The 70215-nt window shown below is 51.3% G+C and overlaps 1 protein-coding gene across 1 annotated transcript; it reads left to right on the top strand.

Annotated features, from left to right (window-relative positions):
* The first annotated feature begins 3423 nt into the window (after nt 1-3423).
* Nucleotides 3424-34180, top strand: UBE2D2 (ubiquitin conjugating enzyme E2 D2). The gene is made up of 7 exons (XM_059825455.1): nt 3424-3476; nt 13394-13457; nt 18138-18169; nt 18261-18338; nt 18427-18532; nt 30573-30666; nt 32543-34180. Exons 1-7 carry the CDS (start codon nt 3453-3455, stop codon nt 32586-32588), a joined length of 444 nt encoding a protein of 147 aa, XP_059681438.1. The 5' UTR covers nt 3424-3452; the 3' UTR covers nt 32589-34180.
* Nucleotides 34181-70215: the final 36035 nt, after the last annotated feature.

Consider the following 70215-nt stretch of genomic DNA (forward strand, 5'->3'; position numbering starts at 1 on the left):
TTTCTTTTGCTACTGTGAGCCAAAAATAATTTTCCAATTTGGGGACAAAATCCAACACTTTTTTTTATGAGAATACTGGAAAAAGATTAGTTTCGTCTTGGCTGATGTGCAGACCTCTGAGATGTGAAGTCCTTAGAGGCTGTGACTTAAAGGTATATTGAAAACTGCCCCGGAAACATTAGAAGGATGCTTCCAGAGAGACGTCCGAGGAGAGGGAAGCCTTTCATGCCCCCAGCAGTCACCAGTATGACTGCAGTTCCAGACACGATGTTTGCCCTGTTGAGAGATGGGCCAAGTTTGAGCGAGGGGCAAAGCTATTGTGGCTGTACTGCTCTCGAGGATGAAGGGAGCATCACCCAGTAAAGAGGAATTTGCAATATCACTTCTAGTAAGCAGGATCAGACTGCCCGACTGGGATCAGACGTTGGCTGGGCAATAGAAAAGGAAAGCAGGAAATGTTGGAAGAAAAGCAGTTTTGCCTCTGACCCAGGACTGGGGGGACCTTATGGCCAGGACTGCTTGGGATTAGTATTAGAGCATTTCCAGCTCCCTTGTGCTGGGGGTGAGAGAGTGATGAACCGGGGCAGGGTTGTTGCCTGCTCTTCTGCAATCAAGGGGTGTCTGGCAACCCACAAGGCAACAGAAAAGAGCAACAAGCCACAAAATGGAACAAAAAGTAGTTGAAAAAAAAAACCCAGAAAACCATTTTTATGAATCTGTGATTTATTTTCTCCACACCAAATGTGCAGGGGGAAAGAGAAATTAATTCAAAACACACCAGAAAAAGAAATCTTGAATTGTTGCAGGAAAGCTGGCAGCGAAGTCAGCATGAAAACAGACCACAACTATTGCCAAGAGGCAGCAGTGCCCAGGCTCCTGAGAAGCCATGGTGAGCACAACCAGAGATCCTCACCCCCACCCTGAGCAGCAGCTACGTGGGCAGGAGGAAGGAGCAGGTGCTTTGGGGGGAGCAGGAATGAGTTCGTCATCACCAACACATCATAAGTAGTGTGGGATTTCTGAACCTTGCCTGTTGAAAAGCAGCAAATTAATCCTGCGGGTTGCTCTGCTGGCTACAGGGACTGGCTGGCAGAAGGGTGCTTTAGCAAAGGGACAGTCTGACCCCAGGGGAAGTTTTGGAGCTGAGCTCCAAGCCCAGAGCTGCTTCTTGATGCTTGGACTTGAGTATTTTACTTACCTCTAGAGTCTCCTGTTTAAGCCTTTCATCCCTCTCTGCCAAGAGATGCACAGGAGGTGTGGGATTGACAAGAACAGTGGAAAACAACCCTGCTGCAGTACTAGGTGAGGAGAAGACAGGCAGTAACAGAAAATCATAGCATAATTCATTAAAAAAGTTAGTTACACAAGAGAGAAATCCATAGGAAACCTGTTCCTGTAAAGGAACAAAACCTGATGCCTTCTTGGAAAGTCTTACGACTTCCAACCCTGATTAAAAATGCTCTTGGCATTTTTCTTACTTGACTCGGTAGCAGGACTGCCAACTTGGAAGGGTCCAGACAGCACAAGGCACCAGCCACCACAAGCCGAAGATGAAGGGGCAAGTGTCCAGTCCCAGTTCATGCTCCAAAGCCAGCAATGGGAAGAGAAGCAAGACCCAAGAGAAAAGATTCCAATTTGATGTAGATTTTAAAATGTCTTATTACTACAAGATGTCTCATGGGTTTGTGTATGTGCGGGGAGATTGGTTGTTAGGCTGAACTCCCCTGCAGAGGTACCTTGTTTGAACATGTGCACAAAGTCCTTGTCCCAAGCAGTGTCCTGTTACCAGCCTCGTTCGCTCAGTTTCTGATGATTCAGACCTGAAGTGAAGTTGCCCTTTTGTTTGAGCTGGCTGTTTACGGCCATTGCCCATTCATGCTTTTATCGTGCAGTTACACAAACAGGTCTTGGTTTCGGGGCTCTGAGGTTTGCTGAAGCTGTGTAGAACCCTTCAGTTTGTTGGCAGCCACCAGAAGGACAATTTGATGAACTTTTTCTGATCCAAGCTGCTCAGTCATCTGAGACCAATCGTTATTTTTGCCCGTATCGGTATCCTGCATGGGGATGCTGTATGGAAATCTATTTTTCTTCCATCTCTGGCCACCGAGGCTATTGATGCTCGCTGTTGGAGAGCCTTCACCTCTCTCCACGCTGCCGCTGGCCTGCTGGGTACTGAGCCCTCAGTTGCTTGCCTTGTGTTCTTCACTCAACACTGTGGTTTTGGTACGCTCAATACGCCTGGTATTTTAGGTACTTCGCTATACAATAAAAGCCTGTTTGATGGTTCAAACCTTTATTATGCAGCCATGCTGTGATCTACTTGGTGTACTTTGTCCATGCGTCCTCCCAGGCCTAAAAATGAATTACTGTGTGCCAGCCCCATGCCACTACCCACGGGCTGAGCCACACGTCACCTGCACCAGGCACAAGGTGTCCCCAACACTGCTCTCAGTGCCACTTCATGTGCTCCTGGAGGGCCTCCGCCTGTCCCGGATGCCCTCCCAGCCGCCCCGGGGAGGGTACACCGCCGGCCCGTGCCCCACAGGCCCCGGCCCTCCTCCGGGAAGGGGCCTGGGGCCCTCTGCGGCCTCGGCACGGACACCTGGGGCCGGCCTCCATCTCCCGGGACAGGGAGCACCGCAGGGGCGGCGGCGCCGGCAGCTCCCGCCCAGGCTGCCGGGGCGCGGGGTCCCGCCCGGGCCACCCGCACGGCCGCCACCACCTCAGGCCCGGCCCGGCCCGGCCCCGGCGCCTCCGGCCCTCACTGGCCCCACGGCGGCGGCGCGGCCGGGACTTCTTCCCGTCCCGCCTTCTCGCGAGAAGCCGCCGTCACGCGCGCCGCCAGCCAACGCGCGCCTCACGCAGCCGCCGCTGTATCCTTCCGCGCTCTCCCCCTCCCCCTTCTGGAGAGTTCTGCACGGCGGCCGCACGACAAATAGTCCCCGCCGGCCCCCGCTCCTCCTCTCTCTCGCCGGCCCTCCCCCTGCGCTCCCAGCCCGGCCTCGGCCCCCGTCGCGGCGGCCGCCTCCGCGCCGCCAACCCCGCGCCGTCCGGCGGCGGCGGAGCGCGGCGGGGGTAGGGGCGCCGCGGCGGAGTGATACGCGGAAGGCCGGCGAGGAGGCGCCAGCGCATAAAGAGGCGGCGGAGGGATGCGGTAGGAGCTGCGGCAGCGGCAGCGAGCTCCAGCCCAGCGGCCGCCGCCAGGGGAGCAGCGCGCCAGGCCGGCCCGCCCGCAGGCCCCCCGCCCCCCCCCCTCCGCCGCCGCCTTCTGGGGGGGCCCCCTCCCCTCCCTCCCCCCCTTCTCTCTCTCCTTCCCCTCCCCCCTTCCCCTCCCCCCCTCTTCCGCGCCGCCGCCACCTCCGCGCTCCTCCTCCCCCCCCCTCCCCCTCGGAAAATAGTCCCCGCGGGCTGCCCCCTCCCCGCCCGCCCCTCCTCGCCGCCTCGCGCACACAATGGCGCTGAAGAGAATCCACAAGGTAAGGGCAGGGCCCCGCCGCCCCGCGCCGGCCCCGCGCCCGCCCGCCCCGGCGCGCCGCTCGCCTTACATAACCCGGGCAGGCCGCCGCCGCCGCCCCGGGCCTGGCGGGGAGCGGGGGAAGGCCGGGCCGGGCCCTGCCCCGGCGGCGCGGGGGTCCCTCCGGTGGCCGCCGCCGGGGGGTTACGGGCGCCCTGCCCCGCCCGCGCTGAGGGGACGGGCGGCCCCGCCGTGAGGAGCGGCGGCAGCGGGGCCTGGGGAGGCGGGAGCGCGGGGGAAGTTCCCTCGGCGGAGCGGGCCGCGGCTGCCGGCGCGGGGGCTCAGGCCCGGCCTGCCGGGGCGCTTTGTTTCTCCCCCACCCCCGCCCCGGGAGGGTCTGTCCTCCCCGGGGCTGGAGTGGGGGGGCCGTGCCCGGTCCCCGGGGGGGGCCGCGGCCGGCGGTGGTCTCGGCGGCCGGGCCCCTCCGGAGCAACGTGGCCCCCGGCGCCCGGGCCCTGGGGCCGCGAGGGGGCGCCGGCGCCGGGGCAGGGCCGCGGGCCCGGGGGTGGGCAGCAGCCGCCGGCAGCTGTTGCGGCTTAAGGGGGTGCTCCTCGCCCTCGGGAGTCGCTCGGGGCGTGGAAGCGGGCACGCGTGGGGGCAGCGAGGAACCCCGCCCAGAGGAGCGAAGCGCTGCCCGTGCTGGAAGTTTTGGTGTAGCTCGTCCGGGAGCTTCCTGGTGAAAGGCTTCGCTCTGTCCTCGAGGAGCGGCGAGCTTGGTGGTGGATACTGAAGCGCAGTAAAGTTGTCACGTCCAACTCGTCGAAATAGTGTGATTTATTGTTTTAATGGAGCTAGTGCTCTTCTACAACCTGAGTCATCTAGTAGACTTGTAGGGGGGAGGGCATGCGAGGTGCCCTTTCCTCCTGGAGCAGGAGGTGCGCCACGCTTGGTGTCCTAGCCTGTTAGAAAAACACTCCTGCTGAATCTCCAGTATTCTTAAAACCGTCCTTTGCTTGATCACCATGGTATCTTTTACCAGACAAAACCCCCTCTGTTTAAGAGAGGAATATCCAAGTACGTTTTTATTGTCTTGGTGAGTCAGGCAGGGAATTTATATCCTTTTCCCAGCAAAGGATAGCTGTCAGTTTGGAGTCCGCGTGCAAGGTTCAGGTGTAGAACCCAGTCCTCCTGTAGGGTTTTTAGTCTTGGTTACTCTGCGGATCTAACTTTTGTCTAGAGCCAGATGTGAACCTGCTACATAATATTTAAGATCAGCTTGCTGGCTCTGTTGTGTTATGTATGTAGCGTCAGATTTGGCTAACCTGATAACATCTTTGCTTTGATTGTAGGTAATCTTGGAAGTTTTTGTGAAGCTTCACATGTCGTACTGGTCAAATTAAAGCTAAGGTGGAGAAGAAAATTGAAGAGGGCTTGAAGGCTTACGTACGCTTGTGGAGTAGGTAGAGCTTGAAGGGAAGGATTTCAAAAATAATTTTAGTGTATTGCAATGTTCAGATAAGTGTATGGTAGCGGATTACATGAGGAAGTTGTGCTCCAGCTGAGTATCGCTGGTCTGCGATGTTCTGTCACTTGCTTTAGCGATATGCAATACAATGTGAAGGCCGTTCCACAGCGCGTTTGTGGGCTCGCAGGTGTTTTGAAAGAGCGCTTTCTCCTTGGGAGCGGGTCATCTGCCTGCCATCAGAACAGACCTAGGAGGCATGGCAGTGAATGCTGAAGAGGATAAATGTGACTGCTGGGAGCAGGGGGGGGGACACAGATAGTGCAGGGTTTTTGTGGGGAGGGTGTATCTTCTGTCAGGTAACTTGGGAAGCAGGGAAAGCTGCTTTGTGGTAGCTTAGTGCAGGATTCAGCACTCTCTCAGAGCACTTCTGTTTCTAGTCTGTGTTTTTAACAGGAGAGGAGCTGACTGTGCTGAGTCTTTGTTAACTTTGGGTGCTCATGGACTGATTCTTCGTGCTGCTTTTTGAAGATAAAGAATCCTGAGGGATAATGGGGACTGTGTAAGGTTGCAAGAGTCTTGAAAGCCTTGGGAAGTAGTGCGAGAGCATTGCCAAAGCAGTGGTATATAGAGCTCTGCAAGATACCAAGTGTTTCGGTGGACTAAGAGTGGTGACTGTTGAGGAGAAGGGAGACGATAGGGCTGTAGGCAACATTTCCAACAGAAACAAAGTATGTGAAGGGAGATAAAATCACTTCTTCTAGCAGTCCAGGTACTTTAAAAGTTAGATGGGAGTTAAGCTACAGACTAGAGGGGAGCACTCTTAATTTGAGTTACTGTGGTTGTCTGGCTCAACTACTTCAGTAAAAATCACTGGTTGTTTACACTCTAGCTATTTTAAACACCGTGGAGAGTGTTCGTATCATCATCTGGTTTTTGTTCTAGTCTCTGGGAAAAGCAGTGGTGTCTTACGGGTAATGGTGACCATTCCTGGCAGGATAATGAGGGGAACGGCAAGCTTCCGACCTTTGCTGTTGCACCTTGTGGCAAGAACAAAAGCCTGCAGAATGTGGATTAAGTAGAAATAATCCCACTAGACTCAAGTACAAAGAAGCGACGGAAAGGAAAGCTGCTGCTTTGGCATTTTTAGACGGTATTATCAGTCTTGATACCTCAGCGTTCAGGTCTCAATCTCGCCACTGGCTCTTGTGCTTGGCAGTTTGGGTTTTCTGCTTGACCACAGACTATGAGGTTTTCTCCAACGTTTTTGTGTCTTTGAAGTTCTCATCCTTATATTATCCAGAAACAAGCAGAAGATCCCAAGAGTAAACCTTTGATACAGTGTCAGCAGCATTGCCTGAAATGGCCTCTTGCATGTTGAACTCCTCTGGGCTGGAAGAGGGGAAGAACAAAACTTGTTCGCAGCTGGGTCAGTAGTGTTGTTGCTGGTGTGTGAGGTAGTGCAGGAGCCTGCATGGTCTGTCCCAGCGTGTTTCCAGCAGCACGGTTGTTCTTAGGGTTGTCCAGAGACTCGAGCCCGGGTAACGTGTCTGCATGAAGCAGCAGCTGTTTACGCAGATGCCGTGAAAGACCTGAGGCCTGCTGTCAGCTTGGTGCTTGTATTATTCACCGCAGCCTCTCAGGCAGCGGTGTTCTTCGTTCTTGCTTAGGTGCTTACTGGGACGCAGGTCTAGAACTTGGACCTCTTTTCTAGTGAGAAATGTTTGGGGTCTAAGCAATGATGCCAGCCAGAGTCCCTGTGAAGTGTGGGGGTAACAGTTAAGTCTAACAATTTCATTGTTATTTTTATATCTATAACAATGGTGTTCTTATCATAGTTTCTTGTCATGGATTTATTTTATAAGAAATGCAATGTGAAGATACCCAGAGGTAGGATGGGAGTGATACTGGAGGGCTGTAATGAACAGCTTCCATTTTAAGATTAAGCTGAAGTACTTTGGATTCAGCTGCATCCCCATCTGTGTTGCTTATCTTTGGGACATGTGTTACCTATAACTGAATAACTAGGGCACCTTTTGGAGTTGCTTTGGATGGGAGAGCAAGTAAAAGGCTAGTTCACTCTTTTATGCATTTTCCCATATGAACTGCTTGATGGACCCTGCAGCGAGGGGGGAAGGGGAAATTGGAAGCTGTACTGAAGTACAACACTTCCGTACAGCAGAGGAATGGTGCTTCATTAACTGTTTTCTGAGCCTCTATATTATAAGCAGTACTGCTTTGTAGAACTAAACTATATTCCGGTGATGTTCCTGTTCAACTGCGGAAGACGATGGGCTTGCCTGTAATTCAGAGCCAACTGACCTCCTGAGAGGCTTAAGTATGGCTTCTGCCAAAACGAGTGCTACCCGCGGATGGTAGGCAGGAGACTGGCTAATTGAACCGCGTCAGTCTTAACTGAGTTGTACATGTGCTACCTGTGCTGAGAAAACTTTGTGTTATTTCTGTGCTACCAGTTCTGCTTTACAGCAGCCAGTGGGAACAACTTGGTCTTTCCGTTACAGCCTCTTGCTGCATTTGTGGAGCTGCCAGTGCAGCCCCTTTGTGTGTCACTAGTACTGAGAATACTAGTTAAGCTTCTGTTAGCCAACTAGGCTTTTTTGATACTCAGCTTCCACACCAGGAGGAAGTTATACATTGCTTTGGAGTTCTTGCTGTTCAGGCTTTAAAAAAAAAAAAGACAGTTACATCAGACCTTGTTTATAACATTACCTTGGTTATCACTGTATTTCATACAGCTTGACTTTTCTCATGCTACTTGCTTAACTGTTTGCTTTCTAACTTTTGCAGAGTCTTGTGAGAAGTCAGTGGATCTGAGCCATTTCAAGATAGAAAAAGCAGATTCTGCCGAAGGGAAAGGGTTAAAATCCTTCCGAAGATTAAAATGCTTCTGTTAATAGGGTAGTAGCCTTAGAATGGCAGATACTCTGGAATCACAAAAGTTGTGTAGACCGGGAGAGCACTTATGGATGCTGTAGGGAATCGGTGATCTGACCTTGGTGCGCATGTGTGAGCGCTACCTTGTACAGAGCGACCACTTGGCACGTAGAGAGCAGAGTTGTGTGAAACGTGTGGTGGATATAGGCTCTCACACCTTGCCCTACACAGTACCTTCTGCGACAGGTAGAGGTAGAACCCGCTGGCCCAAGGAACATGCAGCAGGCTCTTGCCTAACCGAACGCCCGCGTCGGACCTGCACGGGTAGCTAGCAGCTGCTCGTCCGCGCTGTGGTCCTGCTGCTGAGGTAAGGCAGAGTGCTGTCGGTTTGACTTGAGCCCCGATTCTGTATTGCTTGGCCGTACTCTGTTGAAAGCCGCTAACAATTCATGGCTAAGTGGCTGAAAGTCCCTTTTTGGTTAGATAAATCACAATTTTGTAACACAGCCTCAGACTGCCTGTCATAGAAGGGTTCAGGGGCTTCAGGCAAATAAACTTGCTAAAGTTGGATTAAAAGCTTGTGTTGCTGTCAGGTTGCTGCTGTAAGTGAAAATTAGGCTTATAATCAAGCTAATGATGTGGTCTCTGAGTAAATTACACTTTGAAAACAGCTCAAACTGGAGTAGGGAGGAAAAACCATGGAGTCCAAGCTAAAAGGACTTTGGATAATCTTTGTTTGGAGGCGTACATCTAGTGTGTTGGTTGGAGTGTATCTGGGGAACTCTGCTGTGTACCGAGATTTATTAAAATAGCTGGAACTGACTACCAAAGGATGCTGGCTTTTTACTTGCTTGGTTGGCTTCTTGATGGTGCCAGTTATGTTGGTTCCTAACCTACTAAAGGCTGTGTTAGCATTAACTCAATCCTTAAAAGTAGTGTTATCTTCTGGCCAGAGCGGTTTTTACCAGGAACACGTTAGACTGGGGAGGGAATTGTAGTCTAGAGGAATGAATTTGAACTTCTGTGACAAATGTCTTTGGAGTTTACAATTAAAACTAATTATAACTTGAAACATGTGCAGGCTTAAACTTTAAGGTAAGACTTTAAAGGCTTGTGTTTGATAGTGTTTTAAAAACTTCCTGTGCAGTTTGTGAACTCCTTGATCAAGATGCATTTTAAATGCAACGTACTAGCTGCTGAGAAATAGGCTGTAAGGGGAGGAGGGTGGCAGCTGATGAGAACAGGAGTCTGAGTGAAGCTCCTGGCATTGGCTTTCCTGTGTGCCCTGAGGCCTGACTGGCAGCTGGTGCCTTTCATGACGTGGGAAGCACAGCCAGGGGGTCTGTGGCATAAGCACACTCCATCTTCCTTAAAATGCTTTCCTGGAACCCCTGGGTAGAGGTTTACTTTGTTGGGAACTTATGAACACAATTAAATCTGCTTTTGGAGCCTAAATACCAGTTTCTTGTGTGAGTTTTGTAGCTTTTAGGATATCTAGTTCATGGATGTAAAGTTTCATTCAGCTTGGCCTTTGGGCAAGACACCTTGAACCTTGCTTTGCTTTGCACCATGCTTCCACTTCCTCATTTTTGCTGAGAAACTAATTAATACATTTAACTGTGAGATGGATCAAGTTAATGGTTTGATCCGCAGCAGTGGGCCCAGCCCCAAGGGTGTTTTGCTGTAGGGGAGAGGGCAGAAGCTTTAAGTTCTGTAAGTTGGCTTTCCAGCTGAAGGCAGTTCATGGTGAGGTAGCCTCTTGGGAGCTGAAAAGCTCTAACTGAAGTCTCAAGGTTGCCTGATTCTTAGCTTTGAAGTTCCTAAAGCGAAACCTTCTGCATGTTGCTTAAGGATAAGAAACTGTCTCAAATGGTAACCAGCTACTGCTTTTTTCAGGTATTGATTTAAAATTGGTGTTGTCAAGATTAGACTTTTATCATTGACCAGCAAGCCTTCCCAGCTCGTGGGGAAATAGAGCAAGCCTTGCAGCTTAGGGTCCGATACCTGCAGTCATGGCTAGATTGTAGATGAGACCAAACTGTAATTGAATCCTCCACATACTATGAGCCAGTTTTATGTGAACTCCAGAGTTGTTTGTTCTGAGTTATAAACCAGCTGGTTTTCAGCCTCCCTCTGCAACATTTGGAAGCAGAGACATCACTAGGTCTGGTCTTGTGCTAGCAGTACCTTGGAAACTGCACAGGAGTTTTCAAAAGGCAAAGTAACTACTCAGGCAGATGCAAAAGCTTGGCGCTGTGCTGCAGAAGTGGATGCTCCTCTCCATTTGTACCTGGATAAATGCAGCCGTATGTAGCGACCATTCCTGTTCTCAAACTTGGCTCTGCAGGTCTGACAAGTGAGTAGTGGAAGTCTTACTAGCCTGTTGGCATGTTAAAGTGATCATCTGTGCCCTGCCAGGAAATCTGGTATATGTGTGAGCCTCTCCGGTGTGCTGAGGCAACTGGTGATCTACTGCAGCTGGTGGCTGTGCTCCAGAGGTGGCTTGTGGAGGTTAAATCCGAGCTGTTGCTCTGCAAAAGCTGGGAGGTTTTGTATCGCAGGGGCTTGCATTGAGAGGTGTTGCTAAACTTTTCCAAGTGCTTATGCATTGCTTTTTACATGGGCCTTTTTGTCTGTGATGTTTCAGTCTGTGGATTTATAGAGCAGAACCTGAAATGCTGCCTTAGGTGAGAGCTGCATCACTGAGACAAGTGGTATGAGTGTTCATTGTAAGTCATAGCTTTCCAGTGAGATACTATACACGGCTTCAGAAAACCAAAATAATCCTTCTAGCTGGAACTGAAGATGGAAGAGAAAGAAGTAGTAGCTTGATGAGAAACAGGGCTGCTACTTACTGAACTTCATTGTTGCCTCTGCATCTGTTGCGAGACTTACCTTGTGTGATATCAATGAAGGTGGGTTGTTTCATCCAGTTTGGTGGAACAGCGATTTTGAGCAGTGGGATGTAGGGTGAACGTTGGGCAGCTTTGCAGCTGTGTATTCTACTAGCTGGTGCAATTATGTGCTCAAGCTGCAGCCTGTGTTTGTAACTATTTCCCCTTTATAGCAGGGAGGGTGCATGCTAGGTTCTTAAGTATAATCCATAGTAGGTTGTGGTCTTACACAGAAAGCATGGATGCTTACAGTTGTACTCCTTCAAGTCTAGTGTTGTTGCATCCTATTTATGCATAAAACAGGAGTGAAGGGGGTGAGAAGTGGTAAGGAAGAGAGGTTTAGATGTGTTTGATTTTTCTTATAGATGTGTTTGACGTTTTGAGTACTGTAGCATTAAATTGTCTTTCCAGAAGATTAGAGTCCAATAGCATTTGGAAGTGGACTGTACTCTATGCAACTTTAGAAAGACTAGGTGTATTCCTGTTTTTAAGTTTTCATGCCCGTACTTCTGAATTTGTGCATGTGGAGACTCACTTCATTCTTTGTAGCCGCGGCTAGACTGACCACAAAGAACGTGTGGCCTTCAGGTGCCAGTGAAGTCATGTGTAAGTGACTGCATGGTCCTTTGCACTCCTCGCACAGGGTGTCTCTTGGCTTACTAATGCTGAAGCAGAGCACAGTGCCGTTTGCTACTCCGTATTTTTTGGACTGTTGCTATCTGAAAGCTTTTGGAGTACATGCACTTCTCTAGGGTAGAGCAGTATTCTTCTGTTGCTTAGGGTGATACTCGACATATTTAATGTTCTGAAGTTAGTGTACCCTACAGCGGCTGGTGTGAGGTGTGCCGGTGGGGAGTGTGAGCGCATTACTGATCTTCATGCTAGCTGATACTTGCAACCAGGAGGTAAGGAGGGAATCCTCACTTTGCTAAAGTTGGCTACTCTGAATTGACATGCATAACTGACAGCTCTGAAGGGCTTTCCTCTTTCAGAGGATATCTGGAGATGCTCTCTACCTTCAGGAGGCAGTAGGCTCTTCAGCATGCTCAATATCTACTGTCCAAGGCCATGCTGAATGACGAAGTGTGGGAGCAAGGTTTGCTTGGGTCAGCACTGTAAGCAGCTCAGTAGGAGCACTAGGAAAGCTTCAGGAGTCTGGTGTCAAGTCAGGAGGCTTTTGGCTGGGCTCTTTAGAAGTTGGGAGCTGCTGAGAGCAAAACCAAACTTGTATGTGCTTTACAGTAGTCAAGATATGTGAAGCTCTTTATCTCCATTGCAAGACTTCTGGGGGACTTCATACTGAGGGAAAAATCCTGAGATTTACCTGTTTGATGTCAGGCAGCTTTCTTCTGTTGCAACAGAAAAGGCTTTGGTTAGCGGCGGCCTCCCAATTCGTGGGAAGTAGAAGCTGGAACTCCCAGAGATCATCTATTCACGAGCTTAAATACTGCCCGTAAATAACAAAAGGCCATTAAGTGACAAGCTTTTTCCATTCCTGCAATCAGCTTGTCTTGAGCATTGTCCGTAAATGTTTTGTCTGTCAAGAGCTTCAGGTAAGTCTGGTATCTGAGACTCCATTATGGACTGTTGCTGGTAACCCTTGCAGGCTGTGAGGTGAAAAGCTGAATGTGCAATGGGCCAGGGACAGCATGGGACTGTTTCCTGACTGCTAGATTTAATTGTCCTTGTAATGGTTGTCTGGTGTTTATGTTTAGCTTTTTAGACTGAGCTAGCACAGAAAAAAGTTCATATGTTTGGGCCTGTCATGCAAAGCAGGTCAGTGGCTGTGGCAGAAATAGAGCAAACTTTAACATTAAAGTTTTACTCTATTTGTACTTCCCACTAAATGTCCACTTCCTGAGCAAATTGCTAATGTGAGTTACTGGTGACAATGTGTGGATGCTCTTTCTGATCTGGGCTGAAATTTTGCTTCAAATTGAAACTTGGTATAGTTCAGAAATGTTCGGAATTACTCAGCCTGTTCAGCCAGAGTAATTGAGACTCATAATAGGATTTCTTCAGCGGAAAATTTGACTGGCACAGGTACTTAAAGTGAGGACTTCCATTCATGGGCTAGCAGTTTTATAGGTACAGAAGGCCGTGTGTTTTATTCCATTTAACCACCTGTATTCACTGATGCATACCTCTGGAGATGAAACAACCACAGGTTGTTGAAGTTTTGTGTACTGCAAAAAGGCTGCTGCAGGCTTGAGGTGATAAACTAGATCACTATAGCTGGTGCAACCTGGGAGCTGTTACAATACGGGGGATAAAATAAGGCTAATACTGAGAGTCATTGGATTGAGGCCATCTTATCTTTCTGTGACCTGGAGATAGTGGAGTATATAATACCTTGATAATGCCTGGGATTTCTTAGGTTTTATTACCAATGAAGGCAAACCTGATAGACCCTGTGGCTTGATGAGGTTTGCTGCTACTTCATGGAAACCTAGAGAGGAAGTTCATGCATATGCCAAATGTGTTATCTGGATTTAAGATGCAACTTTGCTTTCTGGGGTCCTGGCTGTGAGTTTTGTGGAGTTGCCATTCTTGTGGTTTCAGGAAGCTCACTGATGTGAGCGTTAAGTTCATGAGCAAGAATGATAGCCAAAGTGCCCCTAGCAGCTTTTTTAGCAATAATATAATTGGTTTTGAAATTAAGTGAAATAAACTGTTCCTGTTTTTTAGGAGTTGAATGATCTGGCACGTGATCCTCCAGCACAGTGTTCAGCAGGGCCTGTTGGTGATGACAGTAAGTATGCTACTATCATCAAACACCTGCAGTCTCTTAACTTTTTTCCTTTTTCTTCTAAAATGGGATGTCCAGTTCCTTAGCAAGGAGAACCCTTTGTTTCTTTTGGTTAGAGTACTAGATATTCCTCCACATACTAATCTTAAATTTGTTGCCCTTCTTTATCTCTTAACACCTTCCTTGTGTATCACTGGAGATATGTACTTCCATTTTAGTGATTGGACAACTCTGTGCACTGGGGACATCTTAAGTTACACCTTTTGAATTAACTGTTCTGGCATTCTCATAGGGCGTGAAGTTAGTAAACTTCAGTAGCTCTGTGGCCAAACCAGCAAGCAGCTGCATCCAGCTTTCTGAACTTCTTTGATATCTAAACTGTATATGGTATAGTGACATGGTCCTGTAGAAGTAAAACAATCTGCTTCTAATACTAGATGCTAGTACAGCAAGATCAGGGTTAGCTATATTTTACACAGGAGTTAGTTAACACTGCATTTTAAGAGGGTTACATGTAGTCCTTGGGGATAAAGAGGTTAAAATGTGAATTGAAGGAAAACTAGTTGGTAAATGAAAGCTTGAATCAGGAAGTAATGTTAGATTTTTCTAGAAGTTTAATGGTTACTGTGTGGTCAAGTGAGTTACAGGAACACCGGAAACCTTGCTTGTTCTTTAATCTGTTTTGTGCTGTTGTATTATAGAGCACACCAAAGTATAAGAACTGAAAACCAGGTTTGGCTCTTAATTTTTAGGCAGGATTTCACGCAGTTTAGAATACTACTTGTGGCTTTCTCAATAAGCGAAATCGGAATGTCTAAATCTTCCTGTCATGACTAACTTGTCGCTTGATTTGGACATAGCTGCTTAGGTATGAGATAGGAAGTGCAGGTGGAGCATCCTTAAATCACATGGTACTGTTATGTTTGAAAACTGTACTGAAATCAGTTGGCCCTGCCAGGTTCCATATAAGGGATCACCTAGGATGATCTTTTTGGGCTACACATCAGCTGGTTGTCTCCTGTGCAAGGTTGTTCACTTGGCATGTGATTTGGAGTTGTTATTCTGTCCTTTTGAAGCTCGCGGAGCTGTGTTAAAGCAGAAGAAAAGCAGTTATTCTTTAAAGTCCTACCCTGAATTTTTTTGTCTAACATCATTTTGTAGTAAGAAGATCTACTGTCATTTTGTGCATTTATCTTTGCCTAGGAAGGAGGGTGGGATACATCGTGTGACTTGACATGAAGAAGCATCTGTATAAACACTATTATCTTAGTTGTAGGTAATGTTCCCCAGTCTGGTTTGATTAGCTGTGAATAAGGCAACTTAATTGTTGCCCCATACTTTTATGGTGGTTTTCTGTGAAAGGCCTTTAAACTGCAGTGGTTTTGCAAGCTGTACAGTCTTCTCCATATTAACTAGGATTTTTCACTTTCTGGTGAACGACTTTTTTTATAGCAGCATTAAACTCTTGGTCATAGTTTAGGTGAGCAAGATCAGTAGGAGACTTGTAATGAGACAAGAGCAGTTGCAAATTCATTTATAACTTTACCATGGGCCTGCATTAAATGCATTAGCATTTAACGTACAAAATGCCTGAGATGAAGGACTGTACACTTTTGTAGCAGCTCTGCAATGTAGAAAAGGCTACATAAGAACACTTGGAAGCTTTGACTAGGATGCCCTTTGAACATGCTGTTTAGCCTGGTCTCTGACAAGTGTGCTGTTCGGCAAAGCATCCAAGCTTGTGAAAGTAGGGGATATTTAAGTAGGGAAACCCTCAGTCTATGCGCTAAGAACTCCGAGCTTAGGTATTCTTTCTAAAAGGAAAAAATAGCTGCCAAGATCTTTCTGAATCATTTCTGAACTATTCAGAAGTGCTGAAGTGTATAGAAACTTAGACATTCCTGTAGAAATCTAAGACTAGATTTTAAAAAGCATTTGAAACCTGAGAATGAAAATGCTGAAATTAGTGGAGATGTTACTGTTCAGCAGTGCTTTCAAACAAGTGAAAGCTATGTTTGATTTTGAGGGTTTCTAGCAGTAGTGTTAAGCTGCTTCTAGTTAATCCATGACTTATTTCTGCTTTCAAAATAGTATTTCAAAGAAGCTTTTAGCTTCATGGAAGAGTACTAAGATGTAGAGACAGTCTGAGGTTTTTCTTCCCTTAAATTAGCAAGTGTGATTTGTGCCATGATAAACGACTTTGTAGTTTCCAAAGACTACCAAAGGTGATGGAGATTGTCTGGTGGAGGAGGTGGTAAGATAAGTTGGTGAATGCTTGTAATGGAAAGGTACTACTGAATACAGAAGGCTTTAAAGTAATATTCAATTCTTCTCCTTGTGCCACCTTTCTGAAAGACCTCTAATGAAAGACTTTCACTGTTGAGAGCGACACTTTGGGTGTACGTAAGTGGATAGCAGTGGCAGCAACAGAAAGGTGCCTTCTCAGAGATCTCTGTGCTCTAGGTCTGCCTTGGCTGCCTTGTCAGAATGACGTTTCTCAGAGTTCAGGACATGCTGTGCCTGCAAAGTGGCTAGTCCAGCTGATATAAGCTGTCCCCATTTATAAGCTTCTCTTCCCTGTAGTTTAGAAACTTTGGAAAGTGAAGAACTGTTTCTGCCTTGTTAACTGTAGGGACAGGATCTTCTTTCTCTTGGTAATGTAGTTCTAGCCCTCTTCCACCCACCTCTGGCCTTTGTTTTGGAAATATGCTTGGGACTGGATTACACTAGTGCGGGGTGGGGGGGGGGGGCTGTTGGACTGGATGATCTCCAGAGGTCCCTTCCAACCCCTGTGATTCTGTGAATGGCTGATTTCAAAGTAAAGAATCAATTGAAATAAGCTCTGTGCGACAAATCCATCTTTTAGTTCATCAGACTTGTCCTGGATGTTGTGAGAATCTAAAGCTTTGGTTAAACAAGTGCTTTCCTTGAGTCTGGGGTGGGAGTTGGAAGAAAAAAAAACAAACTCCACAACCAAACCACCCTTCTAGCTTGTAAAATGTTAAGATGCACTGTGGAAGTGTTTTTTCTTTCTGGTTTCTTCTTGGGTTTAAGCCAATAGTTCGTTAAAGTATAGCTTTTCTTTTTGGTGGTAGAGGCATGCAGGTTAATGTCCAGTGCTGTCTGTGTGCTCCAGTGCAGTCACAGTGAATCTTATCAGCATCTGCTGATGCCTGTGAAATTCTTGGTGGTTTTTCTGTGATTAGCCATGATCCTCACTGCTGGGTTTCTGCTGCCCCTTTGTCCTCTTGTTCTAGGTTTCTCGCTGTCCAGCTACAGGTGATACGGACTTTCTGTGAGGCTGTCTGAACTTTTACAATGGGTGAACATGGCATAGGAACACATGAGCCACTGTCTTGATTTCTTGACTCTACACTGAGTGCAGAGTTTCTCAAAAGGCTAGCTGGTGTTACCAGCTGTACTACCCTTTGCAACAAACCTGCGCTCTAACCAAGCACTCATCTCCCCTGGTTTTGGCTGGGCTGTTCCCACTCTGCTTTTTTTCCCTTCCTTGTACGAGATCATTCCCAGTTGTAATGCCTGTACCATATGTAATTAAAAACTGCTCATGCTGGATCAGAACAAGTAGTACCACTCTGGGCCAAAATTACTTTTGGCACAGGTAGTCTTGAAAGCTGTAGACACCAGTTGCAAGTTAAGTACATAGCTGCAGGTGGCTTCAACTTCTGTGTCTTGAAGACTTACCTTGACTCCTTACTGGAGTCTTCTGTATGGCTCCCCAGTTCTGAAGATATGATATAGCCAACATCCATGCAGAGGGAAACTTCTCACAGTACTGTTCCACAAATAATTTGTTAAACTGGTGCTCTTTGCACAAGCTAGTGTTAGAGCCTTCGGAGAATGCAGGAACCCTGAGAACTTCTGAATGTGCCTCATACAGATTAACAGCTTTGATTGTTTTCCTTGTGTTCTGCAGCATAAAGACATTCTTCACGAGTCTTCTGTATTACCCGATTAAGATGTTCTCTTGGACAGATGCATACGAGTGAGACTTAATTTTTGTCCATTTAACTTAAAGTGGTTACTAGCACATCCTGGTCCCAACTGTTGAGAAGACTGTCATTTTTGCATTCTCTTAAGACTTGTATTGCTTTCTGCTGCTTTAATGAAACATTGAGGCCTCTGTGGAGACTAAGCTTAAACATTCAGTCAAGGTAACACTGGCTTAGGTTAACTCTTTACCATATGGTATACACAAAGCTTAGGCTTACCCTCCATTTAACTAAGGATCTGTGTAGGAGAGATCCTGCCTAAGAAAGGTATGAGTTCATACTATACCTTTGCTGTAGCTCGCTCTAAGAGGGCAGTGCAGTCACTGGAAACTGGGCTTTGATTCAGGTGCTTCACTGGAAATGACAAAGTTGAACTCACAAATTTGTCAGGTCTGAAATGTTGACTGTAACTGTCTGGATTTTTATTGTAAAGGGATTTTTTGCAGGGCACAACATGTGTGTGGTATCACAGCAATCCCAAAGTGTGGACCAAGTGAATGTGGAGTGTTGGGTACTTTACTCTGTCTCTGTTTAATTCTTTGGCTTGCTTCCCTGCAGCCTTTCAGAAGGCTTTGTTTTTAAAATAGACTTTTCTGTGGTGCTTTGTCTGGAAGTAGGTAGTTCATTACTTGAGCTTCTCCAAACTGAAGTAAATCTTTCTCTTTTTCAGTGTTCCATTGGCAAGCTACAATAATGGGACCAGTAAGTATGAGCGAATTGATGTTCATAGCTTTTTATGACCAGTCGTCTTGTAATAACTCCTCAAACTGCAATGATTCTTTTTCATTAACAGAATGACAGTCCCTATCAAGGTGGGGTATTTTTCTTGACAATTCACTTCCCAACAGATTATCCCTTCAAACCACCTAAGGTGAGTGGCTTGTACCGTGTATCTATTCATTACCATATGGTGTAATGTACATTTGTGAGCCTACACTGAAATTTTCCTTCTTCTGCAGGTTGCATTTACAACAAGAATCTATCATCCAAATATTAACAGTAATGGCAGCATTTGTCTTGATATTCTACGATCACAGTGGTCCCCAGCACTAACTATTTCAAAAGGTACCTCCAATGCTAATTTAATTTTACTCTGCTGAAATGAATTACTGATTTGGATTTAGAATGTAAAAACTGCTGCATTCCTGCTGTCAACCATTTCTGCGGTCACTGCTTCGGTCTTGTGACTCTACATCTAGCTTGCAGCCAATTCATGAGTGCAGAATGCTCTGGACGTCCAATTTCCCTGTGACTGTAGGGAGACTGTTCAACTTTGCCAGTGGATCAGATAAGTCTTACTACACTAAGTACGTAGTCTTGCCACCTCACCTCAGAGTCTAAACATTTCAACTAAAAAAAACCACCCAAAAAACCTAGTACATGACAATGGAAGATGCCAACATTCAAAATGCACACCAAATAAAATATGTAGGGGAACACTGTGGCCTTTAAAAAATGCTGAACCTGCTTTTTTTAAGATTACAAAGAATCAAAAGTCCCTTTTTTAAGGGAACATCAGAACTCCATGTTGGTCATTTTTTTAACAAAACTTTTGATGACATGGACTACTAAAACATGTTTTAAAATTTGACAAACTTGCACTATCTTAATTTTTTTTTAGCTGAAAACATCTCAGTCCCTGTGAACTGTGTTAGCATGTAGGGCACTAGAATATGTCCTTTGCCTGATAGAGCAGTATTCATATTATTTAATGCAAGTAAGAGGTTTTAAACACCTTGAAAGAAGACCCAGGATTGAATTTTATTGATTTTTTTTTTTTTCTGGGTATTCAAAGTGTATCTCTACGACCTGTAGATCTAGCTGTGGCAATTGAGAATATTTTTGGTCTCTTCTGTGCATGGACCATGTCCTGACCATTCAATTTCTGTAGCTTCACACTGGTTTTGTACTCTAATGCTGCAGATACCACATTTAATTACATATCCTTCACATTGTGTCCCAGCTCTATGAAGCTATCCTGTTGCCTGTAATTCTTCCCTCTAACTACATGTGATGTTCCCAGATACTTTCTTTTTGATTCAGACAGATGACTCCTGGCACCCCTCCCTTGCACATCATAACTCTCCCTTCTACTGAACTCACAGAAGTTCCTACCTTCTCTGTCCAGCTAGAGGCTTTTGCATTTGTAGAAACAGATGAAAAGGCAAAACAGTATCTTGACTTATTTCTTGACAGAAGTGAATCTGCTAGTGCACGAAGCTGAAAGCCTTCACTGTGAGTTGAAAGAACTGACAAAATGGTGTCAGTCAAGGGGAAATGATTGTCAGGTTGATGCAGCTTTCCTTACAAGTGCTTTCAGTCAAGTTTTGGCTACTGTTGGAAGCACTAAGTTAGTACTGAGTACTGATGTCTATCATGTTTTGATGAAATTGCTGTATAACTGGTTAGAATGCTATAGTTGGAGAATGTGTAATGTGGCATGGTATCTTTCATTTGGTTTAGAGAGTCCTAAAATGACCGCCTAGGCTGTGGGGTGATAGATAGCATGTTTCAAAATACTGGAGGATAGACTGAATTAGGACAGTTGGAAAAAGGTGGGGCAAGAATTTTAAGAGGCTATTTAGGGCATCAGTGGACTGCCTATTAATGGCTGTCAGCTTTAATCGCTGACAAAATACATCTTAACGTTAATTTTGCAACCCAAATACAGTTGCAGTATGGTCTTAACATCTCCATCTCCTTCTGTTCTCTGCCTTGAATTTTTTTCTTATCCTACTGAAACTGCATCCTCTTGGCTTAGCTAGAGTAAGCCATGGGATCAGTGTGGCCATTCTGTGCTACTTAGCCCCTTCTATCACCCTATCTCCCTATTAAAGTACACTCCCTGAGATTAGGTGTCTTGCTAGTGCTGACCACTTTTCACTCATTGCAGGCGCGTGTATATGAATGCAGAAACTCTGCTTCATATAGCACATGACACATACAGATGTAACCAGTGAGAAAACTATCTTGTCCAAGTTCCCTTGGTGTTTGTTTCATGAAGGAATTAACGGCAGCAAAAGAAATTCTTATGGGTGACTTCACAGAAATTCAGAATACTTCTCTCAGAAATAACAGGGATGTCTTATCAGAAGGCAGACCTCAACTTAATAAGAGGCAAGAGCTGATACTTAAAAGAAGCATTCCTGTCTTGAACAAGTATAAATAAATTCCACAAAAGCAACTTCAATCATTTAGGGTGAAAATCTTGTTTTCAGTCAGTTTAGAACTGTGTCTTTGTAGACTTTGGGGCTATTTCAGCTCTCTAGTAACTCTTTGATTAGCCTTATCAAAGAATAGATGTGTTGCTAGTAGGAAAAGCTGTTTGGGTTAGGTAATTAAAAGTGAGTAACAAGTTACTCAGCATGAAGCTTACATCCCTTCCAAAGCAGCAATTGCTATTTGTAGTGTAGATTTCTTAAGAGTATTTCCTAAATTGTGCCACCCTTTGAAAGGGGATGCTATTGGGAGCAAGTAGTTTGAATTTAAAAATCTGTAAGCTGATAACTAGAACACAGCTATAAAAAAGTGTACCACCTTTACTGGCAGAGAAATTGGGGAAGACTAGAAACAGTTCTAGGAAAGAGCTTATCATACACCGCTTCCTCCTCCTGAGGCATCTGGTAGGCAACATTGTCAGCAGCTCACATGGGCTAGATGTTATGTTGCAGCTAATGTGTAGCACATGACCGTATTTTTCACCCAGCCTGCAAGGGGAAAGGTGAAGGGGTATGCAGTGACTTCCTTTCAATCTATAGTGCCACTTTTTTGGTGGAAAGACTGTGAAAAATCATGTCAGTGCTATTTAATCATCCCAGTTAAGTGGTAAAGGTAGGGAACTTGGCTTCTCATGCTCTGGAGGATAGTAGGCTGCTCCACGTGGCACTTGGAGTTTCTGGCGTGGGAGCCTGCCCCTGCCCTCTTTGGGTAAGATAGTGAAGGCCTGAGTGTGGGGGCTATTGGAGCAGTTTTATTTGAGACTGCTAAATAAATAAAGAAGTTTCTCTCCCTCTGTAAGCAACTTGATAAAGTGATCTTGCCTACGATAGTAGAGGTGACTAGCATCTTGGGGTTTTGTTCTGTCTGTCTAAATGCTTGTCCCTCCTAGACTTGTTAAAATGGGTTCTGAAGAATTGGGAGGACAACACTGTCTCAGAACAGCTAACTTGCTTGTATTAGTAATTCTGACGTAAGTTTTCCTTAAAGAATACATACTGTAGAATAAATCATATCAGAATACAGTCTTAAACACACCTTGGTGGTTAATTTAAACTCCAAAGCTTAAGTAGAATCTGTAGGCTTAAATTAAAAATGTTATTTCAAAGTCTGCATAAATAAGAATCCCTGTTGCCTTAAACAGGAGAATGAAGTGTTTTAACATGATTATAACTGTTCTCAGCCATTTTTGGGAAAATCCCGCTTTCTCTTGAATTTGGCAAATGGATGTGCAAGGGTTAATACTGAACTGAAGTACTTCTTCAGTAAAGGTCAGGCTAACTTGCTCGGTCCTGTCCCACTTCTCCCTATTGTGTTTTACAACAAATGAACCGTGGAGCTTACATGAAGTGCATTGGAAGACCCTGCCTGGTGAATGGCAGTGAGTAACTTCAGTCTCATTCATCCAAGAGTTTAGCTCATGCTGTTCAAACTGTTCCATGCCCAGTGCAGTGTGAATTTTCTGTGGTGTTCTTACAGGTGTTCAAGAATCACTTTACTAAGACTGACTGGGTGGGAATTCCCAAGTACCTAGCAACCTAAGTGAACTTGATCTTCACAGTGCAGTTTTCAAAATCAGGAAGTTGGTTTCTGATCATCCTCATGGCTTTTAATTTGCCTGTTGTAGTGCTTACCCAAATGACTGGGAGGGGGACATGACTTTGTCACATAGCATGGATCAGTCTCTCTGTATGTGCTGAGTTAGGGTTGTACGCAAAAGTTCCAGTCTAGCCCTTCCAACTCTTTTGTAACTTTAATGTAGCTACTTGTGTAACTTCCAGATGTTGCCCTTGCTGCAAGGAAGGCTGCACTGGGAGGAGTGTTGACAGCAGGTCAAGGGAGATGATCCTTCCCCTCTGCTCGGCACTGGTGAAGCCACAGTTGGAGTGCTGTGTCCGGTGCTGGGCTCTCCAGAACAAGAGGCATGGACGTACTGGAGAGAGTCCAGTGAAGGGTCATGAACATGATGGACTGGAGCATCTCCATTACGAGGACAGGCTGAAATAGCTGGGACTGTTCAGCCTGGAGAGGAGGAGGCTCAGGGGGATCTTATCAGTGTGTATAAATACTTGAAGGGAGGATGCAGAGATGACAGAGCCAGGCTCTTCTCAGTCATGCCCAGTGACAGAACAAGAGGCCGTGGGCACAAATGGAAGTGCAGGAGGGTCCCTCTGAACATCAGGAAATGCTTTTTTTTTTTTTACTGTGAGGATGTCAAGCACTGGCACAGGTTGCCTTGGGAGGTTGTGGAGTCTCCCACGTTGGAGATGCTCAAAAGCTGTCTGGACGTGGTCAGGGCCATCTAGAGCAGGTTGTCCATGCTTGAGCAGGGGGGTTGGACAAGATGGTCTCCAGAGATCCTTTCCAACCTCAACCAGTCTGTGATACACTGGGCAAAACTTAACTTTTCTTCTCTTGTCGCCAGAAATTGTTGAACTGACTTAGCAGGAATTCACGTTGCTTTGAAGCAACTTCCTGTGAGACTAGGTAAGATTGCTGGAAGCGTTTGAAATGGGACTGTGGTTAAGAAATAGGATTTAACTCAGAGTCTGGAGTTGCTTTAATTTACTCAGATGCATCTTGCCCATTCACAATCAGAAGCCAGTCATTTGGTAGTTAGCACTTGAACTTGTTGGACAGTGTTTTCATTTTCAGTTGTTTCAATGTTACAAGCTTAACATTTGTCAGTGCTAATGAAACTTTCTGACAACTGTATGCTTTGAAAGTTTCAAGGGTCTGGGGCCTGAAACTCAAATATAGTAATTGTATAGGTGAATAATCATTCCAGGAGTCAGCTTTCTTCCTATTTTTGGGGCATAGTGATCTAAGTAGTAGTGCACCTTGATGTGGAGCTTTTGGCTGTCAGGCTGATGATTAGCAAAGGAGGAGCCCTAGCTGGTGTGAGAAGTAGGACAGCTGGATAAAGCCTCTGAAATGGAATTAAGAATTCCTTGGCAGGAGTATGTGTCCAAAGCTCGAATTTATGCTAGCAGAGATGTTTCATAATCCCCAGTGTTACCAGGCTGAATTAAACCTGAGCTGACAAACTTTGTTACTTTTACATTCAGAAACTTGGCTGGATGAGCTGGATCAGAAAGCACAGCACTGTCTCTTGGAACCTGTGGCCTGGTCTCCAGGAGGATGACAAATTGCTTTCCATGGAAAGAACTTACTCGCATAATGTCTGTCATTCACCTGGGGCAGAGCAGGCAGGATGGACTTCTTCCAGTACTGTGAGCTCGTGATACTGGCATGGTGTGCAAGAATTGACACTTGCCTGTTTTATCCCACTGCTCCATGTCAGTGCATGAGCTTTTTGATTATATGATAATCTTGAGACTACTGTGCGACTTCAGATAGGACAGACAGCTGAGTAAGTATCATCCTGCTGTCCTGACAATCTGGCATACAAAGTAACTGTCTCATCGCCTTCTTGGTACTTTAACAAAAATTTTGTTGGTGCAGTCTTTATGCTTGCTTGGAGATGGACCTCCCTTTGGTGGGAGAAGACTGGCTTGAGGTCTGCTGAGGCCTTCTGCCCCATGCAGGAGTTGAGCCTACGGAAATAACTTCTTTTTTAAAAGGCAACTTATCTATTCCCCTCATTCTACTGATTGAGTGATGTGCTTTTTGTCTTTAAGATAAAAGTTAAGATAGCAGGGGCCTTCAAGGAGAGAGCTAAGGCTTTCGCTCATGATCTGTTTTTGACCTAAGCTGCTTGGTGCCCACAAAACCCCTTTACGCCTAGGTGAATTCTAGATTGGCTCTTCAGAGAGCAGTAGCTGCACCAAACAGCTGTTGAATCAGAACACCACTAGTTAAGATGGTTTTTTTCTGGGTAGTTCATTATCTTGGAAGAATTGATGCTTGCTTTTTATCTCCCTGCTGTGATTAAACTGGAGATTCCATTGCTCCTCAGTTGCTTCTCCATATCCCGAAGTGTCCCATAGATGAGTGTTTTGCTGAAGCAAGTCTTGTTTGCAGTTCTAGCTAGACTTAAAATGTAGTATCTATAGTGGCTAATACCCTATATTAGGGGACAGCTGGAAATGATGGCTATTAGACCCATTTGGGCTTTGCAAATGAAGTGAATGATTTGAATTTGGAAGATGACTTCTGTATTGAGAAAGTGGAGATAATCATCAGCTCATTTAGGCAATCTTTTGGAGGGTCTGTGCCTTACGGGTCACGTCTCAGGCTTCTGCATCAAAAGCATCTGTGCTTCTTGATTAACTGGGATCACTGTCTCAGTACAGGGTGGTAGAGCAGAACTAATACTTGCCTTTCTAGTGCTGATATCTAAAGAAACCAGAAGGTGTAGCCTTTGGGACTTAGGGCATGACGTAATAAGGATTAAATAGAGGTTTTTTAGGTGATGACCTGGACTGTTGAACTTCTGTAGAAATCAGCTTAGCCCAATTGACTTGAACATCAACACAATGTGTGCAAAGTTATGTTAAACACTGGCTTGTACAGAGCTGTGTCTTTCTTCTAAAGATGGCTTCCAGCTGCAACTACATGCTCCGGACATGCAAGGTCGTGTCATAGCTGCATGATGTACTCGGTTATAAAGTCATCCCTGACATCTGCAGAAGGTAATTGCCATGTATAACTTGCTAGGCACCTTTGACTTCCTTCCCCTGTTGACACTCTAGGGAAGATGTCTGTCTTCTGGCTGTGGAGCTTATTCCCTCCACCTGGAGCTGAGGGCTTGTGGGTTTTAAAAGTGTCTATTCACCTTCTGAGTTCCAGGAGCTTTGACATGCCTCTTAAATTTGTATGGGCCAATAGATGTTCAAATAGACAGATGGTGGTTTAAACTGTTTTTCCTATTGCTCATTTGGCTGGTGCTGGAAGGATCTGTGGAGAGCTGACTTCATGAAGTGTCCTGACACATGACTGAGCTGCTTCATAGCAGAAGTAGTTCAGCCATGGAGTTTACATACTGAATTTGCATCTACCCGTGCATTCAGGCAGGTGTGGCAGAATGGGGAAGATGAAGCTGCTCATCAGAAATGGCAGACTACTTTTAGTGATGGAAGAGCACAGCACAGAAGCCTGAGAAGATGAGGTTGATCTTGCAGCAATAAGCTGTAGCTGAACTTGTTGACAAGCTGTAAATGGCAGGATTCTCTGCACAGAGGAGCTGCCTTGAAAAAGATTGTCCTTTCATCTTGGAATGTTATGTACTCTGTAAGGGAAGTCTTGCAGTGGAAAGTGGGATTTTTTTTCCTCAAGAATACTCCAGCAACATGCTCTTTTAATATTGTGTTAAGTGATCATTCTGCTTGATGAGAGTGCATTTGTAGTATCCATGCTTTATGGGGAAGCTAAGCCCATTACTTTTTTACAAACACTTTATTAGCAGCCTTTCTGCTTGATTAGCTTGGTTCTCCCAGTTCCTTGGTTATTATGAAGTATTTTGTCCATGCTAGTCCATAGCAGTAAGGAAGCCCGCTAAAGCATAAGTTGTTTTTGTTGTCTGCAGTAGATAAATGGGGATCACAGCTGAAGTAGTGAAGTTAAATAGGCTGCACGGTTTATGAAATAAAACTAAGCTGAGGCAAACACAATTTTTGAATGAAAGGGAGCTTTAAACTTAGTGTTTTAAGTTTAATGTTTTGCTACAGGCTGGACTGCTTTGACAGTTAAGAGTGAAGACATGAGAAATAACTCTGTACTTGTACCCCTTGAATCAATGGGAGGTAAAATTTATCTATTTTGCTATTACTGACAAAAATCCAAACTGAAGAGTGCCCACTTATACTGCTGTGTCCTTTCAGTGCAAGATGTGTGGTGTCAGTTTGACAGCGTCCCTTCTCTAGAGCAGTTTCGCCTATGGTCATGAAGGATGAGTAAGACAAGGTGTAAAACAATGTCACTTACCTGTCTCATGTGCTCGTTCAACCTGATTCTCTGCTTACACCACTTGATTTTTGTGAACTATCTTTTAATTGTCTCCTACTAATCTTGCAGTCATTTGACCAGTAAATGTCAAGGCATTGCTATGGAATTCATTACAGTAATACTTGATTGCAGTAGAAGGTGGTCTGGTGATTCTCTCTTCCACAGTTAGAACCTTCCACAGGTCTAATTACTTACTGTGATGCATCAAAGAACTCCTATACGTAACTAATGTTTTTAAGGATTACTTCCTCTTTTCTTTTGTACTTGGCTCCTTAAACTTTGAGAAGGTACCTTCTCCCAAGGGGTTTTTTGTAGTGGTCTGGAGGCTCCTTACATTAGTTGGTCTAAAACGTGTGGGTATGTGCAGTGTTCTGGTGGAAAACCTCAAGAGAGAAACTTTGTAAATTTATTTTGGACAAATAATTTGGTTCAGCAGGCTGTTAAAATTAAACCAGTTTAGATAACTCTCAGTTGAGAATGTTTTTCTTGCTGAAGCTATACGGATAAAAAGGGGAAGATGTGAAGTTACCAGCAAGAGCAAGCATAATGGAGAATAGTTTTGATTAATGAATACTTGCAAAAATAAAACAAAGCAGCTGAAGGCGGCAGTGCAGCTTGAAGCCGAATAATTGTGTCCATTTTTATTCAAGGTTTTTGGAGTGATGCTTCTTATAGAACAAGTGAACTGCTGAGGAATGAAATCTAGAAATGTTTTTTGAAGTGACTAGACTACCGGAATTCATCACGGGAAGTATTTAGCTACTGATTGAGTTCTAACAAACCACAGCCTGTTTTAGTAAAGAGTATTAGTGGCATGGGAATTTTTTTAATGGCCAGCAAGTAGCAATGATACACTCATGTTGATAGCTTGTAAACGAAGAACTAAACCCCCTAGACTGGTCAGGGCTTAACTCTCCCTTTCCTTTCAGCAAAGGAGGTGCTGTTCAAGGCAGACTTGCATCTTGCTAGACAAAACTGGCTTGTTAGCAGTCCGACAGGCTGATGTTGCAGTTGCTCTGGAGGGCCCAAAGCAACAGTCTAGTTATCCTGGTGCCCGTGCTGACCAACAGCTGAACACGACCTTAGTCTGGTGCTTAGAGCAGATGGCGGTGGAGGTTTTGCAAGGCTGGTGTGAAGTGCACAAGGAGGAACTCCCCAACATCCATGCTACTGGGTGGGAAAGGGGCTTTGTAGTGGTTGGTGGGGAAGGTAGTCAGAGAGGACTGGACAGACTTGCAGCTTGGTTCTGCTGACGAAGGGTGAGCAATCTTGTTCAAAAAAGTCCTTGGTTATTAAAGGACTGTGGTAAGATAAAACCTGAGGGAGTAGTTATAATAGTTAACCAGAAAACTTTGATTGGATTTCCTGTGGCTTCTGTTAAAGGGAGGGGCCAGATACTAGCTGTTTTAGTCATCCTGCCAGCTCAAGAAGCTTCAGGGACCAGAGCTGTGGAGTCTGACAAATATGAAGAAATAAGCTACAGGAAAATAGCTGGAGAAGTGACTGTGGTGAAGCTAAACTGACCGGCAGCAGCTGGGTGTAAGGTGGCAGAGTGATCCCCATTACTAAACACTAATGGGAGTTTTACTCAGTGTATGTGGGGGAAAAAACCAACAGTGCTGAAGCTGATGGAAAGCGCTACACACACTAAATGTGCTGCGTCCCTTGCTAAGGGACAGCAGTTTGGGACTAGTGGCTTCTGCATGCCTCCAGCACAAAACTAAAGTCTTCACACACTGAAGCTGTATTCTGAGAGGTAGTTGAATAAATGGTCTGAGTGTCAGTTGATGGTAGAGAATAATGAAGCTCTTAACTCTTTCACAAGTGTACAGTAGAAAATCAGGAAAAGGAGGAAGAGGTTCTTTATTTTAGAACAAGAAATATGTTCATTTAAATCAGGAGCAGTTTAGTAATAAACTTGTTCTAGAAGCTTTAAACTTTCAAAACTGGTAATTCATTAGTGAAGGGTCTACAGAGCTATGTAGGAAAACTGAACTAAGTAGGTTTCTGGGTTCTTGGTGTTCTCATCACTGAGCAAGTAGCTCAGTTAAGACTTAGCAAAGCTTTCATTTTTGTCCTGCTTTGAAGATCTTCTCCAGTTCACATGAGGATTGGCCAAGAAGGCCAGTAGCATCCTGGCCTGTGTCAGAAATAGTGTGGCCATCAGGACTAGAAGTGATTGTGCCCCTGTACTCAGCACTGGTGAGGCTGCCCCTCGAATACTGTGTTCAGTTTTGGGCCCCTCACTAGAAGAAAGACACTGAGGTGCTGGAGCGTGTCCAGAGAAGGGCAACGGAAGCTGGTGAAGGGTCTAGAGAACAAGTCTTCTGAGAAGTGGCTGAGGGAACTGGGGTTGTTTGGTCCAGAGAAAAGGATGCTGAAGGGGAGACTTTATTTATTGCTCTCTACAACTAGCTCATATGAGGTTGTAGAGAGGTGGGTGTTGGTCTCTTTTCCCATTAGCAAGTGATAGAACGAGAGGAAACTGGCCTCAAGTTGTGCTGGGGGGGAGAGGGGGTTTAGATGGGATATTAGGAAAAAATTCTTCACTGAAAGGGTTGTCAGGCATTGAAACAGGCTGCCCAGGGCGGTGGTTGAGTCACCATCCCTGGAGGTATTTAGGTGTGTAGACTGGCGCTTAGGGACATGGTTTAGTGGTGGACTTGGCAGTGTTGGTCTCAAGGGTCTTTTCCGACCTGAATGATTCTATTATTCTGTGAATATCAGACCTATTCTCCTGTTTTTCTCTGGCTGTATCTAGCTGTTCTTCGTTTTGTGATCTGTTTTAAACCATCTAAAAAAAAAAAAACCACCCCCAAACAGATTAGTGGAATGCATGCTGTTCTCTTCATTTTTCAGCTGATGTCTTTCAGCATGGTAGCTCTGCCTCCTGCTCCATGGCACGAAAGCAACTGATGGAAGTTTGAACACATTTGTGTTTAGTGCCTTCAAACTTCTTACTGCTGATGTCGCCAGTTTGCTTGGAGGATGCGCTGTGACAGCTCTGCTGTTGCTGCTATTGGTGAAGGGACATACAGAGTGGCAGTGTTTGATTAAAACAGGCTGAGAGAAAGCAATGCAAAGGAATGTCTGGCATTTCTTAGGAGGGGCAAGATGTTCCTGACATGCCTCATGTATTGTTGTCCCAATATGCTTTGCTTATAACTTACTGCTTTCTTATCTCTTCTACTTTGGTGTGAACGTAGGAATGTGCACGTGCTATTTGTAGCTTTGCAGGCAGTCTCCTGACTCCTTATATGGATGAAGGTTGACGCTACAGTGAGCGGCATCGTATGAGTGGGATGTAACTTCTGGGATATATACAGTATTTATTTATACTGAAACTTAAAATTTCACGGCTTTGTGGTTGGTATGAGTGCAGTAAGCTATGCTTTCTTGATTTGTTTTGAATACTATTCTACAGTTAATCTGTCTCAACCTACCTTATGCTCAGAAAATAATTGGATAAAGCCTCTTAATTCTCTGCAAGACTAGCCTTTTTTAAACAGTTCTTAAGTATCTGTGAGCAGCTCATGCTTCCTTCATCTCAGATCTGTCTGCTATTTCACTTTTGATTAGTGCTTCTGCAGGTCATTAACAATGAGGTTGTCTGGTTTAGGGAAAAGCTGAATTTCAAGTGCAAAAGCAGGGATGATTTCTGAGAAGGCTTTCAGGTATGGTGTCAGGTAGAACACTTCTGCATTGTGATTTAAGGCTGTTATCAGATATACCTGTTCCGGGAGGTTGCCAGTTGTGGTGATATTTAAAAACTTGTGGTCACGCAAAATTGCACAGGTAAATGGTAAGGATTTTTGTTCAGAGTAACTTGGCTGAAGTATGTGGGATTACTGCTCCTTGGCATTTTTAAAAAAAATGATGCTAATACTAATGGCTAGAGGGGAAGAAGGTGGGCGGGCTGATTTCTACAGGTGTCTTCAGCTGCACTTAAACTCTAATTGAGTATCTTTTTTTCTCTCCCTAGTACTTTTGTCCATCTGTTCTCTGTTGTGTGATCCCAATCCAGATGATCCTTTAGTGCCTGAGATTGCACGGATCTACAAAACAGATAGAGAAAAGTGAGTATGGAAGCCAAAAACCACGTAACATTCCTGACAGAGCAGAATCCACACTTAAATAGTAAAGGGGAACTGGAAGGACCTGCTTCTTGGAAAAGAGTGTGAACTTTGCTTTGCCTTTTTCACTTTAACTGTGGTCTCTTTAGAGATCTGTAGTACAGCTATCTTAGCAGCACTGCATTGCTCTAGGAAAAAGGTACATATGCCAGTAGAAGTGAAGTATGTAGAGGCCTTTTACTTTGGTGGTTTTATTACTGCGTTTTCATTCCACACAATGGTCTTTCATTACTGTTGTAGCTGTTAATTACAGGTTTGCTTGATCTTAATGAAAATGTGAGCAATGCAAATCTGTTTCCTATGGAGCTCTAAAAACTGGTCACATCCAACTTAAGAGCCTTGACTGCCTGCTTTAATTCTACATAACCAGCAGAGGGAGAACAAGTTACTCTAGTGGGATAATATTTCCATGCTGGCTATTGGTGATGGAATCATACAAGCAAAGAAATAAGAAAAACACCCTGTTTCCTCTTCATTTGACAACACAAGGGAAGAACAAGTGGTGTAGAGGTGGGGTGAGAGGACTCCAAACTTCTATGAAGTAACCAGCAAGAATGGAGTGAACTCTAGCACTAATGAGCACTTTAAAAGCAGCAGCTTAATGACCGTTGTAAACACTTTTCTACCTCGCTGTTCCCTTCCAGATCTGGTCAGTAGTGTTAATTTCTGAAGCTACATGGTCATCTGATAAGAACAAGATAGGAAGGGAAAATGATCCACAAACTTGCTTACTCTACTGCACACTTGAGAAGCAGTGTTAGAGAAGTTCATGCATCCTGTTTTTAATGAGCTGCAAGAGTAGCCGTAGGTATTTCGAGATGCAGCTAACAGTGACTGACTGCACTTAATGTATGCAGGACTCTTTCCTATTTTTTCCAAAAACAGGGAAATAAATTTTGTGCTTAAACATAACTGGACTTACTTTTTTTGAGTAGTCTCAGAACAGTGAAATAACAAATGTTCTTGTCTTCACAAGTAGATTGTCAGATTCTTTAAGCTAAACAACATTTTCTACAGACTAAATTCTGGCACAAGAACCTAGCTGATGGACGTAACTAGGAAACTTCTTGCTATAGGTGTCTTATCCTTATTCTGCAGAATTTGTAGAAAAAGCATAACTTGCCTTCTGTTGTCAGAAATAAGCTTTTATCAGTACTGTTAATCACAGTGACTGCTTTGTTTTACATAAGTATCCTGAGCTTCCTCTAGCAGTAGCTCTGGCTAAAGGGGTATTTGGGTGCAAAAGCTACAGGTGGCTTGGGAAGAGGAGCGTATTGTGCCTTCAGAATAAAAAAAAATTCTGGTGGACAAATTGTTGTGTCCTGATAGTCATCGAAATAGCCAAGTGCAATGTGTAGCATGAAACGAGCCTGTTGGGGTTTGGCAGCCTAGTAGATACCAGGTGCTAGGCTTAACTTTCTAAGGGAAGAAGAATGGGGTGGGAGGGGAACATTAATCTATCTTTTCCGGAATGCCAAAATTAAAACCTGAGGTAATAGTTTCCCCAGGGATGTAGCAGTTGGGGGCTGGGGGGAGGTGCAGGTAAAGACCTCCTGAAAATACTTTCCCCTCAGACCTGTGCTAGCTCCATTTTGTGGCTTGAATCACAAAGATCTCCTATTTCTGTTGTAAATATGATGAGTTACTGTGGGCTTTCTTGTTTTCCCTATTTGCCTAATATTTCAGTTTGCTCTTAAACTTTACAAATTCGTGATACTACTGGAGAGAATGTGAGGTCATGCCATGTGTAGACTAGACTGCTGGAGTCGAAATACTGTTTGGATGTTATGTTAAGTAAATCCTCTTTTTATACATACAGGTACAACAGAATAGCTCGGGAATGGACTCAGAAGTATGCGATGTAATTAAAGAAATTATTGGATAACCTCTACAAATAAAGATAGGGGAACTCTGAAAGAGAAAGTCCTTTTGATTTCCATTTGACTGCTTTCTATGAGCCCACGCCTCATCTTCCCCTGTGCACATGTTTACCTGATACAGCAGTGCTGCGTGTTGTACATACTTGGAACAACAAAATAGAAATACTGTATTTCCCCGTACCAACATTGACTCCTAGCAGAGAAGTGTGTGTGTGAAAAGCTGGTTCTTCAGTCATAACTTTGTGAGCCTAAAAGCATTCCTTGTTGATTTAAATTGGGTAATAAAATGTGAATGGGAGAGTTATGGTGGATTTCATATTTCTAGGGACAGCGTTGCCGATCTGTGAAGGATTTTAAGTGGAATCCTTTTAAACTCATAACAGTTATGAAAAGCAAGGTGAAGAACTTGAAGCTGTTTCTGTATTCATTTTATTCTGAAGGACCTACACCTTAGGTAAATGTTATGACCAATGAGAGAAACTGTACCCACATCCTGTGTTTAAGGTCTAAGTTTAACCGGTCAACACTTAAATGGATTGGAGCTATTAGTGCATCAAGTGATGTTGATTTGTTTCAACTCTCTCCCCTCCTTCATACTTTTTTTTGGTTTGTATGTGGTTTCTCAGTTAATACATAGCTAATAGCTCTTATTTTTCTTAGGTTTTTTAACTGCTTAGGTCTTTCTGGATGTAAGGGTAAAAATCCATTTGACAAAACTTGTGTATATTTAAAGACCCAACTGCTCCCCTGGAGCTTGTACGTTCAAGAATGATTAATCTGTGTAATAAACTGATTACTACAGTCATTACATATAACTTTGTGTGAATAGGCTTTTAATTTTAAGAGCAGTTCGTTACAGGCTAAAACTAACGCTGGATTTCTCTAAAACTGTTGCATTCACGAATGGTTGCATTTGGAAGTCATGAAGCAGTTTGGTTTGCATCACACAAGGCTATGCACCTAAACAAGGCAAACATAAGTTTGAGCACTTACATGAAATCAGGGTGTGTAGTGTGCCGGGACCTTGACTGTTAAACCAAATCAGCAGTTTACTAAATGAGAATCTGAGTGACATGTTACAAAGCCTAATGGTATTATTCCCACTTGCATGGGACCTAACACAATGCGTGTGTACTGTAGGTAAGTGAAACCTTATGTAACTAAAATAATGGATGTAAAAGGGTAAAAAAGAAAAAAAAAAACTACCGAACACATCAGCACAAACTTTCATAAAATGTAGCTTTTACATAATTACTTTGCACTAAACATTTGCAAATGTTCATACAGTTTAAATTGTACTTGTATGTGTCTTTTTTGAACAAAGTCTTCACTTGAATCTAGTGAAAAATGTAGTTTGAAATTTTTCTTTGTATACAAGTGTATTTGCCAGCATCGTTGGTGTGAAATAGGTGAGTCTGCAAGTTTATCTCCTCTTAGTAGAATTGTAAACAAAGCCATTGACTACGAAGGAGAGGCTGTAGCCTCCAGCTCTCCAGCCACAGGGGTCTGTCCCATCCATTTTCAAATGCATCTTTACACTCTTGCACAAATGAGGAATAAATGTCCACTGCTTTTGGTCTAAATCTGTTCCACGTGTCTCATCTCTCAATGTCCTCGTGTACGCACCGCTGGATGTAAATGTTAGCAGTGTTTCTTGGAGTCCTCTTACAGCAAGCTGTAGGTGAAACCGGGATACGTGTGCATCTCCAGCAGGCACCAAGACTGCCGCTCTAGTAGCGTGACGCTGCTGTGTGGGGACAAAGCAGCACTCAAGCAGTGGAGCAGAGCTTCACTGGAAAAGAAACGGAGCCCGTGGCCATGTTTCCTGGCTGAGTGACAACGTAGGGGTGACGCTACTGGGGAGGGGCAGAAACACACTGTGCAGGAAGATGAACTGGCTGTTGGGTCGTCTTAAACTCTTGGCACTCTGAAGTTACGCCACAAGGTGCTGATGTCTTTACTGCTTTCTGAAGCAGTATGTGGCCTACAACTGAAGTGTGGCCATAGATAAAAATCTGTTGCTTTGTCAAAACTAGAGTGTAAGCTAGTGGCTGCTAGTGTATCTTGGCTCTGTGTTAACCTTTAATGATGTCTGGCCTTACCTTTTACTGAACTGCTCTAACATGCAGGCTAAGGCTCCTGCCTGACCCTCCGTGACCGAGGGAGTGAACGTACGTCAGCCATGGTGGAGTTGTCTTCCTGTCTTTCTGCAGTGGGGTGACCAGATACTTGCTTTCCGAGAAGTACAGGGAGGATGGGTTGGAGTGTTGCAGGCCTTGCAGAAAGCTCTTTTTTTGGGGGGGGGCGGAGTATTTCCCCTAACTCCTTTACAAGTCAGCAACCCAAGAATGATTTTTTTTTTTTATTGTGGCAGATTTGGCTGTTTTTTGACATGGGCAGTTACTGGAAGAGATCAGATGCCTGTGCAGGAGAGAAGGGAGCAGTAACAAGTGTTGTAGAAGTTCAGGATAATGATTTTCCTTTCTGGTGGGGCAGAAGTCGCATACACAGGAAGGTAATACAGCCATACTGTATGGAAACTAGAGTCCTGAATGTTACAACTTCAGCTTAGATACTGTATTTACACATCTGCTCGTGTTGGGATATTGTCTCATACTTGCAAGGAAGTGTTTAAACAGATCAGACTTTCTTGCTGATGGCATGACAAAAGTAGTGGTATAGTAAAAGCAAGGCTGGTGATCCTTAGATTAGGGAGTACGTATGCCGTCCCTCGTGTGGGTTGACCATTTGTTTATGAACTAGATGAAGGAGCCTTTTTCTAGGATTTAACTTAAAATCCGACCAGCTTAGCCTTTTTTGGGACTAGAAACTTGCTCTTTTGAAACCATGTATGTTCTAATGTAAAACAGCACAAGAAGCTGGGGGTCTGGTCGTTGCCTTTCTAGCAGCTCTGAACTTGTCAAGTCATGAACTTTTCAGTCCCTGCCCCATTTTTTTTTTTTAAAACTTGATTTAGTATTTTAAGTTGACTGCTTCATTTCGCATGGCTTTCATTGTCCTGGGACTTCTATGGATGTGGACTGTACGTGCAATTTCCCTCTTTTCCTGTCAATGTGCTAAGCAAATGTGTTTTATTAAAAAAAAAAAAATGCTGGGCTGCTTAGATTCCTCCAGCTCTGGCAATGCTGTAAAGCTGAAACACTGTGACTGGATGCATGGTGTGTGTTCATCTGCACCCATCCACTGCAGCAGAGTGAACCAGAAGACAAATAACTCAAGTTCAGTGAGCTGTACTACATGTAAATCTTCTCTATCGAGCAGCTGGCATTATCTGGCAGTGCATATATACTTACTGTCATGTGTATTGCCTGTAACTGGAGTTTCCAGGGGCTGTTTGTGTACCTGTGCTGTGCTTGCATGGGAGAGAACATGATCCAATGTATTTCAGAAAGTCTTCTAGCTCAACACTGAGTAGCCACTCGTCAGTGTGCTGGAGTTGCCAGTTAGCTTAAATGTTGCCATGGCTTAGAGTCCAACATCCGTGGACCTACGGACTGGGATGGAGCTGATTCTGGGCAGTACTGGAGACCTGATTACTGCGCTTGAAATATCTAGCTTGTCCTTCAGTAGTACGTGCTGCTGCATTTCTTTAACAGCTTTTTGGCAATGCAAGAGTGATTTTTTTATTTTGGTGGTGGGTTTTTTTTTTTTGGCGTTATTACCTTGCTATACCAATGCTTTCATGTAGGCTGTATGCTGAAGTGTCTACAAACTTCTCTTCAGTCTGCACACATCAAATGATGTAGGAAAAACAGTGGGACTAAGCTGGATATGATACTGTGTCCCTAGCATGTTTGGTAAAGCAAACCATAACCTGTCCTTGCCACTGAAGGCCATGGCTTTCCTCGCTTTTGGTAGCGGTAGCTGCAGCTGCTGACAGAAATGCCCGGCTGTGTTTTCTGACAGTCATCTTGCTATTTGCAGCAGCAAAACAGCTCTAGAGCGGTTCTTGTATGGTAGAAGGATCAGAAGCCTAAAGGAGGGACAATGGGAAGTGCTTTGCCCACTTAAAGATGGATTTCCTTGTGTCCTGAGCAGCTTTTGCTGGGGAGAGCATGGTAGAAGACCTCGGCATGTGGGAGGTGCAGAAGAAAACTACTGCTTAAAGCAGTTAAACCTTACTCATATGTCGCGTTGCTCTAAAGAGCCAGGATAACATAACAAAACATCTCTGAACATGCTCAGCACTTCCACTCCAGATGGAAGAGCCCTTGGTCTTAGGCTCCAGCCATGCCTGTTTGCCCAGGCAGAACTTGGAAGCCACCTCCTGCAAGAATAAAAGCCCCATGGTATGTTTGAGTAGAAGGAAGGCTGTCCTCTTTAAATAACCTTGGAGCAGTTCTGCTCTCATCCCTTCAGCCTTAGGGAAGCCTACCTCTATCTCCTACAGATAGCTAGAAATAGTTTCATCCCCCCAGTTACTGTTTCCTTCCATTCCTTGGCTCCTTTGTGTAGACTTAGAGCAAGTCCGTGACCAAAGTTGGAAATCTTAGTTAATTTTGAGATTTGGCAGAAGCTGTTTCCTACAGGGAATGCGCAGGGACAGGATGTGTGTTGAGGGGACCTGATGGAAGGTTAAAAGCAGGAAAAAAAGCTGCTGTCCAGGTTTCTGGATGCGTGGAGACCAACCCCTGCGTGAGTAACAGCGATCAGAGGCTTTGGGAGGGATTCCTGCAGCCATTGCCTCCCTGCCCTGCCCTCACCTGGAAGTGTGTGTGACTAGATCTATGCTAACACTACCTGTACTGTTGTAATGTGTTGCAATTTGATCACCATTAAATAATTCCCTTAAACTTACTGTGGCTTGATTGCTTTTTTTGCTTTACCTGTGCCTTTTACCCTTTTTTTTTTTTGGCTCATTTTGTTTTCTTTCCTTTTCTGGCTACTCTCTCCCTGATGATCCGGTTCTGCACTGTCCTCTGCTCAGCTGTCTCCACTCACCTTCATCTTGCTTTTTTTTTTAACTTCCTGCGAAACCTGGTTTGCTTTCGGAACATGGGTGGTACTTTGTGGGCAATGTCAAGTAGCCTTGGTGGTCTTCTGTCTACTTCTTGATGTAGAAACACATACGCTGTCACCAAGCCCAGCGTTGTCCTCTTCCTTGTTGGAAGCTGTGATTTAATAGCAAGCTTGTTGGTGCTTTGATTTCATAGCAAGCTGCTGCTAACACCCATGTCCTTGATTCAGTGGGCTCGCTGTTAGTTCCCATAAAGCCGGGACCAGCTCTGGTGCAAGACCACAAGGCATGTGTGGCATTGGAGGAAGCCAGAACCATCTTGACTGTTCAGGGGTTCCCATGACTTGTGACTTACCCTTGTGGCTTGCTCTTCCTCCAGTTGGGCATCCACAGGTTTTGTTTTATTGTTGTGTTTCTGCTCCTCAGCGTCCCCCCCTTTCCTTCCCTGTGTGAGAATACGTAGTTTTTATTGTCCTATAGTTAGGTCAAAGCGTCTTGGAGTGAGTGGGGTTCAGATGTATTTACAATTCTTGCCCTTCCATGAACAAATGTATTTATAATGAAAACTCTTTCTATGGATCAATCTCTTACTGAGTTGCTTGGTGAGAGATTTGTTGGCACGTTTATCTCTGTGAGTTGCTGGGCTGTATACGCTTCTTCCTTGCCCCCATCTATGGGGAAAAGTTGTTCAGCTCCCATTGATGGAAGGTTTTGCTGGTCTGGAGCTTCTTGTAGGTAGTAGCTGGGTCCACTGAGCCTGTAGAGCAGATTCAGGATGGAACTGCAAAGGATTGGGTTGAAAGACCAAGTCACGGGGTGTAGATGCAACTCAGTGTTTTGAATAAGCTGGGAACTCACGTTCATTTGGTGACTGCAAGCACTAGTGTTAGTTCTCAGGCTCTGCACTGCCTTCCTATGTAAGAGAAATCACGTTTATCAGCACTCGAAGTCCAGCTAGACCCTATTCTTTCTCCAACAGTGACCAAAATAAAAGGCCAATGTGAGAAGACAGGAACAGAATGGGCAGCTGTGATGCTTGATCTGCAGTCGCTTTCAACTGAAGAGCTTCCAGAGGGGAGGTGTGGGTTCTGTAACCTCTCTGGTTATCTTGAATAGACTTCTATGGATGTGTCTCCTCTGTCCTTACATTTGTGTAATCTCTCATTGTTTATCCGCGTTTGATCTTGTCAATGCGAGGTAGTTTAGTGGTGCTGGTGATGATTGCAGGGTTTGGGGGAAGCAGGGCTTCTCGTAGATGATCAACCAGGAACAGTCAGAGGGAAGTTGGATGACTTGGGATGGCATCACTGGATAGAGCTGGCATTAAAACAGAATTGCTCTTAAACTTCTACCCTAGAAAACGCTTTGGTGAATGATGCCCATGATAGAAAAGTATTTTTTCTTAACTGAAGGTAACCACAGAGGGAGCAGCTTCCAAAGCCTGATGGAGGGCAGTCTGTGCCGTGGTGCCCCTGCCCTGATCTGAGAGCCTGCTTTGCTTCACCACTTTTTTGGTCTTAACAAGAGTGAATTTACAGTCTTCAAAGACTGAAAATTTTTCTTTCTGGTCTTTGATGTTGTTTTTTCAGAAGACAACCTAGTTTTGGTTTTTTTGGGGTTTGATTTGGTTTGTTGTTTGTTGTTTTGTTTTTGGTGTGTTTTTTTTTTTTTAATATTGAGTTATGTGACATCCTTCATAAGTTGGTACTGATAAAAGGGCCCAACAGACCAAGGGGAGCTGTGGACCTGTGTACTGTCAGACTGTTGTTACAAGATCAACATGTAAAGTGTCATGTCAGAGTTGTCGAGGAATACCTACCCCTGAAGGCAAAGGTTTGGAAGGGAGTATGAAGCAGAGTAACCAGGACCACATTACACAGACCAAAGTCTTAAACTTGGACCAGCTCATGGAATGAGAGAAGGTGCGAAGCTGCGGCATGATCGTCCCTGTGGTGCTGCAGGGGTTTGCCCGTAGTCTCCACACTGGCTGCTGGGGAGCGTCAGCTCTTCCTCCAGGCGTGTTTTCCAAGTTCCTTTGATACGCAATGATAGGTGTCCTGAAGCCACGAACGCCGTACCTCTGATTTCCCTCATCTGCGCACGCAGTCCCTGTGTCTAGCTGAAACAGCGTGGTCCTGCCCTTACCCAGCCCCAGCCGCTGGAGGTGGCGCAGGAGACAACTCCAGCTACAGCAGGCAACATCTTGCTCCCTGCTCTCAGTGGTGGAGGAGGCATCTGGGCTGATCAGGCTGGGGGAAAGGAGCAAGCTGGACTTGGGCCACCGCAGCTGGCAGCAAGATGGGAAAAAGTGCCAATGATAGTGTTCTGGGAGGGGGGGGAGCATTAATTTCTTGGTCTAATGGAGCAAAGGGGAATCTGGAGGTACCGTTGCAGATGTTTCTGACCCACTGGTGTTTTGCGTTTAAATCCTCTCCCTGCTCACCTCCTGAGGCACCCCCAGTAGTTGTGGTTCTTGAGAGATGCGATTTCCCTCGTGTCTGCTCTTGAGCCAGCTTTTAGCAAGTTTTGTTAAAACTCTCATACAGCTTGGGAGTGTGATATTTTTATTTTTTTCTTAATCTTGACCTAGAGCTTTGTGAGTTGATGCAGTGACACTGTCAGTGGGTGTTTGTGGGGTCTGGGTATTGCCAGTTCAACATGGGATTTGGTAATGCCGCACTTCTGCAGGGTGCCATGCACGTCCCTCCCTCCACGCTTGGGATCAGCCCCAGGAAATTCAGCAGTCCTGTTGCGAGTCATGTTGAGCAGGTGAATAACTCAGTGTCACCAGAGCTTCGAGAAAAACATCATTGTACCTTGCGGCTTAGCCGTGGCTGTTGCATGGCTTCCTCACCTTGACCTGCCTCTTGCTCAGATGGAGGAAAGATGCTCTGAAGTGTCCGGTCCTCTATTTTCCTGTTAATTCTGTGCATGACTTCCCTGATTTGACCCCTTTTTTTTTTTACCCCCCCCTTGGCTGACACAAGATAACAGCTCCAATTTTCAGGAAAACAAACGGAACTGAGCAGAGCAGTTGGTGAAGATGGGCGAGCGGGGTGATGCAGGACGGTGTTGTGACAGCCTGCTCCTGGACTTACTCGGACTGTTTGCTGTAACTAAGCAGGTGCAAACGGCAACTCGGCTACAGAGATAAAGGTTGCGTGCGCAGCCCAGACGTGGCACCTCGGTCCCTGGTGAGCTGTCAGCAGTGTGTGCTGCATGTTGATCTTGCTGAGTTAGTGACTGGGATTGACCCTGTTGGATTTTTCACTTGTATAAAGCTCCATGTAAGTTTTTTTTTCTTGTTGTAACCCTAACTACCAACATAAAGTACTCCGTATTTCAAACTGCAATCCCTTCTTGGAAAATGCTGATGAAAAAACTGTAGGAACTTCTCCACATCCACGTTGGACACCTCACAGGAGGATAGGCTTTTGCCAAGTGGATTTTATCGGGTTCATTGTGGGGTAGCTGTTCAAATTCTGCAGTCTGAGATGACGTACAACAGGTAAGCGCAGACGCTCTGCGTTTAAATGCTAAAATCTTAAGTCAAATCTTGCCTCGGTGAAGTAACACAACTCACAAACGACGTGTTGGGCTCTGTAAGGCACCCACAAGGAAAACCATACTCCTTGTCCAGAGGCTTATTCATAAGACTTCCCCACGTCAGTGCCTCCTCCGGAGAAGAGTTGGTCATGGCTGGGTGTCTGGGAGTTGGTGCAGCCCCAGCTCAGCCCCATGGAGGAGCAGATGGGGCAGACCTGGGAGCAACCTCCCACCAGCAGTGCCTCTAGCCCCATGCTAAGGGCATGTGTCCGGCATGGAGGTGACATGGGACATGCCTCGGGGGGGTGCTGGTGAGGCCCCGTTGGTGCAAAGCTAAAGGGGCTTTGCTGTGGGACTTGAACCTCTCCTGCTTTGACCGGTTCCTATCGTAGTAGCGACGTGCTCCTGCCCCGCTGGCTGACTTGCATTGCCTTACCACGAACTGCATGAAATTCTTAATCCTTCAGGCTGCTCGGCCCCATTTCTCCTTTTTATTGCTGTCTCTCGTCTCTTTTTCTCTTAGCAAACCTGACCTTCTGCTGGGCTGTGTTTGTCCCAGCCCTTGCCCAAGCCCTGGGCCACGTTAGCGGCATCTGAGCATAGACGTCCTCTTGGCCAAGCCCATGACTGGGCATCAGCAACACACTGGGCTGGCCGAGGGGCAAATGCAAACCCGAGGCCATCACTCTGGTTGTAGCTGATGCAGTCCCTCTGGGTGCAGGGTGTGCGGGGCGAAGCCGTGGGAGCAGAGGCACAGGAAGGTGCCACTTGGCTTTTGTCGTGGGCTTAAAGACCAGCTCTGATCTGGGCACTGAGGATGAAATTCCCACCTCTGCCTGGACACTGCTCCCGAGACCTTCCTAAGAAGGCAAGCGTGCCAAATACCTGCTTCGACTGCACTGCGGGGATGCTTGTGGGAGCCTGGAAAAGGGGCAGGGCCGCTGGGTGATCCAGCCTGCCGATGGGGGAGCCTGGCCCTTGCCTCCCCACCACGCCTCGGCAAGGCTCAAGCTGATGCTGCGGAGGGTCCCTCAGCTTCATTTGTGGAAGGGTGGCCAGCAAGAGCCGTGGGACCATTTTCCCTGTATAGGTTGGTATAGGATCGGGGTGGTGGGGAGCTGGAAGCCTCTCGGGGCTGTCCAGTCACTGAGGGAGAATCCACTTGTACAACTGCTGTAAAAACTGCTCGGTATTTCTGGGTTTGGGGTTTTTTTTTTTTTCCTAGCTCTGCCTTTCAGCGTATGCCTATGACTCTTGTTGCAATTTTGTTTGCTGGGAGAGGAGCCGGAGCTGGCGATGAGACCAGGAGTCCTCAAACCTCTTAGTGTAAACAGGGGATCTGCTGAATTCATGCCCCTTTCTTGGAGCCCAAGCCAAATCTGCCCCTGAAGCGAAATGGCCCAGACCGAACCTTTACACACGGGAAGAAACCCAACCCAGAAACTCCTTCCAAAGAGAAGCCATCCTTCCCGCCCCGTGGCTGCCCTGCCTCTGGGTACTGCTGGAAGCTTGAGGGCTTCTCCAGGAAGGACCAAGAATAGGCCCATCTCCTCCCCACAGCCTGCAAGGGCCGGGGGGGCTGAGGCAGAGCTGGTGCTGCCTTTGCCGAGCTGCTCGGTTGGCTGGGGTTGGGGTTACACAAGCCCTTGCCCCGTGATGGCCCTGGGGCTCACAGCCCCCTCCAGCTCCCTCAGCCCCTGCCCAGGCAGGAGTCTCCCATCTTTGCTGCCTGTGGCTTTGCCCAGGAGAAGGGGGGATGCTGGGACACCTATTCCCAGGCAGCTGCCTGCAGCGGGGAGACCAGGGATGCTGCTCCGAGCAGGGAAGTGGCACGCTGTCGCACCTTCGCCAAGGGTCCCGGGGAGGCTGCAAGCGATCCCTTGAGTGCCAGGAGGTCGTGGGCCAAAAGTTCCCCCAGCAGCGCAGCTGCAGGATGTGGGGAGGGGGAGGCTGGGGTGATGGGGGTTGGGGGGGGGAAGCAGCTTGACCCCCACGGGGAGGGGGCATTTATCACTTGGGTGTGATCTTTTGGGCCAGATTTGGGCTTTCCAGCTGTGAGTAAAGCGGGGCCCAAGGGGACTTCCAAGAGTGTGGATGCTGGGAGGCGGGGGGGGGGGGGGGAAGGACAGCAGGGTGCCCCAGCCCGGGCCCGGCCACCCCCCTGGTGAACCCATTGCATCGCTCGGCGTGGGTGAAAAACATACAGCTGAAAATAGGAAATAACCCCCCAGCAAGGCCAAAAAGAGGAAATACGCCCCCAGTGAGGGGGTGTCCCTCCCGTCCTCCGCCCGGCAGCGGGGCAGGGCTGGGCAGCGGGACCCCCCCCCGCATCCCACCCGGCCGGCGGGGACCGGGCTGTCCCCGGGCGGGGAGCGAAGCCACCGATCCGCCGTGCTACCAGGGGATGGCAGCAAAGGCCCAGGGAAGGCAGCGCTGCCGGCAGCCGGACCCCGGCCCCTGCCGCGGCCGCTACACCCTCCCCACGGCCCGGCCGCAGGGGCGCGGGCTCCCCCCCATCCCCTCCCTGCAGCCCCGGGCTGTCAGCGGGGCAGGGCACAGAAACCCCCTTTATTTAGGAAACTGCTATTATTAGCAGTTTTATTATTCGTTATTGCTATTATTTATTATTCTTTATTAATATTATTCTTTATTATTCTAAAAAGCAAGTTTTGCCCCCCCCAGATGAGCAGATACACTCTGCGACGCTCCAGTGCCCCAAATCCTCCCCCAAATGTCTTCTGGAGATGCAGAGGGCTTGTCCTGCTGCTGTGACTGCTCAGCAGCTCCTGGGAAACCTGCTGAACGATACAGGGGAGGCCGTGGGGTCCCCCCAGCGCAGGGGACATGGGACATCACCTTATTACAGTCCTCTCTTGCAGATCAAAGACCAGGACGGGGGATGCTGGACCTGCCCACCACCCACTGTCTGGCAGGAGTATCCCCAGCCCGGCCACCCCCCTCCCTCCAGCAGCCATCCCGGCAGCCTGGTGCCAAGGACGTGGCGTGGGCAGTCCCGTGCCGGCCATCTGCTGCGGCCACCGCTGGCAGGAGGCACCTTGGGGTTCCCCAGCGCCAGGCTAGGGTGCAGCTGGGGGTGGTGCATCCTCCTGGGGCCCTCACACCTCTACCAAGTAGCTGCCAGCCCCTGGCACATGGGGCGGCCTGGCCCTGGCTGCCCCAATGCCCCATGGCCGGGCTCCAGCTCAGGGTGTCCCCATGGCGCCGGCTCCTGCCTCCCCAGCCTGGTTTGCTCCGTGTCCTGCCATCTTGCGCCTGTGAATAATTCACCGCCTCTGTCCCCGTTGTTTCCTTGCAGGTATTTATAGCCTGCGATCACGTCTCCTTGGAGGCAGCTTGCTTCGCGGCGGTGTAAATTTAGCTCCCGCCGTCTCTCACATGTCATGCCCTCCAGTCCTTGCGGGAGCCCTTCTGCACAGCTCCTTGCCGGTGGGTGCCGGAGCCCCCACATTCCCCACTCTGCTGCCGCAGCCCCATCGCTACCCCCCATGGCTGCCTGCTGCCCACCCTGGACCACAGGCAGCTGTCCTGGGGTGCAGCGGAGAGATGCTGTGCCGTGCTGTGATGTGCCGTGCCGTGCTGTGCCGTGCGGTATGTCCTCCTCTCGGCAGCCTGGCCCTGGACGCCAGGGCAGCTCAGCTCGCCTCCGGCAGCTGCACGGGGCCGCCGAGCCGTTCAGCTGCTGCAGCACGGGGGATGCTTTGAAATTCCTGGGCTGCCATCTGTGCTATGCAAATCCCCCAATCTGACGGCTGCGTGTGGACCCGCTTCCGGACCCAGCGACGGGAGCTGTTATTATCTCGCTCCTCCTCCCTTCCAGCACCCAGTGGCAGATTCGGAGCAGCAGAAACATCACCCTTCCCCGCAGGCAGAAACCTGACATTCTTTGCCAAAAGGCCTTTGCTCTGCTGGAGCTGGGCCGTGGAGTCAGGAGGGGATGGGTCGGCTGTGGGGACAGTTGTGCCACCAGCTCACCAGTTGCCTGGAGTTCCTGGGGTGCTGGGTCTGGCTGCCGGGATCACGGTACCCCAGGAACATCCATACATCCATCCCCTCCCAAGCAGGAGATATGAAACCAGGGCTGGGGACAAGGGGCAGCAGGCTCAGCGCCTTGGGATGGAGCTCGGTGTGTAGCTGCCCGCATGTGGGCTTCAAGGATGGGTACCGGTGGGGACTGAGGTGTGCTCAGCCACTGGAGCACCCAACACAGCCGATGGGGCAGGGTCCGTGGGCTGAATGGTGCAGCAGGGTCCCCGGCACTGGGAACCAGGCAGGAGGAGAGTACAGCCCCAGGAGCAACACAGATGTCCCAGGCATGGGGTGAGCACCGAGAGGGTGGGTGGTACTCAGGGCTGAGCTGTTCCCATAGGACACCCCCACCCCAGGGACCCTGTCCCCAGCCTGCGGTCTGTGTGAACCACATGCAGACACAAAAAAAGCAGAATCAAGCACGGTCTCCCCCGCTCCTTTCCCCACCATGGAGCTGGGGTGCAAATACCTCAGTGAGCTGCCCCAGCTTTCCGCCAAACTCACCCGGAGGTGTGTCAGGAGGATGAGGCTGTACCCAAGGGCGTCAAAATGGCAGCGAGGGGCCACCTTCCCCAGCACGGCACCACGCTACGTGGTCGTTAAATGCCAAGCCGGTGGGAAGGCAGCAGTTTCCCCGCCCGGGGTCGCAGCGGTAGCGGCTCCCCAGGGTGGCGAGGGAAGCGGGGGGCAGGTTTGCCAGCACTGAGCACGGAAGGTAATTAATGAGCATCCTGCGTGGCTCCCCGCTGCGCCCCCGTCCCCCCGGGGACCCCTCGGCTGGCAGCGCGGGTACCGCCTGCTCCTGCCGGCGTTGGGGGCCGGGGGACCTGGCAGCACAGGGCCTCGTTAATATTTTAGGAGCTCTTTTGTCCGCAGGGGATGGGGAGGCTCGCTCGCAATCGCCTTTCATCTCCGTGAGGCCTCAGCGCGGGCTCCAGCCTCTTATCTGCCGCCTCCTCGCTACAGCCAGCTTGTTATGGGGCTTAGGTTTTTTTTTTTTCTGGGCAGGGCTGGAAAAAAAGCCTGGCTGCTCCTGGCCAAAGGGCGTCCGCCAGCCGTGCCGATGGCAGCTGCCGGAGCATCCCTGCATGCCTCCTGCCTGCCCGCTGCCGCCCCTCCGCTGCCTGCTTCGGAGCTGGAGACCCTATCCACTCAGGGCTCTGCCAAGGGGCTGGGGCTGGATGCGGCCCCTGTGGCCCTGGGGAGGGCTCGGAGGCGGCTTCTGAGCCTGGGCACGTGTGGGTCCCCATGATGGCAGGGAGAGGAGGTTTGGGGGGGGGGTGTGCACACTGCCTGCCAGGTCCCTGGCCATGAGTGAAGGTGGGATGGGACCCTCTGGGGACTGGCTGTGTCCCCAGGGCTGTGCCAATGGGTGCATTGAAGCCCTGTTCCCTGTGTGGGATGCCCAGTGTGCCCATGAAACACCAGCCCTGGCGCTTCCCGGCTGGCTGCGATGGGGCAGAGCCAAGGGGCAGAGCCGAGTTAGTGCGAGAAGGAAGAGGGTGATGAAGGAGCTAGTGGCTGGAGGGGGAAACAGGAGCTGTGCTGTATTTCCGCCCCCCGCCCCCCCCCCCCCCCCCCCCCGCCCCCAAGCTGGAGGGTGTGAGCCAAGCTGGAAGAGTGGAGGGTGCCCTGGGAACAGATCCAGCTCGGCCCCAGGGCTTTTTTCAGCCATGCCCCATGGATGGTCCTCTCTTTGTCCTCTCACCAGCTTGGCTGATGCTCGGCTGTCCCCAGCTCCCACGCTTATGGGCGCAGCCCATCTTGGCTTCCCCAGCCAGCATTGCTTGTGGTGCCAGTCCCAGATCACCGAAACATGTGGGCTGCTTGGGGTCCTTGCTCAGGGTCCCTGGGGACTCTTCAAAGTGACCCACATACAGAGGCTTTTCTGGGGACAGTGTTGCATGTCTCTTGCTGACTCTGTCCATCATACATCCCCTATGTCACAGAGGAATGATGCAGCAGAACTCACCTTGCCGTGGAAGAAACCCAACCCACATGCCTGGCCATCTCCAAGTGTAGGGAACAGCTCTGGCAAGGACAAGACGCGGCTGACCATGTGTCTGACCCACTGAAGTTGAACCCATCTGTCTGTCCCTTTGCCCAAGCAAGAACTTGGGTCCCAGGAAAAAGATCTGGCTGAGGGCCTTCAGGGGACTTTGCCAGCCATGTCCTGCCAGGGGTGACAGCTTCTTCCCACGGGAAGGTCCTTCACCATCCCCCAGTGATGCACAATGGGGTTCAAAGCTCCTCCGTCCCGCACCCCCACGAGCTGCAGGCACACCGGTGGGGACTGCTGCCATCCCTCAGGGAGGTAGGCATCCCTCCCGGCACTGGCACCGCTGGCAGGCCAGGCTCAGGGACCACAGGGACGGCTGGCGCCTGCGCTCAGGAAGGCAGTGAGCTCACGGGTTTAATTTTCTCAAGGCTTCGTTCAGCTCTGACATGTGATCCTCGTTACAGGAAGGACGCGGCAAGCGCGTCGTCCCCCGGGGCTGGCTGGCTCGACCTTGTGGGAAGAGGTAAGAGCACATCACGGCTTTTCCGCCCCGCTGGTGTTGCTTCCAACAGCAATTTAATATCTCCCTGATAACCCAGGCCGAGTTTCAGGCACCGTTAAAAAAAAAGAGAGGCATCTGCTGACAAAAGTACACGTCCTCAGCTGAAGTCCCCAGGTGCGGGTGTGCACGGCTGGCCCTGCGCCACAGCCGTCCAGTGCTGCCCATTGCCAGCCCCGGGCCTGTCCTTGTCCTCTGGCAGGGACCAGGTTCCCCCAGCCAGGGACCTGATGCCCTCCCAGAGAGGCGAGTGGGACTGTGGAGGCTCCTGGCATGGGGGCCGTCACCCCTGGGCTCTGTGCCCAGTGGAGGGAGAATGGCCACCGGCCCCATCTAGGACAAGGTGGGAGCTGTCGCAGCTCCAGCCGTCGCAGCTCTCTGGCAAAGCCACCGCCGCTTCCCCCAGCATTCTGGCTGCCGCTGTGTGATCCCACCCAGCCCTCACCCTGGGGCAGCTGCATGGGGGCTTTCCCCAACCCTGGGGCAGTTGCAGGAGAAGGGCTGGGATGCTCCCGTGGGCTTTGCACAGCGCCTAGCACAGCTGCTAGCCGCACTGGTGGCCCAGCGTGGGCAGCAGGGATGGGCCTCATCTTTGGATGAAGCAGGACTGGAGAAGGGCTTGTCTGCCTGAGCATGGCCCTCCAAATTTGGCTCTCTGGGCTGGTCTAGTCAAGCATGGCTCTCTAGGTCCAGGTCTCTGACCATGGCTTCCCAGACCTGGCTTTCTGAGCTCAGTTCTTCAGACTTGATTTCCCAGGCTCCTTTCCTTGGGCTTCGTTCCCTGTGCTCACCTCTGTGAGCTCTCCAGGCTCAGTTCCTTGGGCAGGGCTTACTGGACATGGCTTTCCAAGCTTGGTTGCCAGGGTATGGCTCTCCAGGCTTGATTCTCCAGGCACGACTTGCTGGAGGTCGCTTTCCAGCTTGGTTCTCCAGGCACGGCTTACTGGACTGTCTCTCCAGGCTTGGTTCTCCAGGCACGGCTTGCTGGACTGTCTCTCCAGGCTTGGTTCTCCAGGCACAGCTTGCTGGACTGTCTCTCCAGGCTTGGTTCTCCAGGCATGGCTTGCTGGACCATCTCTCCAGGCTTGGTTCTCCAGGCACAGCTTGCTGGACTGTCTCTCCAGGCTTGGTTCTCCAGGCACAACTTGCTGGAGGTGGCTCTCCAGCTTGGTTCACCAGGCACGGCTTACTGGACTGTCTCTCCAGGCTTGGTTCTCCAGGCACGGCTTGCTGGAGGTGGCTCTCCAGGCTTGGTTCTCCAGGCATGGCTTATTGGACTGTCTCTCCAGGCTTGGTTCTCCAGGCACGGCTTGCTGGACCATCTCTCCAGGCTTGGTTCTCCAGGCACGGCTTGCTGGACTGTCTCTCCAGGCTTGGTTCTCCAGGCACAGCTTGCTGGAGGTGGCTCTCCAGCTTGGTTCTCCAGGCACGGCTTACTGGACTGTCTCTCCAGGCTTGGTTCTCCAGGCACGGCTTGCTGGACCATCTCTCCAGGCTTGGTTCTCCAGGCACAGCTTGCTGGACTGTCTCTCCAGGCTTGGTTCTCCAGGCACAGCTTGCTGGAGGTGGCTCTCCAGCTTGGTTCTCCAGGCACGGCTTGCTGGACTGTCTCTCCAGGCTTGGTTCTCCAGGCACGCCTTGCTGGAGGTGGCTCTCCAGGCTTGGTTCTCCAGGCATGGCTTATTGGACTGTCTCTCCAGGCTTGGTTCTCCAGGCACAGCTTGCTGGAGGTGGCTCTCCAGGCTTGGTTCTCCAGGCATGGCTTACTGGACCATCTCTCCAGTCTTGGTTCTCCAGGCACGGCTTGCTGGACTGTCTCTCCAGGCTTGGTTCTCCAGGCACAGCTTGCTGGAGGTGGCTCTCCAGCTTGGTTCTCCAGGCACGGCTTGCTGGAGGTGGCTCTCCAGGCTTGGTTCTCCAGGCACGGCTTGCTGGACTGTCTCTCCAGGCTTGGTTCTCCAGGCACGGCTTGCTGGAGGTGGCTCTCCAGGCTTGGTTCTCCAGGCATGGCTTATTGGACTGTCTCTCCAGGCTTGGTTCTCCAGGCACGGCTTGCTGGACCATCTCTCCAGGCTTGGTTCTCCAGGCACGGCTTGCTGGACTGTCTCTCCAGGCTTGGTTCTCCAGGCACAGCTTGCTGGAGGTGGCTCTCCAGCTTGGTTCTCCAGGCACGCCTTACTGGACTGTCTCTCCAGGCTTGGTTCTCCAGGCACGGCTTGCTGGACCATCTCTCCAGGCTTGGTTCTCCAGGCACAGCTTGCTGGACTGTCTCTCCAGGCTTGGTTCTCCAGGCACAGCTTGCTGGAGGTGGCTCTCCAGCTTGGTTCTCCAGGCACGGCTTGCTGGACTGTCTCTCCAGGCTTGGTTCTCCAGGCACGCCTTGCTGGAGGTGGCTCTCCAGGCTTGGTGTGTCCTTGGTGGTTCCCCAGCCGGCTCTCGGGGCCCGGCTCCCCGGCCAGCCCGGTGCCAGCAGAGGGCCTCCCTTACCAAACAGAGCACCGCACCGCCACGAAATTATAAAACACATTATCTATTTGGCAAAACTTTGAGCAACGACCAGGAAATGGGCTGGAGTTTGTTCTCCTCCAGAAGACTGGAGACAACGTGTCCCCCCCTCCCCCGTTTCTTTTTTTAATGTCAGCACTCAAGACGCATTAAAGCCGCGGGAGTGTTCATCATTAAAATGGCAATTGTGAAGCAAGGCAATAAATTTAACATCATAAAAGGCACTGGGAGGGTCTCGGTCGTCTGTTGCTCTTCAAAGAAAAGTGTTAGTTGCTTCCGAAAAAAAAAATTGGGAAGAAACAGGTGAGAGGAAAAGGGGTGGCAGCTCTCCCTGGCTGCTGGGATGCTGCAGGGGAGCTGGCGGTGGGGCTTTGGCCGGGGAGACGTGACCTTCTGGGCTGCCCATGCGGGGCTGGGGCTGCTGGAGGAGGGAGCGTTGGGGCTGTGACTCTTTGCAGGTGATGGAGAAGCGCGGCTGTACCGCCCGGCAGCTCTTCCCGCCGGGGTCTTCCTATCCGGGTCTGCGCAGCGCAGGAGGGGACGAGCGGAGGAGAGAGGCTGTGTTGTGAACATCTCCCCTTCTGCTGGGTGGGGTGGCTCTGTCCTCCGCCCTGGCCGGCCGGCAGCAAGAGGGGATGTGAAAAACCCAGCAGCCAGGGTGAAAATCGGTCAGGGACCCTTGCTCTTCCCTTAACTGCTGCGGCGCCGCGTGGGCCCCCCGGCTGGCGGGAGCTGCCATGGGCTGGGACCACCCGGCTCCCGCCACCAGCGCCCGCCGCCACGCTGGCCCTTGCCGATAGCCATCTCCCAACGCCAGGCTCCGGCAGCCGGCGTCTGCCGGCAGAATTAGCTGTCGTATTGGAACCGTTTGCTAAATAATTCAGGAGATTTCTTTTTTTTTTTCTTTTTTTTTTTTTTTTTTGCGAGAAAGCTGTTTTCTTTTCTTTTTTTTCCTTAAGGTTGTAGTATTTTCCAAGCTGGGTTTCAATCTGGGGGGGGGGGGGGCACGGACACGCTCAGGCAATACCGCCATGTGTTTACAGCTCAGCTCCCGGCGTTATTTAGGGATTGTAAAACCACAGCAGCTCGCTCGTTCCCTCTCTCTCGCCGCAGCCAATTTTTTCCTCCATGCAGCTCTCATTGCAGCGGCAAAGGTCAGCCCTGCTCCTTTGAAAGCAGCACCCCCTCCCCTCCGTTATCAGATTTAGGAATCCTAGGGGGAGGCTGAAGCCGAAATGCGGGCAAAGCTGGCTGGCCGTGGCTCGGCGAGTAGGGGTGCCAGGTGCCGGCTGGGGGGGACAGTCAGGGTGGAGGAAGGACGGCGGAGGCTGCTGTGGGAGGCGGAGGGAGGTGGGATGAGCCCCCACTCCTGGGCAGTGCGGGGGGCAGCAGGGCTGGGAGGGCCGACAGCAGCGAGCGTGTGAATAATGGGGGCGAAGATAATATAGCTGATTAGAGGCGGCTATTGCGAGGAGACACCAAGGCGGTCTCTCGGGGAGGGGGTTATGCTGCGAGAACAAAAATCTCTGCCACGGTGAAGTGAGTGAGCATGGCTCTAGGGGGGTGTGTGGGGTGGATGGGTGAGCCCCACAGCGGAGGGATGGGGGTTGTGGCAGAGGGGTGAGCCCTACGGAAGAGGGTTGGGGGTCATGGCAATGGGATGAACTTCATGGAAGAGGTTTGTGGGGGGTCAAATCAATGGGAGCCCCACAGAAGAGGGTTGGGGGGTCACAGTGACAGGGTGAGCCTCATGGAAGGGTGTTGGGGGCGTCACAGTGATGGGATGAGCCCCCTGCAAGAGTGTTAGGAGGCACGGCAACAGGGTGAGCTCCACAGAAAAGGATTGGGGGTCACAGTGATGGGATGAGCCCCATGGCAGAGGGATGGGGGTCACAGTTGGGGGATAGGACCCATGGCAAAGGGCCGGGGACCATGACAGGGAGCTGGGAGTGGATGGTCCCCTGGGGTGCCCTGCTCTGGGGGCAGGGTGGGAGCTCTGCCTGTGGATGGGCAGCCAAGGGGCACACCCAGACCGCTGTCCCCCGAGCTGGGCAGCCCAGGGGCACTTCAGCGAGGCTGGGCATGGGGAGGGCTCCCCATGGGGGCACGGTCATCGATGGAGTGACCAGGGGATCTCTAGAGAGATGGAACGAGGCAGGAAGGAGCAGAGGAAGAGGCGAGGCCAGGACCCAGGCATGGGGCAGGACCCAGGCATGGGGCAGGAGGTCCTGGCAGCGCTGCAGGCAGCTGGCAGCCCTGGTGCCAGTCACCCCCCCTGGAGCCGTTCCCTGCTGGCCCTGTCCTAGCTCAGGCACTGCTCACGCCTTCAAACTTTGCCAGCGGATGGTTTTTAATTAAAACCAGAAGACGTTGCTCTGCGCCCCGGCCCTTCAGGGATGACCACTGCTCACATCCTCCGCCTTTGGCAGCACAGCTCTATGTGAGGAGATGAAAGTGTCCCCCGCAAAAAAACAGTACCAGAAAAAAGCCAGTCGTAAAATCATGCTGCTGAGACGTCCCCAGCCGAGGGTCCAGTGAGGTGCTGGCTACCGTCAGCCGTGGCTGGAGCCGAACGGCAGCCCAGGGAGCAGGGCCGTCGCCTTCAGCCCTTCTAAAAATAACAGCTCAGAGCACGGCGAGCGCCGGGCGCCTAACTGGAACCAGCTTTCCAAACTCCCAGCTGGAAGCAGCTTTCGAAGCCTGCACCAGCCTTTCTGGGAAAGAGAAATTAAAAATAGCGAAGGATTGAAAGCAGCGTCCCTACCACCCGTCCTGCCCCTGCCCGGGGAGGACATGGAGGGCCAGGTTCGGAGGGCAGGCGTTTCCCCTTGCTCGTCTTGGAAAGACCAGCAGGGCCTGGAGCAATGGAGATGGGGCTGGAGGATTGTCATGGGGGGGATTCAGCCTCCCCAGTCCCAGGAGAATGGGGGTAGCGGGGCCAGAGCCCCCCCAGGGAGAGTCGCTGGGGCTATTCCAGCCTTTTCCCCAGCTGGTTGCCAGCACGCTTGAGCTGGAGCTGGCATGCAGCTGGGGCCGCATCCAGACTGGAGCCCAGAAGGGCAAAGGCCAGGCTGTCCCTGGGGAGGGTTGGATAGAGCAACATCCTGCATCTCCCTCCAGCAATTCGGGGTGAAAAGATGGCTCTGCGGCCAGGCAGGGGGCTCTGAGCAACCTGCAAGGGCTCCAGCCCATCCACCCACATAAGCTCCAGCCCATCCTCTTTGGGGCTCAGCCCCACCACTCCTGCAGGTGCCCATGGGTGGGATGGGTGCTGGACCCCTGCCCGCGCTGAGGCTGGAGATGGCCCCATGCAGGTCTAGCCAGTGGTGCTCACCCGCTGCCCTGTGCCAAGCCCGTCACCTCTTTGGTCAACCCTCCATCATGCTGGTGTGGAGACCACGAGCCCAAGCATCCCCAGTCTCACAGCACTCCCAGCTCCACAGTCACCCACCTTCCCCACCAGCAGCCTCACATTTTAGTGTCTCCCTGGCCAGGGCCTGCTTGGTCTGTTGGGCGGATTGGCTGGGCACCCTCCCGGGGGTGTAGGGCTGCTCTGGGCATCTGTGCTGTCACGCTTTCCCCAAGCCGTGGGCCGCCTGCCAGAGTCTGCCTGAGTTCCCTTCCATGTCCCTAACAAGAGCAAACGGGGCCAGGGCAGAGCCCCCGAAACGCCCCCAGCGGCAGCTCCCCTGGCGTTCGTTTCCTCTCCGCTGCATTCGTCTCATTACGTCCTAATTCTCTAACGAAGGGCCATAAGAGAGGAAGTCTTGCGGAAGCCCGTCCTGGCAACAGGCTTCCTGCTACCAACCCTCACATCGGCTCTGGCAGAACATGATTTCCTTGGGATCGGTTCACGTATTTGGACCGGCATAAAGCACGCAGCCCTCCTTCCCCTTGTGATTGAACAGGGCCCCAGGCATCCTCCAACTTTGCATTTAGCAAGGTCACAAATGGGTGTCGCACACCCTCCTTTAAAATACCAGCAAAATGCTCATTTTTTCCTGCGCCATCAGCATTCAATGGATTTCAAGGCACCTCTGAGCATCCCAAGCTCTCCCCATCTGCTGGCAGCTACCATCTGAGCAGGCACCGCTGGTACCTGCGGCCAGACAAAGTCCTCCTGGTGCCTGTGCGGACGTTTTGTCATCATCCTGGGATGGTGACTGTCCTGTCCCAGCAGGGTTTCTGAACAGAAGTGTGAATATCCACCAGCACAGGTTCTCCTCAGCAATGTGCTAATGCCCCTGATCACTTCTTCTTTATTGCTGCTAAGGAGAAACTCTTGCCCTTTTCCTTTTCTCCATGATCCGGGGAGCTCCTCCATCCCTTGGCTTCCCTCACCAGCTTCTTCTACCTCCTGCAGACTCCTTTTCCTCCCTCATTGCCTGATAACGGCCTTCAGATCCATGAGAAGCGGTCCATGCGTGGGGCCATGTGAGCCCCTCGGGGCTGGGGCAGGGGGCCGGAGGAGGGACAGATGAAAGGACACCACTGAGGTTGTGCAGTTGGTGAGGAGCAGATCTGCCACCCCTTGGCGCGGTGCTCAGCCTGGCTGCCTGCTAGCCATTCCTGCCAGCTGGAACAATGGATGTGCTGCCACTTCTCAGTAATAAAATCCTTCCTCCCCATACATATATGCACAATCAGGGGCTTTTATTGGTTTTTTTTGTTTTCTTTTAGAGCCAGCTGTGTCCATGCAGCGACACTGGAGACACTGGGCAGACGGAGCAGCATAGGTAGGTCTTCTCTGCTGCTGCAGCAAGACCGTGGCATCCCAGCAGGGATGGATGCACACGTGAGTCGGCGCAATTGGGTTGCGTGTGGGTAACGAGTTTAACGGTCTAGAAGCCTCCTTTGGGGACGTGGAGGAAAAAGCAAAGCCTTGCAAAGCGGCAAACACCGGGGTGTCCGCTGGCTGGGAGGCAACCCCATCATGCTCCTGGCTCGCTGCTTGACCAGCTGGGGTAGCCTGGCAAACCTCAGGAGAATACGGGGATCTGTCCCTGCACCCCTTCCTGAGGAAGTTTTGCTCCTGCAAAGAGCCAAGGGAAAGTCCAGGGCAGGGGGGCTTGGCTGAGCAGGGGATGCCCCGAAGGGGATGCCCACAGCAGCAATGGTCCTGCGAGGTTCACAGGTGGTTCACTGAGAAGAGGGGCAGCTCACGGGGGGCTCCACCAGGTCAGTGGAGACCAGCTCTGGAGCCTGGCAGAGATCAAAAAGGGCGACAGGGCTTCTCCTGCTTCTTCTGCGCTCGCTGCCTTCCCGAACAGAGCTCGGCCCCGCCAGGTGAAGGCAGGAAGGCAGCAGGCAGCCACGCAGGCTGTGCAGGCAGGAGCACAGCAGGGGCGGTGGGAGTAGCATGGTGGGGGGCCCAGCTGGTGCGTGGGCCCACAGAGAGGCTGCACAGAGGAAGGAGAAACAGGAAAACGGCTTCTTTAAATCCCCAGGCTCCGGGTGATGTGGGAAGGCAGGAGGGGGGCAAGGCAGGAGGGCAGAGCCGGAGGGGACCCCCTGCCACTGGCCCAGGAGGGGATGGAGAGCCGGCATCCAGGCAGAGAGGTGGGCAGGAGGAGGGCAGAGTCCTTGGGGCTGGACCCAGCTCCAGCGACCGAGCTCCACCGGTGACCGTGGGCATTGTCAACACAGCTGCCTGATTAGGAGCAGGACTTTCCCAGTAGCTCGCAAACCTGACTGAAGCTTGGTCCCTGGGAACCACCAACACATAGACCAAGCCCCAGAACCCCCCACAGCCCAGGGTGGGATCCTGGGGGGTGAGACGCAGGCAGGAGCCCTTTCTCCTGGAGCTACTGTCCTGCCCTGCCCAGGGAGGTGCTGGGACCTGCCCAAGGGAACAGGCTCCCCCTCTGGCATTTTCAGACCTTCTGGGCTTGGATCCCGACTCCTGATGGACCCTCTGGCTCAGGGGGTGGGGGGTCAGAGCTCCAGCTCTGCAGGGCTGCAGTGGGACATATCTTCTAGACCATCAGGTACATGCTGTAATGATACATGTATGGTCCAGGGAGGGGGGCACGTTGCTCATCTGGATCTGTTCTTCTATACATCGACATCTTCTATACATCCACCTGTCCATCCTTCCCCGCCTGTTCAGCACCACTTGTTTCTCTGATTGAAGCTGATGTTCAATGATAGACTCCTCCATTGCCTCATGAGTGCCAATGGGTATTCAGAATGGGTATTCTGAAGGGGATGGGAGCTCTGGTGAGGGAGAACAGCCAGCTTGCTGGTGACCACAAGAGCTCGGCTCTGCCCAAGGATCACCTCTTTGGCTGCCTTGGAAGCAAAGCCAGAAGCCCAGGGAAGTCCTGGTGCTCCTCACCATGGGACGGTGGTCAAAAGCTGGAGCTGGCCCTGTGGTGGCCTGGGGACTTGCATTTCATGTTGAGAAGACATCCTGCACGCTTGGGACATGGAGAGAGTCCCACTACAAGATGACCACTTGGTAATACCTTCACATCTTCAGAGTTGCCAGCTCGGCTCCGTGAGCATGTCACCACATCTGCCTTGCTTCAAGCCACCCGCATGGCTTTCTGCGCATGGAGGAGCCAGTCCCCTGGGGCAGCTACCACCAAGAGCTGCTGAAATGCCATGAGCAGGGTCATGACATGGGCAACCACTTCTCAGGATGGCATCTCCTGGGGACAGCAGCCAATGGAGACTGAACTGTGAGCTGGGCTTGACCTAAAGGGGTCATTTCAATGAAGTGCAGGAAAAAATGACCTAGGGCAGGAGACCTCCAACCACAGGAGACAGCGGGAGAGACAGCGGGAGAGGGCTGCAGAGGAATGGCAAGGGAGGAGGTGGCACCCTGAGAGGAGGAGCCCACGTTGATGGGGGGTTGGAGGGGTGAAGGTGCTGCGAGGTGTGTTTAATTCCCTGGATGGCTTCAGCAAAGGACGCCCTAGCAGCGCGACGCAGTTTCTCCCAGCTGTGCTTGTCTGCAATACAGCCATCCCTGCTTCCCCAAAATACTTGGGAGGGCTGGAGTAGGCCAACTCCACCACCCTCATCGATGCTGCAGGGAGCCTATTTTAAGCCTTGCTAACGTAGGAGGATTAAATTTGGCTGGCTGAGACACGTCCTGCTCCCAGCTGTCCCCCAGCCTCCCCTGAGGTTGGCAGCTCTGCTGCAGGCACGGCTCATGATGCAGGAGGCTGCCCTGGACCTCCAGCGTTGGCTGCCCTGCACAAGGGGAACCCAAAACTGGGGCATCTTCTTGGCCTCAGAGGCACCCAGCTCGTATTGACGGCAAAAGCTCTTGCAGGCCTTGGTGTCAACGGGTTGACCCACAGAAACCTGGTGGGAAGCACCGTGAGATGAACCCTGGCGAAATGGATGGGTTTGAAGTGACTCAAGGTCTCCAACCCCACAGTCCCCTCTGCAAGGACCAGTGCCCTTACTGGGGGGAGCGGAGTGATGGGGGGGCGTCCATGCTTTTCCCTCCATCCTGGCCAGCCTACTGCCAGGGCGAGGGCAGAGAGGTAGCCCTGGGGCTGCCCGCCAAGGGTGCAGGTGCCCGAGGAGCCCTGCCAAGACCAACTTGGTGATCCACTTCCGCAGGCATCGAGCTGCCCATGGGGTGTGCAGTCCTCTGGCTTGCCCTTGCTCCTCCGGCCCCCTCCCCAAGCTATACGTTCCTGGTCAAGTGCGTTGTTTTATTAATTTATAGAGTGCTTGTTGCTGGAGGCCTTGCAGAAGAGCCTCATGGAAAATTGCATTTTGCCTGCGCAGATTTATCTGCCCGGAGCCTGCAGTGTGTATATTTAAGCGAGCGTCACACCCAGCCATTGCTGGCTGCATTACCAAACGCCATCTGGAGGCTGGGCAGCGAGGGACAAATGTTCGGCTGGAGGAAATGAGGCAAGCGGTGGAGGGGAGAGCGCTGATTTACACCCTGAGGGGCAGACCACGACCTCCTCCCGGGCACCGCACAGGTCTCCGTCGCCGATTCCTGCTGCCACAGGGAAGATCACTCAATGGCTCTTCCTCCGTTTGCTCATTTGGAAGACGGGGTAATAATACCCATCACCTATTTGCGAGGCTGTTGTGAATTTTCATGAGCTACCATCTGAACCGGGCTTTGAGCAGGAAAACTGCTGTATCAGCTCTAGGCAATGATAAACAATACTCAGCATTTACATATTCAAAGCACTTTGATTAACTCTTGGGGTTTAAGGACTTGAGTCGATTCCCACCCGACCGTAATGGCAGCTGGACTGGGTTAGCGGCGGCGCTGGGTGCGAGCCCGGGGGGAGAGCTGGGGCTTCACCCCGCCGGGCAGGGCCACGGGAAACCCCCTGCCGAAGTCACGCAAAGCACCTCCTGCCTTAAATCCCTGCCTGACAGAGGAGAAATAAATAAGGCTCGTCCCCGCCTGCGGGAAGGGGCGAGATCCCACGATGGGAAGCAGGCGCAGAGCGTGGAGTATCATCGGTTCTGCTGCAAAAGCTGTAACCAGGTGTTAAATAGCTGTGAAATTCTAACTTGATTCATGCAGGAGTTGCCAAATAAAGGGATTTTGTCCTTTCCTTTTTAAAAAAAAAATTAGGGAAAGATGGGCCTATGCCTCCCCTGATGCAAAGTGCCGCAGATACGGTGTGACCTCCTCCCCAGCCCGCCTGCTAATGCCACGGGGGCAAAAAGCGAAGGAGACCAAACCCAGGGGCAGGATTTATCATTTTATTCAGCAGATTCTTTTTCTTTCTAACCAAGTCTTTTCAGTCCCCCGATTTTAAATGCCCACCCCCCCTCCCCATCCAGCGGATGATCAGTCTCCCCCGGGGTGCCTGCTGCAAGAGGATCCTTCAGCATTATTATTAAAATCGCTGTCAAACAAGAGCAAAACCTGGTGAAACTTTGGTCCTGCCATCACCCAGTGACTTCAGATCAGGCAGCGGCCAGAGACTGCCTGCGCAGGGGAGGGGATGTCCGCGGGGAACTGCCAGCTCCCGGGCTAAAACCCTTCCCAAGCGCCACTGAGCCGCCCCGTCAGCTCCTTCTGCCATTAATTAAAGACACTCTTGGAAAAAGTAGCTCTCCCTGCTCCCGTGTTGGGGGACAGCCGTCATCCCACACCGTGTGATTTCGGCGCATCCCCCCACCCCAAACAGACGGGGAGATGCTGCTGCGATGTCCGGCGCCGTCGTTTTACACCATCGTTGTGTCCCCGGCCCTGAAAATCCAGCTCTGGCTGGGAAAGATAAAGGGCAGAGACACAGCCAACCCTCCCGGGCGGCTGCAAGCGGTGAGCTGGGCTGCGCTGGCTGCGGCGCATGTGCGCTGCGAGCCAGCCTCTTTGGTTTCCTATATTAAAAAAGGTTTCCCTGCCGCCAGGAAGGAAACTTTGGGCAACGTCCCCTGTGCAGCAGCCTGAAAGCAGCAGCCGGAGCAAAGCCCTCGCCAGCTCCGGGGACGGCAGATGCTCAGAGCTGGCAGGGATGGGGCGAGCGTGGGCGTCTGCATGGGCGCAACTGCTTCGGTCCTCGTCCCAGCGCTGGTGGCTGGTCGTGGAGCTCTTTTTGCGCTTGGCAGTGGAGACACCTGCAAGGAGCTGCAAGGCCCAGGGCTGTGGAAGGAGACCAGCGGGAGGGTCGGATCCTGCCGCCGTGTCTGAAACGGCTCGGTGAATTGAGGGAGGGAAAGACCCCAAGCAAAATGTCCCAGTGCTGGTGCCTTCTGCAGGAGGAAGGACGTGGGAGGGCAGGGGGACAGCCCAGGCTGGGTTTGGGGTACGGGGCTGATCCCATCCGTCCGTGTCCTGCTGGGCACTGAGGACACGGTGACAGGGCAGTGTCACCCCAACAAAACTCCCTGCCGAGTCCCGGGGGTCCCCCCCAGCCCCCCCAAGCAGGTCCTCCCGGGCTCGGCAGGACACCCCCGGGGCTGGGCTCTTGGCGTTCACCCCCTGCCCGGTCCCGGGGGCCGCGCATCCCCCGGGGGCAGCGGGGCGGCTTCCCGCTGACCCTCAGCGCGGCCCCTTCCGCGGGGGCGCCGGGGAAAGGACGCGGACGGGCGGGCCCTGGGGAGCCACCGGCGGGCTCCGGGGCGATGCCGAGCGGGGACACCGTTGAGGGGGACGACGACCGGGCGGGGGGCACCGGGCGGGACCGGGGTGCCGGGTGCCGGGTGCCGCGGTGCCGCCCGCGCCGCGATCGATCCGCATCGACCGTCCCCGCCGCGCTGCTCCACTTTCCAGCCAATGTCAGGCGGCGGCGGCGGCGGCCCGGGGAGCCCCGCCGGTGGCACCGCACACCCCGCCTGGCGCACCGCCCGCGCCGCGCTGCCCCGAAGAACCGGCCTGGACCGCGCCGCGCCGCGGAGCCGCACCGCCGGGTCGGCAGCGGAGGGCGGGCAGCGCCGCGGCGGCAGCGGAGCGGGCAAACAACCGGGCTCCGGACCGGGCACCGGACCGGGCAAACAACCGGGCTCCGGACCGGGCACCGGACGGGGCAAACAACCGGGCTCCGGACCGGGCACCGGACCGGGCACCGGACCAGGCACGCAGCGGGCACAGGAGCAGGCGCCACGCTGGGCACCGCAGAAGCGGGTACCGGACCAGGCGAAGAACTGGGCACTGGGCCGGGTACTGTTGCGCCGGGCACCAAACTGGGCATTGAAGCAGGCAAAGAAGCAGGTACCACAGTGCGCAGTGCTGGGCCAGGCACCGAACCGGGCACCGAACTGGGCACCGAACTGGGCACCACTGAAGCAGGCACCGAATCGGGCATCGGGCCGGGCAGCATCACGCTGGGAACCAAACCAGGCGCTGAACGAGGCACCGCATCAGGCAGAACCGTGCCAGCGCCGAACTGGGTACTGCCGCACCAGGCACCGAACCAGACACTTAAGCAGGCACTGTGCTGGGCACAAAACCCAACTGGGCACCGTGCTGGGCAGCATCAAACTGGGTACTGCCGCACCAGGCACCAAACCAGACACTGAACCAGGCACTGTGCTGGGCACAAAACCCAACTGGGCACCATTCTGGGCAGCACCAAACTGGGTACTGCCGCACCAGGCACCGAACCAGACACTGAACCAGGCACTGTGCTGGGCACAAAACCCAACTGGGCACCGTGCTGGGCAGCACCAAACTGGGTACTGCCGCACCAGGCACCAAACCAGACACTGAACCAGGCACAGTGCCAGGCAGCACCACACCAGCACCAAGCTGGGCAGTGCGGTACTGGGCACTGTGCTGGGCAGTGCTGTGCCGGGCACCGCACTGGGCACTGCTACACCGTGCACCACACTGGGTGCTGCCACATGGAGCGCTGCCACGCTGGGCACCACACTGGGCACCGTTGCATCGGGCACTGCACTGGGCATTACGACACCAGGCACTGCACCAGGTTGCACTGCACCAGGCATAACCACTCCGGGCATAACCACCGCACTGCACTGGGCACTGCACTGCAGCGGGCACCGCAGTGGGCACCACTGCACCTGGCACCACACTCCCGCTCTACACCGCACCACCGTCCCACAGCATCATCCTACACCAACACTCAACACCCTACACCACTATTCCCACTCCACACCATCCCACTCCTCCCCCCGACCCCACCCCAGCACCCCACCCTGCCACCCAGGGTGACACTGTGCCAGGTCCACGCCCTGCACCCCACTGCCCTTCACACTTGCTCCCTGTGCCAGCAGACCCCCAGGAAGGTGCAGGTGTGCCCCCCAGGACACCTACACTGCAGTTCTGTCCCCTTAGCACCCGTGAGTGACTGCTCTTGCATCCACCCAGCCCTGCCACCCCGAGAGCCTGTCCCAAGGGTGCAAGTGCCACCCATGGCCCATGGTTAACTGCGTGCAACAGCAACAGGTCTGCTGTCCCCGGGCTGCCAGGATGGGCACAGCAGTACCCCGCCACCCTTAATGCCTTTGGGATTTCGAGAAGGGGACTGACCTGCAGAGCTGGGGGCTTCGCCTGTTTTTATCCCAGCGGCCCCCGCAGCATGGCCAGGTCTGCGGTCCCCCCCAGTGCCCGCGGCGCCGGGAGGGTGCCACGGCCGTTGTGCAGCTGCAGGAGGATTGCCGGCTTGCGTTATTTCCGTGATAGCGCCGAAATATGTCCAAACACTGCCTCCATTATCTCCTCCTTGGTTCTCGGCGTAAGCGGGAGAGCGACCCGGGCATGTTTTGAAACGCAGCCTTTGCGCTAGGTACACAAACCAGCGACTTTTGCTTACCACGGAAACGCTCGCCGCCGACTTAATAGAGCAGCTTTTGATTGTGTGGGTAACGCTTTCGAAACCCGTCCACTGCTCGCCTCAACCGCTTTACAACCGGCAACGCAAACAGTTGAAAAGCAAGGCTGGCCAGAGCCCGATTTGAAATAAGCTCCTAATAAAGGTCCCGCCAGAGGAGCTGCTCTTTGACACTATGTTAGAGCACCGGCGATGTGGTTTTTGAGGTAACCTTTGTGAAAAAGCTGGAGAAGGGGGATTTTTAAGTATCTAATGCCACGACACTGAGAACTTCAAAGGATGGTTTTAAGGAGCAGCGAGTAGCTGGAGGGACCAGGAGAGGGAGAAATGTTGGGAGCAGCTGGAAAGGTGGGAAGCTGGGGGCTCCTGGGCTGCGTTCAAAGCTGTGGGGCTCCTGTCCCCACTGGTGGACCTCAACCCCAGGCTGGCATCACCCTCCTCCTGCTGGGATGCCGCTCCTCGAGGCCAGGAGTGCCCCTCCGCTCCTGGGGGCAGGCTGGAGAGGCTGACTCAGATTACTGCCCATGCAGGACCATGCCAGCACCCCGGCAGCATGCAGGGCCCTATAGATCATATAGTGTATTGGGTAAGTGCTGCGTGCAACCAGTCTTCCCAGTGAGAAGGCAATGGGTGCCAGCCGAAGCAGGCAGCGAAGGGGGCTGGCGGGTCCCAAGGGTGGGTCGGAGCACCCCCGATGTGCCGTCATGACACGTGCCTGGGGCTAGGGGAGGTGAAGCCAGGACCATGGGGTAGCTCTGGGAGGTGACTCAGTTTCCCTGCACTGATGCTGGCAGGGGGCCCGGCTGCCCCCGCCTGCTCGCCGGGAGGCTGGTGACAGTGGTGGCAGTGGTGGTGGCCGTTGGGCTGGCAGGCGGGCGGTTGCAGAGGCTTCCTGTTTCTGCAGGATCCGGCTGGCATTGTGCCGCACAGCGAGGGGGGCAGAGCCTCTTCTTGCACCTGCCCAGAGCATCTGCTAGGGAGAAAATCTCCATGGCAACTCTGCCGGTTCCTCCATCCATGTTCCACAGGGGACAGGGGGCTCTGCCTCTGCCTCCCCCCACTCAGCCAGGATGTCCCCATGGTAGGGACAAGCCACCGGTGCTGCCCTGGGAACTCTGCTTCTGGGAAAGGAAGGCTTTGCCGCAGAACAGCCCCTTGCCATTGAAGCCTGCTGATCCCTCCCTGGGGGGGCTCCAGGTCCCAGACCATCAGCGATGGGAGGTGAGATCTGGGCTTCACCGCATTTAGGAGGTGGTTCCCCACTTTACTCCCAGCTTCAGGGAGGGCAGATGGTTTCCTATCTTCTCAGAGACTTCCCATCAGGACACACCGAACCTCCCTGTGCCTCAGCTGGAGTTGAGACCTTTGCCCCTTCCAGAGGTGGGGGCAATTTTGGGGAGGTGACCTGAGGTCCAACACAAATGGGGCCAGGGCTCCTGAGCCTGGAGCTAGCAGAAAGCCCGGCTACAGGGTGCAAAGTCCACGCTGCTCATTTGGGCATCCTCCCCTGGGACTCCTGATGGGGGTTGCTGGCAGTAATGCGGAGCCCCAGCATCTCCCCCTCACCTCATACAGGTGTGGGGGAAGACATGGGAGATGCTCTGGGCATGGAGGTCCCTGCATGTTTGGTGTCCCTTGGAAAGCTGAGCAGGGTGAGCACCCTCAGCCAGCTCCTACGAACCCTGAGCACCCATGGTCTTGCTCAGCCCTTGCTGCAGGGGCTCTCCGGCGGACTGCAGGTCTGGGCTCTGCGAGCTGTGGGCACTGGAAGGGGCCACTGGTGAGGTGGAAGGAGATGGTTTTCAGCAGAGACTGGACAGGAAATGGAGGGAAATGAAACTGGAAGCGGCATTCATGAGGGCTACGAAGACTGTCCTTACATCATCTGGTCTTGCCGTTCATAAAGGCACAGATGCACGGAGGGAAATACTGGGGTTTTTTTAAGGGCTGGAGTGACTCAGTGCCTTGCAAACCCTCTCCAGGTTCCAGGAGCGAGTGGGATGCTGGGAGATAACCCCACCTCTCCGAAGGCCACCAGTCCCACCAGACCCTCTGGGGACCTGCCACACCTGCAGCCCCAGCCTGGCTGTTGGCACCTTTTCTCCTCCTTCCTGGGACAGCCAAGCCCTGGGGGACACTCCCTCCATCCCTTGCCTCCTCACTGAGCCCCTTTCCCAACTCAGGGCATTTAGTTAACCCCTCAGCTGCTGGAAACCCATAGTCCATGCATTTTTAAAAGGGGAAAGCAAATAGCAGTGCCAAGTAATTGAATGAGGGAAGCCCAGCCCTCACTCTGGATGAGGGTAGAACCATTTCTCAAGTGCAGACAGATTGCCCCAGTACAGCGGGGTGCCCGAAGGTTTCATTTCTGCAGCCAGGATGCTGCCAGGCCCCACGACGAGAGGCAGCTGCTGCCCCAGAGGGTTTGCAAAGGGAGACAAAAGAGTCAGACAACTAAAGGAATGGCCTCTCTGTTTTAGGGGGAAACTGAGGCATGGGATGATTTAAGGACTCAGCTAAGCCATGTGTGACATGGGTGATAACTGATGTCAAATGCAGATGGCCCGAATCCCAGGCTCTTGTCTGAATTGCTGCTGAATTTTCCCAGAGGCAAAAAATAGCGATTTTGATTGCCTCTGAAGCACCCATTGAGGATGCTGAGCCCTCAGGAAGGAGGGAGCGGTTAGAGGAAAGTCTCCCAGGGCACCAACCCAGGCACAGGGAGATGGTCCAGCCAGGGGGAAGCAGGGGACAGAGATGATGTCCTCCTCAGGACCATGTTGGAGATGGGTATTTGGGAACATCCTGAACTGGAACGAGTGTCAGCAGCCAGATCTCCATGGAGCATCTGCTAGGACACAGGGCGGTCCCCTTCCAGGAGGTCATTCATGCCTGGAGAACTTGGGACAGCTAGTACAACCTGCCAGTGCCACGTGTAGATGGGGTCCTTGCTGGGACAGTCTTCTGTGCCCATCCCCAGACTGGCCCAGGAGCGTGCAGTGGCCAAAATAGCACCAAAGCACTGCTCCTGGGATGAGGACCCAGCTGCTCTGGAACCCATAAATCTGACCCCACAGCCAGGAAACTGCTTGAAGGAAACAGGTTTCTACCTCCAGGCAGCATCCGTCCCTTCCTGGGGACCTTGCTGGTGGGCTCGAGCTGGGTGCTGGGATCGGGTGTCCCTTTTCCTGGCTGCTTGAGGGATGTGGGCGCGCTCAGCCCAGCTTTGCCCCCATCCCAGCTTACGTGCCAGGTGGTGCAAGAGCTCGGCCTTTGCTGCGGGCAGAGCGAAGAGCTTGTTGAGAACTGCCCATGTGTGAAGATAAAACGCAGGGAATGTCACGTCCTGGCGCTGCCGTCTCCAGGAGCGGCCGAGGGGGCTGGGACCGCACCAGAGGTCAGTGCCGCTGGCGCCTGCGCAGCACGAGGAGCTGCGATGGCCAAGCTTACTGGTTTCACCCCTGTCAGACATCGTCTGCGTGGTTCGTGCAGGGCAAAAGGACCCCAGGACCTCCCCAGGGGTGTCTGAGCCCCAGACTCTCCCATTTGCTCACTGTGGAGGTCTGTGTCCCTCCCATCCCGCTGTGCCTGGACTCCAGTGGAGGCCCCCATCTGGCTGCGGAGGGTTGCATCCTGACCAGGCGCTGAACTTTTCAAGCAGGTCTGAAGCAGGGAAGAATTGCTCTTGAAAGGGAGAGCAAAGCTTTCACGAGCTACCCCATGGACGGGTGGCACTGGCACCCGTGGAGTGGCTGGTGTCCCTGCTCTGAGCTGTGCCAGTGCTCCTGGCCGGGAGGCTGGGGACGAGGAGCTTGGGTGCTTGGGACCTGGGCAAGGGCTGGACAAAATGTGCTCATCACCCCGATTTGGACCGGAATCTGCTATTTTAGTCGCTGTGACCTAATGCTCTGTAGGTGCCTTTGAAAATAGCCGGGGGGCGGTTGCAGGGGCTGGGCTTCCGCAGGGCTCCCGAACCTGAGCCACAACAGAGCAGCACCACAGTCCAGCAAAACAAGGTAGTTTGATGGAGAAGTCCCGAGGAATTGAAATTGCTGAATGTGGAGTGAAGGAAAACATTTGATCCAGATAATGCCAGAGCACTGGGTCATTGCACTACGTGAGAACAGGAAAAGATGGCAAAGTCCAAGGGAATGATGCTGAAGTCATCCGCGTTAAAAATGGCACCAAAATCAGCCTTTTCCTGTGAAATAATTTGGCTGGAATGAAATTGTTTTTCCTGATGGCAGCCAGTTCCTTCAGGGGTTAACAGCAGCCCTGTCTAGAGAACTGTAAAAGGTGTTTCCGAAATATTTCCACTGCCCCGTTGTTTTTACGGCCAGGAAAGGCAGGGCAGGCCTGCCTGGGCAGGAGGGGGCTGCCGGCTGGCCCCGCAGATGGAAACCAGGTTCAGGAGAGCAAGTGGGAATTTCAGGCTGGGCATCAGGAAAGTCACCCGGTGGTGGGCGTGGATGCAGGAAGGGACCCCACCCCCCACTGATGCACCCCAGATGCCATGGGGGTGACAAATGGTCCTCCCTGGCTTGGGGGACAGCGGGAGGCTGCTCAGATGGAGGTGTTGGGGTCAGCTCTGGCCCGTCACTTTCAAGTAGGGTTATGGAGGGTCTGGAGAGCCTCTGGATGGGGTTGTTTTTTTGGGGATTGTGGAGTCACATTCAGCCAGCCTAATTTTCCCACTGTTGCCCGGTGTTGATGGCTGAGACCTTTTTGAGTCTCAAACAAGGGAGAGGATGGAGAGGTACCACACCCTGCTGATGGTGGATCTCAAAGTCGAAGAGGGTAGAGACACAGAGGTTTGCAGATCTGAAGGCCACAGAAGATGCTGTGATGCTGCCCAGGTGCTCTCCTCCATGTGTCCTGGGCTACTTGACTTCATCGGTGTGCCCTTGGGTCAGGCTTAGACACATGCGGGAGGCAACGTCCTGAGGGACATGGAGGGTGCTGGCCATCGGCATGCTGGACACCCCAAAACTCACCCCAAAAAGCACGTTGCAGAGAGCGTGGCCAGCAGGTGAGCTTTGCTCTGGCCCATGCCAAGCACCCAGGAGGTTCCCTCCTGCCTGATCCCTCCTTTCAGCCACCTCCAGCACTTGTGCTTGCTCCCTCCTGCTCTCCTGCACAAGCCTTGGCTGCCCTTCTTCCCGTGCTTTCAGGCCAGAGAGGTTTCCAAGTGCTTGACACTTAAGCTCAGGCCCAGAAATTCATGTCCAGGCTGCGGTAAAGAAGCAGCAGCCAAGTTTGATTTGGGCAAAAGGTATATTGAATTCCCTGACCTGTGCAGTGCAGGACGAGAAACGGGAAGGCGGCCGAGGAGTCGCCTCTCCAAAGCATCCCTGTGTTTGCAGGGGGTCCCAGGGGAGCCCAGCTGGGATGGCGGCTGGGTGGGGAGCTCCGGGCTCCACCATACTTGGGAAGGGGCATCCCGGGGTTAAAAGAAGGAAAGAGGTAATGTTTTGCGATGGGATTTCTGCAGACCTGTGGCTCGTGGCCGGGGCTGGCTTGCAACCGTGTGCGCGGGTGGCCGGCAGGAGCGGGCGCTTGGTGGCCAGGCTCACCTGGCTGAGTTGAGGGGAATTTTTATTTTCACTCTGTGCCTTTTCTCGCTTTCAGAAGTAATGAAATGCAGGAGCCAGCATTAATGCACCATTAAGACTGCAAATTTCAGCACGCAGCCATCAGGAAATGCAAATACTCGGGTCTACTGTCAGCTCTACTTCTGCCGTGACAGCAGAGGAAGGGGCTGGCATGTAGCTGACCTTTGCTACCGTGATGAAATCCCTGGTGATGCTCAGCTTCTGGCTCTCGCCTCCACTCCTGAGCCCTTCATCTTCCCCCACTTACATCTGGGCTCACCCCCTCTGCCAGCACAGGGGGGAAGGGGGTGGCACAAGGTGGTGGTTGGGCTCGTCTGTGCCCGGCTGTGGAGCATTGCCCTTGCTTTGGGACCCCATGCTCACACCTGTGGCTTGAGTCTCTGCCAGGGGGCTGGGATTTCCAGGGGAGCAGGATGGGAGGAGGCAAGCTGTGCCACGGGTGCTTCGGCTGTGCAGGGATGTGTCTGTCCCCAGGCCATCGAGGGTGACAGCCTGAGGAAGAGAAGAGAAGGGCTGTCAGCGGAGGAGGCTGCAGGAGCCCTTTCTGCAGCCGGCGAGCACCGCCTGTTCTACCTCGCGATTGTACTGTGCTTCTCTGGCAGGGACCCGCTTTTCCATAAATTTGGGTGGAAGGGAGAGTTTGGCAGAGCCCCGGGCTGCAGGGAAGGATTTATGGCTGCTCTGGCTGCTCTGTTTTCTCCTTGCAGGGCTGGGGCTCCTGCAGAAATGCCCCGCGGGAGGAGGAAGCGGAGGAGAAGGAGATGGAGGAGGGAACGCGTGCTGGTGTCCCTCCGGAGAATGGGGTCCCAGCCAGCACCAGATTCAGCGGAGCATGGGTGCTGGAGGAGGCAGGACAGGGAGGGACATCTTTGGTGCACAAGCGGGTCTGCGGTGACCAAGAGGCTGGGACCGCCAGAGCAGGGGTGGGACCCCCATGCTGGGCTGGAGGTGGGTGATGCTGCCCAGCATGGGCACAGCTAGATGCTGAATCTCCCAGCAATGAGGAAGTGGTGGAGAGACACCTCATCCACCTCCGGGAAGCCGGCGACATCTCCCAGCTCCAGCCCGGCCACATGCTGCGGGCCCCTTGGTGCACCTCGGGGCACGTGGAGCACCTCATCCCCTGGAACATCCGGGGCAAGGCCACCACCTGTTGTGGGTCCCAGTGGTGAGCACCGTCCTCCTCGAGCAGACAATAGCACGCTTCTAGGAGCATGATTGCTGACAAACAACGGGTTTCCACCACCAGCCCATTGCCTCCTGCTTGGCTGGCAGCCGGGTGGGTGGTCCCTGGCGCTCCCCCCGGCTCGGGTGGTGCATGTCTGTGCATCCCTCCCGGAAGACATCGAGCCCAGGAAGCATCTGGGGCTGGGTCACGAGGATGAAAACATGCTCTGATAGTTCCAGCTCTCTCTGGGCTATCAGAGGTGACAAGTTGTGCTGTCCCAGGTTGCTGGGAAAGGATGTTTTCCCTCTTTCCACCGAGGTTTGAGTTTTCCAGGCAGTCTGAAGCAGCGCTGGAGCTTTCCCGGCGGATCCTTGTGGCTCTTCATTCTTCCTGTCTCTCCTGCCCGCTCTCTTTAACTCAAAACAAGAGTCGCTGGAGGAGGGAAATGCATCTCAAATGTCCCTCCTCTCTCCTTTGTGGCGAGCACAAAATAGGTATTGGCCACATTTCCAGATGGAAACGTGAGGCCTGAAGATGGATAAAGAGTTTTCCAAGGCTTTGGAGCAAGGTGTGGACAGCGCTGAGAATAGCATCGCGAAATCTCAACTGCCAAGCCCTTAGCCTAACCAGAAGGTTATTCTTCTTCCCTTATGCTCATACATATCCATTAGGATGAGACCATATGTGTGAGATGTAGATGAATTTCTTTCCTCTTGACAAGTCCAGTTGGTCTTCCTAGGTAAGGAGATGGTGGTCTGTTCCCATCCAACTCTAGGCTGGCTCTTTGCCGCGATTTCTTGGGTTGTGTTTGCCCCGGAAGAAATTGAGCTATAAGTCAGAGCTTCAGGCCTAGCTCTTCTCTACCCGCCGGGGCTTTTGATGCCAGAAGTCCCTGTGGCACTGCAGAGGTCTCCCCTGAGTGTGGGGAGCTGGTGAGTGCAGGGAAGCCTTCAGCAGAGGAGAGC

Source organism: Gavia stellata, chromosome 16 (assembly GCF_030936135.1).
Source record: "Gavia stellata isolate bGavSte3 chromosome 16, bGavSte3.hap2, whole genome shotgun sequence".
Lineage (NCBI taxonomy): Eukaryota > Metazoa > Chordata > Aves > Gaviiformes > Gaviidae > Gavia > Gavia stellata.

Coding starts and splice junctions, on each gene's coding strand:
- UBE2D2 (XM_059825455.1), top strand. CDS start 3,453: ATGGCGCTGAAGAGAATCCACAAG. Junction 13,458..18,137: donor AGGGCCTGTTGGTGATGACA/GTAAGTATGCTA, acceptor TCTCTTTTTCAG/TGTTCCATTGGCAAGCTACA. Junction 18,170..18,260: donor AAGCTACAATAATGGGACCA/GTAAGTATGAGC, acceptor TTTCATTAACAG/AATGACAGTCCCTATCAAGG.